Raw genomic sequence first — 70,416 nt, 5'->3', positions numbered from 1 at the left:
GGATGTAAGAAGACAATGGGTACCCAGCACCTTGACAGGGCAGCTAGTTCTTCAGAGGCTTTCAGAGTCTGAACAATCTTGGGCTGGGAACCTAGAGGCGACAGAATCCCTTAACCTGCAGCCCGCAGGACCAGAAGATCTTGTATTTTCCTAGGAGTGTGGGCAAAGGGCACACTCTGCCTTCTGTGGGTTGATTTACCCTTGATCTTCATATTTTGCAAGGGGCTGATCCTGTCCTGGATGCAGTAGGCATTCATCAATGTGATTTGATGTAAAGAACTCCAAAACACCACCCTCCCCAACCTGAATATCTGCCCTACTGGATTGCATTGCTATGTGTGCCTGAAACTTCAGAGTTAAGCATTGCCCTCTTCCAGTTGCTCTTTAAAAGTGAGCAAATTTTTGCAGTCAGGATCTACTACATAATTTGTAGAGCCCTGTGCGAAGTGAAATGCAAGGTTTCTTGTTCAATGTTAAGAATTTGAAGATAGCAACAGTGGAACATTAAACCAAGTGTGGGGGCCCCCGAGTTGCTGCACAGGTTGCACACTTACAAAGCCGGCTCTGCCTGTCCTGTTGCCTCAGCTCTTGGTGTGATTGAGTTTGTCTCTTGGGTCTTTGCACCAATGAGGAGCCTAGGAAGCTGCTCAAGAAAGACCAAGAACACAAGGACAAAATTTGCGTCTTCACTCAACTAGATCTCTGCAACCCAGAATTGTCGGTCCAGCTGACCTTTCTCACTGGGCTTCTTTTTGGAGTCTCCTGAATATTCCTCTGGGCATTCTAAGTCCCTGGAGCCATGGAAGTTTCTTGGGCTTTTTCTGCCTGACCTGCCTGACAGGCAGGCAGCCCTTCTTAATTAGCCTCTGTGGCTGTGTTTGCCAGGCCTGCTCAGGTTGTACTTGGGAAGTGGGCTTGATCTCCTGGGGCCTTTTCTCTTTCCTGGACACCACCGGGCCTTTCCATCTGGGTCCCAGCTGCCCTGCGAGTGTTCCCCAGGCACTTTCTCCGTGCCCAGGGCTTTTCTTTCTACATCCGCTCTTGGATCTTCTCTGCTTGAGGAAGTGCCCCCAGAAGGCTAAGCTTTGTGGCTGCCCCAGTGGGCTCCCTACACTCTGGCTTCTGGCTGGAGAAAGCAATGGGAGCAGAGACTGAAAACTGAAGGGAGTGGGAGAGAGATGGGGCTCCCTTTCACCTACTGGGAATTGAGCGCAGAGGTGCTTTTCACCGCGCTACACCCCCAGCTATTTGTTATTTTCAGATGGGGATCTCACTAAGTTGCTGAGGCTGGCCTCAAATTCCTGGTCCTCCTGCTTCAAGGCATCCGAGTCACTGAGATTACAGGCATAAGCCCCCACATGCAGAGAGGTGGGGCAAGATCCCTTATAGTAAACACTGCCCCTGGCTGTGTCCATGTCCCAGGTTCCAGCTTCTTGCCAGGCAGCTCTCTCCTTACAGCTTTCTCTGCCCCTGAGTTCTAACCTTTCCTGCTAACAGCTACCTCCCCTTAGCTGCCAGACCAGGGGTTGTCACAGAATCCAGCTGCCATGGTGATTATGCAGCCGAGGCAGTGGCTCAGGGCCCCCCACTTGGCTCAATGTTCTGTCCTCCAATGCAGGGTACTCAATCACATCCCCAGGCCTTTTCATTATTATTATTTTTTAAATTTTTATAAGTTGCTCAGGGCCTTGCTAAATCGCTTAGGCTAGCCTTGAACTTGCAAATCCTCCTGCCTCGGCCTCCCAAGTTGTTGGGATTTCAGACGTGCGCCAACACACCAGGCCACCTTCAAATTCTTAATAATTTTAAAATAGGAAACCCTGCACTGTCATCTTACAGAGCTTTACAAATTTTGTAGCAGTTCCCAACTGCAATTTGCTAACTTTTTCAAAGATTAACTGGCAGAAGGCAATGCTTTACGCTGAGGTTACCCTGAGGTTTCAGGCGCAAACATCATGAGAGTCTGACAGGGGAGATGTTTAGGCTGCCGGTGGGGGAGATGTTTGGGGGGCCCCTTATATCCAATCCCTTTATTAAACTCTACCAGAAATATGCTGAATCTGTATCTGTTTCTTTCTGGGTCCCTGATGTAAGGATCTTTGCTCTCTGTTGAGCCCTGATCCCTAGGAATGGCCAGTTCAGGGGCCATACAGGAACTCAGGCCAGGGCCCACTCCCTGGCTCCTTGAAGAACACCCACAGGAGCACTAGCCCCTTATCCTCAGCTAATTTGTACTATGTATAAATTGTATCTTGTTTTCTCCTTTGGCTTCAGGGCCTGATAGAAGCAAGATGGTCTTATCAACCGGAGTGCTATCCCAGACAGGTTCCCTTTGACCAGGTGACTAGGTAACTAGACAAGTAAATAATTAGACAGCGAGGCAACCAGATAGACAATAAAACAACTAGGTAATCAGATAGTCAGACCTTCAGGCAGTGTTTTCTGTGGGGGGATGTCTGCTCTTTTGGGGGATTCCATTTCTACTCCCCCTTTTTCAGTAGTGATTTTCCCATGGGGAGTCTCTCTGCTCCCACCCTCTCAGCTTCCTGCTCAGGGGAGGCACCTAGGACCTAGGCCTAAGCTAGTCAGTCAATCAAGTTTAACTAAAGCTCTTCTTGGGTCTTGAGTAACCAGGATGAGGCTCTGCCTTGCTAGACCTTCATAGAGGTCTGAAGCTGGTGAGGTCTGGAGCTTCTGCCACCCTTTTAAATTCAGGACAGGTGCCGAACTGGAAGAAGGTAAGGCTGAGATATAGACAGCTATTGCTTGATCCCTGATCAAGCCATTCCTGAAGCCAGTATCCTGGAGACAGTTGTATGAAGAAATGACTTTCCTTTTTGCATAAGCCAGTTTATGTAGTGTTTATTCCTTTTAGAAGAAAGAGTCAGGACTCAGAGGAGAGCCACTGCAACTTTGTTCCAGTCGCCTGCTGTTGGATGTGAGAGGCTTCTCCGTGCTCCTAAAAGTCTTCCTGGAATGCAACCCAGAGTGGCAATCAGGATGCCAGGGCTCAAACCTCAGTCTGCTTTTAGTAAGTTGGGTCAATGGACACATCCTTCAGCTCACAGGGCAGTGGGCTTCTCAAGGTTAGCTGTGGAGAGACCTAGAGCCCTGCTTTGCCAATGAATGGGACTGAGTGTTCACACCATTCCCTCGGGGCATTTAGGGCAGGGACAGGGTTGCTCAAAGCTGGCTCTCAGCTCTAAGGACTTATTGCTCCAGGGAGAGGAGCCAGGGCTCTCCTGCTGCCCTCTTCGTCAGCAATCCCTGTTCCCATCAGGGTCTGAGCCAGGTGCTGCAGAGGCTGAGATGTCTTCTCCACTCCTGACCTCTCCTTCCTTCTCTGTGCTCCTCCCTTCACCCCTGCCTGAAAGCAATGTGCAGTGGGCAGCTGAGCACATGACTTTAACAAGGGTTTTATCAGGAAATTCCATCTGCACTCCTAACTCAGCCTTTAACCATTGGGAACTGCCTGTCTCAACTGCTTAGCCCTAGAGTTCTCAAAATTGGGCTCCAGAACCCTGGCAGCAGCATCACTTGGAAACTGGTTAGAAACGCACACTCTTGGGCCCTGCCCCAGACCTGCCCAATCAGAAACTCGGCCTGGGCCTACAAGCAACGTGTCTTGTAAGGGGATTTCAATTCCCATTCACATGTCAGAGCCATGGCTTGGAGCTGTTACTAGCACAAAAGGTATCCAGAGAGGATTACCTGGAGCTATCTACATCCCCTTTAGCAGCAGGTGTACATTTCCCCAGCTGCTGTGGAGGAGTGTTGGCTGCTTAGCTTCCAGTTGTCCCTTCTCCCTGTGCCTAATCACTATGCCCACAAATGGACAACTATCGCCCTGGGCTCCAGTCAATGACTGATGAACATGGGGGTTTATGAGGTCCAGGTGGGAAACTGGTGTGGATTACTTTCTAGAGCCTGTCTACAAATGAGGCCCATTCTAGATTTTAGTTGTTCCAATAGCCCAGAGCTGTTGTTAGTACAACAGGTGTGAATTACTGCACAACACTCTGGTGCAAAAAATAAACAGTCACTTGGCTTGGTTTTGCAAAATTAAAATAAACCTGGCCCTAAAGCTCTGCCTGCCAGGTTGGCAGATGTCTGTGCTTGGTTATCCTTTTCTGTAGGCTGGTTGGAAAGTCAGTGTCTCCTACATCCAGAAGGCTGGGGAGGCCCCTGCTTGCAGGCCCTGGTGGCCACCAGCTGTGATTGGACCATTTTCCTCTTGGTCTCAAAGAATCAGCTCCTCTGCCCTTAGCTCAGACCTTATTGGGACCCATTTCACAGGGTGCCTAGGAAATACACACACAAAAAAATTTATCAACTCTTCTCTTCACTGTTCTTCCTGAGGGGGGGAAGAGGGAAAAAAAATGGGTGCTTTTTGTCCCAATAGGAAAAAAAGAAAAGAAAGAAAGGCAAGACACGAATTCCTTTCCCCAATTAATTTTTTAAAAATATTTTTTAGTTGCCAATGGATTTTTAACTTTGTTTATTTTTATGTGGTGCTGAGGATTAAACCCAGGGCTTCACACATGTTAGGCAAGCACTCTATCACTGAGCCACAATCCCAATGCCCCCCTCCCCAATTAATTTTTTGATGGATGAGTGTAACAGAGCAAATGGCAAGTGTGTCTGTATCTGTATGTCCATGTGTATGTCTGTATGTTGGTGTTGGGGTGTGTTTGCATGTTTGTGTGTGTGCATATGAATGTGTTTGTGTGTATGTGTAGGCACATTTCACATTCATATAGAGGAATATTTGTGTGTGTGTGTGTGTGTGTGTGTGTGTATACAGGTATGTTTGTACATTGGCTTGGATTTCCTTATAGAGAGATTGTCACCAGGCCAGAACCCCAGAGGATGCCAGTCTCTCCTTCAGTCCCAGGCCTCACAAGTGATTGACACAGTATCCACTGCTGCCCCTGTGGAGCCCTCTGGGAACACAGAGGGTGATGCTGGGCAGGACAGTGGGATGACCTGTTTGAGCTCTAGCCACCTGCCTGTGGCATTTTAGGGTTCTGGGGTTCTGTAAGAACCTGAGCAACTATGGCCCTAAACACCCGGAATAGACTGAAGGGACACCTAGTTAAATGAAAATTAAAAAGACCAGATGAAAATACAGTAAAACATTCATAAAATTAATTTTTTTTCCCTGGGAGCTGTGATTTGGGTGGTCTCTATTTATGTCTTTTTGTTTATTTGCATTTTTGAAATGTACTATAATGAACAAGAAGCATGTGTGCCACGATTGAAAATGAAACCATAAGAATACTTATCAGGCCATGCACAATGGCGCACTCCTGTAATGCCAGGGGCTTGGGATGCTGAGGCAGGAGGATCACAAGTTCAAAGCCAGCCTCAGCAATAGCAAGAATTGCACTCAGAATTGCACTAAGCAATTCAGTGAGACCCTGTCTCTAAATAAAATATACAAAATAGGGCTGGGGATGTGGCTCAGTGGTTAAGTGTCCCTGAGTTCAATCCCCAGGACCCAAAAAAAAAAAAAAAGAATACTTATTAGCACTCCCATATCTGGCCCTCAAGTACCTGCTTCTTCTCCTACTCTGTCAACAAAGGAAAGCTTTTACTTCTTCAACTTTCTGCTATGACAATTCCTGGCATAAGAAAAGTGGAAAGGATAGTATGGATTCCACCTGATCAACATATACCATGCCTCACCACCTAGGTTCAAAATTGGACTTTTTTTCATATTTTATGTGTATTAAAATAGATACTTTTTTCCTGAAACATTTAAAAGTAAATCTCAGATACCAAGATATTCTACCTCTAAATTACTTTCAAATACATCTTTTAAGAAAAAGGAAAGTCTCCTTATAACCACAATGGCATTTTACACCTAAGATACTTTATTTTACCTAATATCCAATTTCCACACTTGTCCTAAGAATATCTTTTGTAGCTGTCTATTTTTTGAACCAAGATCCAATCAAAGGCTATACTTGGTATTGTTTTTCGTCTCTCTGTCTTTGGTAGTAGAGATGGAACTCAGGGGCACTTTACCACTAAGCTATATCCCTAGCCCTTTTAATTTTTTATTTTGAGACAGGGTCTCACTAATTACTTCGGGCCTCAGTACATTGCTGAGGCTGGCCTTGAACTTGCAATCCTCCTGCCTCAGTCTCCCGAGTTGCTGGAATTACAGGTGTGTACCATTGTGCTTGGTTGTTGTGTCTCTTTAATCTCTTTTAGTCAGAAATATCCACATACAACCTTTTTTCCCCTGATGACTTTAACTTTGTGAAGAATCTAGGCTATTTCTTGTGGAATGTTGTATAATCTGGATTAATCTGTTTCCTTGTGAGATTGTTTATTTGTCTTTCTCATCTCTGAATTTTCGGTAACTTAGAAATTATCTTCAAAGATTTGGTTACTCTCAAACTTTCTCCATTTTTATGTATTGATTAGATTGAACATTTTGGGTACAAATATATGGTAGGAGGCCCAGAGCATCTGGTTATTCTGTAATGAAGCCCATGATCTCTCAGTTGAAATGTGTTTCCCTCTTTGCAACTAATAAATGGGATTTTATTTTGTCATCTTGTAAATATTTCATTTATACCAACTTTTCACCTAATGTTTTACACATCTATATATGGTTCTGGCCTGAATCAATCATTGGGGATTGAAATAATGGGGATTCTTGATTGGGTATGTAGCTCAGGAGTGGAGTATAAGGCTCTGGGTTTCATCCCCAGCACAGGAAAAAAATAAAATAAAAAATAATTATTTGGAGATGTCTTTATGGGCCTTTGGATTATTATTTTTCAGTTCAATGCAATCAGTTATAATCATTTTTAGTTTTGATGTTCAAAATACCCCAAATTTGGCCAATAGTAGTGCTCTCATGCTGGGTCACATGTATTTTTGACATGGATTGAAACCAGGGGTGCTCTACCTCTGAGCTACAACCCCAGACCCTTTTTTTTTTAAAAAAAATTTTGAGACAGGGTCTTGCTAAGTTGCCCAGGATAGCCTTCAGTTTGTGATCCTCCTGCCTCAGCCTTCTCAGGAAGTGGGATTACAGGTGTGCACCATCCTGGTCCATATCTGTATTCCTATGTTTATCTTATTTACCTTTTATTTTTACAATGGGAATACATTGCACATACCATTTGCACTTGAAATTTTTCTTACGTCCTGGAAGTCATTCCACATCATATATCATCCATATTCTTTTGTACAACTGTGTAGATGTATCAGAGATTATTCAGCCAGTACTCTGTAGACGGACATATAGGTTATTTCCCATCATTTGCTGTTACAAATAGTTCTTCAGTGAAATTCTTTGTTGTTTTGTATTTGTGGTGGGGTAACTTTAGGGTAGATTCCAAGAACTGGGGTTTCTGGGTCAAAAGCCTATGTACCTTCATCAGACAGCTCTTTTTAAACCTTGATCTGATCCTGTGATAGTGACTTCCTGTGGTCAGGATTATGACCTTAGACTCTCATCCTCCCTTATCCTGACCTTGGCTCTAAGCAGTGTTCTTTACTGAGTGAGCATTCAGAGTCAACTTTCTCTATGAAGGCCATTTCCTGCATGGGGTTTCTCTGAATTGCTTCATTTGTCTAGATCGTCCGCTGATGAACGGTCTATTGCTAGCTCTACCTTTTCCATGAATGCTTCTCTGAAATTATGAAATAATGTCTTGTTCTTTTATTTAAGTCTTCATTCAGCATTTCCTGAATAGAGTGACTCAGAGACCAAGACCCATTCAGTCCTGCTCTCTAGGAGCCCTTAGTGGGTGCTTTGGGAGGCACCAGGAGTTGGTGCTGGTAGAAGCAGAGGAGGGGCATCTCCTAGAGATTGGGGTGGTTAGGAAAAAGTATTTTAGAGCTGCAGATGATATCTGGACTGAGACCTGAAGGATGCCACGGGAGGTGCAGAGCAAGGGCAGATCATGGTTGGTGGAAGATGTCTTGGACCAGATTTTCAATGTTAAAAAAATTTCTCTTCCCACATATTCAAAAAAATTGTTTGAATAGAGTACTGAATGGAAAATAGATTGCAAAAGGACATGGGGATTATGTAGGAACTATTACAGCCTCCAGAAGCTAATTGAAGTCCAAACTTAAGTAGATGGATATGAGGATTACTAGGGAGGCACATCTACAGGGTCTGGTTATTTACTAGACATGGTTGAATGAGCTGGGGGATCCGTCAACACTTTATAAAACATCCAAGTTTTTAGTTTGATTATCTGGATTAAAACTAGTTCCTTCACTGAATCAGATAATTAAAAAAAAAAAAAGAAATTGGATTTTACAGGTGGGTGGGGGAAATGGGTTTCCTTTTACTGAAGTTTGTTTGAAGTGCCTGGGGTTCATTCAAGTGGAGACTTGTAAGAGGGAGTTTATATGAGAGGTCAGAGGGCTCATCTAGACTGAAGATGGTAGATTTATGGTTGATTAGCATATGATGGCAAGAGAAGCCCCTTCTAGAAGAGAGTGTGGCTTGAGAGAAGTCAACCAAGCCCCCAAACTCAGAGGAACCATCACATTTATGAGTTTCCTGGAAGAAAGAGATCCAGAAGAAGCATCCAGAGAGGTGAGAGGAAAGCCAGGGAGCTGGTGCTAAAGAAATTGAGAACACTTCTAAGGAAGGAGGAAACGGCCGGCAAGTCAAATGATCCCTCAGGAGGATGTACAAAGGTCCACAGAGGACGGAATCATTAAAGAACAGTTTCAGTGAAGTGATGGGGACAGAAACAAGATTCCAAGGGCTTGGGTGATAAGCAGAGCACAAGGCTTGGAGATACCCATCAGAGGTTGCTCTATAAGAAATAGGAAGGAGTTGAGAAGGAGGGATGGAAGGAGGGAGGAAGGAAGAGCCCTTTGAAGTGGGTCTGCCATTTTCCAATTTTCCATTGTCCCTCAGTATCCAGCTAGGAAGGAGGAAGGCTTCGATGGGACCTAGGGGTGGAGGAGGAATGTGGCAACTGCCAAATAAACACACCATCCAGGGAAGGCAGCCAAAGCTCGGCCCAGAATATCTGAACCGGAACTCATCTTCCTTCTGCAGCAGGAAGTGGAGTTGGGAGCTGAGTTAACTGTGGAATTTCCGAGGTTGGAGGATGTTCGTGGCGAAACTTTTTATTTATTTATTTTTTCATTGATGAAAAAAGAGCTGGAATTAAGTGATCCCCTCCAAGTATTCCCTCCCACAAAGGAAATGCTTAATTTAGCCTTATGTTCACAGTTAAAAAAAAAAAAAATCTCTCTGAGGTTTGAAGGTTTCTTCTGGGTTGTTTGTTACCCTCTAACATGGCAGGATGTTAAATTCAGACTCTTTGTGTCTTGATTTCAGCTGAGAGCCTCAGAGAATTAGTGGCCCCATTCTAACCTCACTACCAAGAGGAAGTCCTTGTAGACCACTGTGGGGAATGTGGAAAGAGGTTTTGAAAACCAGCTCTGGAAATCTTAGATGGCCCAACCCGCTGGTCCATAAAATTTGCTGGTGAGTCAAAAAGAGAGTTGAAAATCAAGCCGGGCATGGTGTTGCACGCCTCTATCCCAGCAACTTGGGAGGCTGAGGATCGCAAGTTCGAGGCCAGCCTTAGCAACTTAGGCTCTGAGCAATTTAGTGAGACCCTGTCTGAAATTAAACTTAAAAAAAGCCCAAGGACTTAGTTTAGCAGTAAAACTCCCCTGAGTTCAATCTCCAGTATAAAAAAAAATTAGAGAAAATTTCTTTAGAGGCATTTGTGTTATGAGTCTATCATAGACTCCTGGGGTGATAGCCGTCCCCCCTCACTTAGGGCAAAATGAGAGGTGCTTGCATGATACCACATACAGAAAAACTCTTATTCTGTCCCCAGGGGAGATGATCCTAAGTCCTATCAGATGCTAGCTCAAAGCCTAGGGTTTATGGATGATGTGTGACTTTTTGCATGAGGGCTAGATAAACTTCTCTGTGTTCAATGGCCTATAAAAGAAGTCAAGTTATCTGGCTTGCACTACATACAAGGATTTGTGAAAATACAATGCTGGGGTGAAAATAAGATAACTACAACCAAAGCATCTCATTTGACCAATGGGAGAGTGGGAAACCTGCAGAGTGGTGGGTGGTCCACAGCTATGGTCAAGCCCATGGATGGGCAGTATTCATGAAACTCTGAGGATGGACTGAATTCTTTGGTCTCCCTCTTGGTCCTGGTCATTTCTTTGACCTGGTGGCACTGTCACTTAGAGGTTTAATTCTTCTCAATTTAAATTTGAAATGCGTGCTCTTCCTGGGTTCTGTGTAGCTTTCAGCCTGGCACAGGTTTGGAGGACCAGGATCACCTTACAGGTTGCATACAGGCTTAGAATGTCTTTAGTAACCCAGCCTCTTCAAACCCTTAAAAGGCTTCAGAGGTAATTATTCACATGGTTTGATGTTTAATCTCACCCAAAGATAATCTTTTTTAATTTTAATTTTTTTTACCATATGAAAACTTATAACTTTCCCTTGTTATTCTCTATTCTGCAACAGTCTCCTTTTTCAGCTTACTGATGGCTCCTTGAGGGTATATGAAGTAATTGACTTGGATGTGAAGGCAACAGCTGTACCCTCCCTCCCTCCCTTCCTTCTTTCCTTCCTTCCTTCCCTTCCTTCCCTTCCTTCCCTTCCTTCCTTCTTTTTTGTACTAGGTATTCATCTCAGGGGTGCTTAACCACGGAGCTACATCCACAGCCATTTCCACCCTCCATTTTGAGACAGGGTCTTGCTAAATTGCTGAGGCTAGCCTCGAACTTTTGATCTTCCGGTCTCAGCCCCCCCCCCCCCCCCCAGCTGCTGGGATTACAGGTGTGAGCCATTGCGCCTGAAACAGCTGGATTCTGAGCTTCAGGTGCTGACCGCACCCCTCTTATAAGTCTTGACAAGACCTTGGGGTCTCAACTTTTGCTTAGGATGTCTTTTTCAAGTCATATCTTAGAGACACCCAGGTACTTGAAATGATGGCCACTGAAGTGGACTGTTAGAAAGGTTACTAAATAATATCCCATCTCTCCCACTTTCTTTTATTTTATAGCAATAGAAGTTTTCCTGGGAGTTTAATTGCCCAGCTCTGACCTTTCTTCCCAGCTTCCCCTCTGGCTAGTTGTGGCCCTATATACTGGTCAATGGGCTATTAGTGGAAGTGAAGTGTACAGTTCCTTGGTTGTTTTCTTAAAAAGAGGTTGGTTTACCAGTATTCATTCTAGTTTAGCCTTCATTTCTACAATGATTTATTTCAAATTTTTTTTTGAATACTATCTCTTGATTTCTAAATTTTCCTTTTCTGGTTTATATTGTTATTTCAGAGCTTACATAAATTTCCTAATGTCTTTTAGCTCATTTTGTTAGAGTAGGTGATGTTTTAAAGTCTGGTTTGTGGACATGGCTTTCGGGCTTGTGTTCATTGTCATCGTGATGTTATTTTCCTCCATATTCTCTTTTTTTTTCCTTACAGTAACGTTGTATAGTATCTGGCCTTGATTATTTGCTTTGACTTATTTCTTTGTCAAGTTAGTTTTCTTGAACTTTTAGAAGGAAACTGGCCAGATAAGGTAAATAGAGGACACTGGGGGTCCTTGCCTTATTCCAGAATTTGAAGGGTAAACATTTAATGTTTATCTACTAAGTTTTTATTTTCTGGCATTGGGAATTGAGCCCAGGGCCTTGTACATGCTAGGCAAATGCTCTATCACTGAGCTACATCCCTAACTCTTTTTATTTTATTTTGAGACAGGATCTTATTAAGTAGCCCAAGTTGGCCTTGAACTTGTGATCCTCCTGCACCAGTGTCCCAAGTAGCTGGATTACAAGTGTGGGCCACCACATGTAGTTTCAGTATTTTTTTTTAAGGTATGGTGATTATCTTTCTCCAGGTTTAGGAAATTCCATTCTGTTTCTAGATACCTAAGAATTTTTATCATTAATAGGCATGAATTTAAACAAATTTTCTTTATTTGATTATCTTGTATATTTAAATGCTTTAAAAATGTGTATATATAGTATGTTTTAAAGGTGAACCATTTCTTGATTCTGGAGATAAATCTAATTACGGTATGATGTGTTTTTGCTTTGAATACATTACTGGGTACAGTATTTTGTTTTGAATGTTATGTTTCTAATTGATGTTGGTCTGTGAATTTTCTTTCTCATTTCATTTTTGTTTGGTTTGAGGATCAAGGTTTTTCAAGCCTCATTATTGAATTGGGGCATATTATCTTCTTATTTTCTGGAATGTTTTGTATGAGATTAAAATGAACTATAACATGAGTGCTTTGAAGACACTGCTATAAAACCATCAGAACTTGTTATGCACAGTGGTGGATGCCTGTGATCCCAGCTACTTTGGATGCTGAGCTCAGGGTCAGCCTGGGGAACCTTGTGAGACCCTGTCTCAAAATGAAAAATAAAAAGGGGGCTGTGGATGTAGCCTAGCAGTAAAGCATCCTGGGTTCAATTCCCAGAATAGGAAAAACAAACAAACAAAACCCATCAGTTTTTTTTTTTTTTGGTGGGTGGGGGAGGGAGGTACTGGGGATTGAACCCTGGGATACTGAGCTACATCCCATTTTTAAAAAAATTTAAATTTTGAGACAGGATCTTTCTAAATTGCTGAGAGTCTTGCTAAGTTGCTGAGGCTGCCCTTGATCTCAGGATCCTCTTGCTTCAGCTTCCATAGTCCTGAGATTACAGGTGTGCACTATCATACCTGTCAGAACTTATTTTTTTAATGAGTAGATTTTTAAATTCCTGAATAAATTTTTCAAATGATTATACAATTATTTGGCTTTTCTGTTTCTTGAGTCATTTTTGATAGATGTATTATTCTAAAAATTTTCTTGATGAAATTATCTAGATGAAACATCTAAGTTTTAAGTTCAGTGGCAACATGTCATCCATAGTTTATAGTTGCTTATAGTTTAAATTTCTGGGTTTTTCTATCATTATGCAACCATTTCATCTTTAATATTGTTAGTTTGTGCCTTTTTTGTTTTATATTTTATGTGTATTTAATTTCTAAATCTGCTTTCTTTGGATTTATTCTATAATTGGTTCTCTCATGTCTAATATTGGCTACTTTGCTCAATAATTTTCAACCTTTTGTAATTATGATGCTTATTTCTTGCTATTGGTTGCCGATTGCCCCATGGTTTATTATGTGGTAATTTTTTGTAAATATTATGTATGTACTGGAGAAGAATGATTTTTTTTTTTTTTTTTTGGCTTGGAACATTGGTCTTTTAGGTCAAGGTTACTACCCTGATTGTTCAAATCACCTATATTTCTCCCCATGCCAAATACTTGGTTGTTGTTGAGTTAAATTCCCAGCACCATTTCATCCAAGGCCTCTCTTCCTTTTCCAAGCTGATAAATTTTCCTACCTACCAAGACCTGGATCAGATGAACACATGCGACCTTTCTCTCCTCCATCTCAAATTTCTACTCCTTATCCATCTGAGAGTACAAGCTGACCTCTGAGCACCTCAGGGTGTTTGCATTTTCTTATAGAAAATAATTGTAAATATTTTTTAACAGTATAATAAGCTCACCAAAAGAATAGTGACTTGGTATAATGACAAGACACTAGTAACCCTGGACATTTCGGGGCTATTTGATGACTAACCATTTAAGATTGTGGGAAAAACTACTCTGAAAGGCTACATGCTGATGATCCCAACTATAGAATATTCTGGAAAAGGCAAACCTAGAGAAAGTAAAAAGAACCAGTGGCTACACAGGGTTTGGGAGGAGGAAGAGATGAATAGCTGGAGCATAGAATACTTTCGGGGCAGTAAGACTATTATTCTGGATGATACTATAATTGTGGATATATGACATTTTACATTTGTCAGAACCCATAATGTGAACAACATCAGGATGAATTCTAATGTAGACTATGGGCTATCGTTAATAATGCATCCATATGGGCCCCAATGAGTACCACAATTAGGCAAAATATTAAAAATAAGAAAGATTAGGAGGGAGTTCAGGGGGTATATGATACTTCTCTGTACTTTTTATTCAATTTTTCTGTATAACCCAAAGCTGCTCAAAAAATATTCATTTTAAAAAAGTGATACAGAAGAGTTTAACTTTTTTTTTTTTTTGTTGTTGTTGTTCAAGAGATTGAAGCCAGGGGCGCTTAGCCTCAGAGCGACCTCCCCAATCCTTTTATTTTTTTAATTTTGAGACAGGGTCTCACTAAGTTGCTGAGGGTGGCCTCAAACTCACAATCCTCCTGCCTCAGCCTTCAGACTATTCAGGATGTGGTTAGATCAATATAGTGATCAAGGCTGTAGATTGAGCAGATGCCATACTGGAGTCATGAGGCTAGAGAGAGTGCAGGGAAGGGAAGGTAACTGGGACCAAGATGAGCCTCCTCATTCAGAGGAGAAGTTTTCAGGGAGGCAGGAGAGAAACCAGGAGATCAAACACGCCAAGAGCAGAAAGCCTCCCCAGTAGGAGGCAGTGGTCAAGTGTAGCGAAGGCTTCCAAAGGACCGAGAGGTGAGGACCACTGGATTTGACAACCTGATAGTTGCCAGAGTTCCAGCAGAGTGCTCTGGGGGTGAGACTAAACTATCTCAATTTCTTACAAGATCTCCACGTGATCTTCACACAGGGGAAAAACATTGAATTAGGGGAACAGAGATCAGGACATTTGGATGATCTGCAAGTCTAGGGGAGAATGGCTGCCACTCTAGCAGAAGTTCCTAGTGCTACCAGCTCTGGGAATTCTTTCTCTCTTAATTTGTAATAGATCTACAAGCCAATCCTGGAATTTACCAAGTATGGAGTGCTATTTATAGGAACTCTAAATCTAAGAAGGGGGTATTTTGCAAAATAAATAACATTTCCAAATGTATCTATTTGTATATGTTTTGAGTCTGAATCTCAATATTGAGTTTCATAAATCTCGATCCTCACTCTTATCCACAGGAAGGCCTCTGGACTCTCCTCTCTCTCAGCAGGTCACCTCTTCCAGTGTTGTCACAAGGACCTTCTTGAGGCCTTTTTCATCTTTCCACACAGTGGGATTCTGGCTTTTAGTTCTGTTGGGATATAGGAATGAACTAGCCATTCTATGTGTGGAGTTGTTTGCTTCTCAGCTAAAATAAAGACAAGAATGAGTCAGCCTGTTCTAACCTCTGGGATCTCCCAGTCCTCCCAGTGACTCAGAGGATGGTCTGTTAATGGATAACTGCTTCTCCCAGGAAGTTGGTAGCCCCAGCCTCCCCCTACCTGTCACCAGCCCTGATGTGCTACCATCAACGAAGATAAGGGGAGGTAAATCAAGGAAGATCAGCTAAAAGTGGTCCAAGAAAGAGGATGGGAGTCAAAAGATTCAAGATGCTAAATTTGTTTCTCATTTGTTGGTGGCCTCAATTAGACCAACAAAGGGCTCTGTGTCCCTACATGAAAATGGAGAAATCATAAAAACTATAGAGAGATTCAGAAGGCATCCAAAAGGGTGAGGTTAATTCTCTCTGGAATAAGTCTGGATGGAGACACATTTTGGAACTTTTCTGTGCAAAAGGAAGAATGCACAGGGGGATGGTTTTATCTTTGAGGATTTTTAGGATAAGCTGTGGTCTGAGCAAGGTTTGGTGGAGGGTAGAAGAAGATGGAGAGACCTCCATGAGATAAGGGGTAGGTTCAGAATCGAGGGCTGGGGCAGGAGGTCACATGTAAGGAGGGCTGGCCAGTAGCAGGGGCTGGAGTGACCAGTGAAAGGCAGGGGAGGTTGACAAGTAGGGATACCTGGGGGGGGGGGGTTACCTTTGGGGACATCGAGCACTTGGTGGAAACCCAGAATCCTAAGACCTTGGTTTTGGCACCTGTAAGTTGTGGGCTGTGGTTTTCTTCTGTCTACTTCATGGCTTCTCTGCCTCATTCTCTTTGTTCTTCTTTGTTCATTCCCTCCCCCTTTTCTCTCTTGCTCCTTCTCTTCTCCATCAGGAAGCAGTGAAGATAGCCCTTGCGTGGGTTGAGTGCTTCCTGTTTAGATGGTATGTGGCATCTGCTTCTGGAGCAGCCATCAGCCCATCCTGTTTACTTATTTCTGACACAGAAGGTTGTGGTCAGAAAACCCGTCCACTATGGCTCCTGCAGGGGGAAGACAGGGGCCGGGACACTGACATAATGGGCATACACACTCCTGCCATGGCCAGGTCTGTCTGGCTCACCAGAGCCAAGGAGGTCCAGGGTTCTCCATGTTTCCATGTCTGGGACAGTCTTCAGGGCCAAGTTTGCCTCTTGTGGTGCTGACATCAGTGGCCCAGCATGGCTCAAGGGTCAGAAAAAATGTCCTGAGTTAAGTTGGTTCACAGTGTGCAGCTCTTTGAAGGGTGGGGGACATCTCTGAATCTAGAAAGGGTGTGCCTAGAGGGAGCATCTGGTTCAGTGCTCCTATTTTGCACTGGGGAGGAAGGCAAGGGGCTTAAGGAATCAGTACCTTTTCCACATTCTCTCTCTGCTCTGCTTCCCCTGTCTGAGCCTCTCCTTAATTCATGTGATTTGCGACATACTCCTTGTTTGGTTTTCTTGGTTTTCTGTGCAATGGCTACTGTCCAGGGTTGGGCTGCAGGTGGATGAAGTTTTCTGAATTGGTGATATGGATGAGGTAGGAAGCAGGTGTGTGGGAGAACAGATGCGGGTAGTGATGGACATTTAAATAGAGCCATAGGGAGACCTAAGGCAAAAAAGATGGTGTTCTGTTTTCAAAGTGTTCTTAAACTTTGAGATAAGGACCTGAACATAACAAAAAGTGTCAAATAAAAAACTGGGATATGAGCAAACCCACATAAGTAGAAAGTCTAGTTACAGGGCCACTGATGTTCTGATGAAGTTCTTGGAATTCCCTAGGCCAACTGGAGATTTCCAGGCACCTGATCTCCTGGCCTGATTGCATACCAAGAATGAAGATGAAATGCCAGATACCTCTGGTTTCTTCTAGGCAGGAGAATCTGTTCCATGCCTCTCTCCTGGTTCCCTTGGTGGGAGAGCAAAACATATACCTAAGCCTGCTGCAGTGGTTGGTATGATTTTGCAAGGAGTGTTATTTTTGAGACAGCAAAATAACAATAAATAAATAAATAAATAAAAAGGGTTGGGGATGTGACTCAGTGGTAAAGTGCCCCTGGGTTCAATCCCTAGTACACCACTTCCAAACAAAAGTATTCCTGGGGGCTCCTGCTTTGTGGTAGGTTATCTGCAAAGATGGTATAAAGGATTCCTTCTATGTTTGTGTGCATATTTGTTATGGGGTGTATTGTTCTTCCCTTGAAAACATAGTGGTGTAGTAATCCCCCATACCTCAGAGTCTGATTATACTTGGAAATAGCATTTTTTACAGAGGGGATTAAGTTAAAATGAAGTCAGTAGGGTGAGCCTTAATTCAATGTGACCGGTTTCCTTATAAGAAGAGGAAACTTGAGAGCTAGAGACATGGAGAATATCATGTGAAGATGACAGCAGAGACCAGGGTAATGCTGAGGAAGACCATAGATTGCTAGAAACCCCTCAGAAGCTAGGAGAGAGGCGTGGAACAGATTCTTTTTCCTAGAAGGCACCAACCCTACAAACACCTTGATCTTGGACTTCTGCCCTCCAGAACTGTAATAAGTTTCTGTTGTTTAGGCCATCAAATCTGTGGTATGAGGTCCCTAGGAAATATGCAGCTCCACTTTTTTCTATCAATAGGTGGACTTGATTTACCCTCCTTTTGAATCTGGGCTGGGCTTGTGACTTTCTTTAGCCATAGAACATGGTCAAAATCATGACTTGGCAGATCTGGGCCTAGGTCTTAAGATGCTTGGTAGATTCCTTTGTCATCTTCCAGGAAACCAAACTGCCATGTTGTAAGGATGTCTGAAGTCTGGGCCATCCTGCTTGAGAGGTCCTATGGAGAAAGAAGTCACTTTAATTCCAACCCCAGACAAATTTCCATCGGATGTCCCTAATCAACATCATTTATAGCATAACTGTCCAGCTGGGTCTGGTCAACCCAAAGAATTGTGAGAAATAAGTAGCAAAAGGCAACTGAAACATGCATTTCATTTATTGGCAAGTGGTTTAGCACCTCTGCCACTATTGCCACTAAAGTCAGATACCTCCATTTTCTCTCTTTCTAGACTCCTCCTGGTGGTTTCTGGGTGGTGCCTGGTTCCTTATGTCGCTCACTTCCACATGCAAATTTTCGATGATGCATATCATTGGCAGGGCTTGGATGTTGCCAGCATCATCAGAAGACTGGAAAAGAGAGTTTCTGACTTGGAGTACAAGTGGGAAGAAGGATTCATGAAATGGAAAGTTCCCCAAACACAGAAGAATGTTCAAAAAGTATTGGTACCCATGAAACGTAATGAAGGTCTTCAACAATAGGCAATACTTTTTGGAGGGAATTTCCTGTGTGTGCTTGGTACATAGCTCTGGGTCCATTCACCATCTAATGGTAAACAATGCCCTGAAATCTCTCTCAGTTCCAGTCCACATGGTTTAGATGGGATTGACTTTAGGATGGGTATGCCATTCAATCTGAAAGTCACAACCTCAGTGATTGGTTTGTAGATGGTACATGAACCGATCAGAGCCAACTTGGTATAATTTGGCTTTTTGCCAAGAGAAATGAGGACTTGGGCTGTGAGAATCACAGCTAATTTACAGCTATAAGGAGCAGAAATGGAGGGATGGGGAAGAGAATATCAAGTCTTGATAATTTTTGAGTCTCTGGGTCCCTGAATCAGTCATACTATTGGAGTTTTCCATTATATGAGCACGTAAATTTCCTGTTTGCTTACACCAAATTAATTCGTTTCCTATCATTCACAATCCATCCAATCCATATTAATAATCTTATTTAATATAATAACTCTTTGGAATAGGTGCCATTTATTAAACTTTCAGGTGGGCTACAATGGAGGCAGAATTCAAACCCCAGAATCTAACCCTGAAAATTCACTCACCAAAGTTTATTCTGGCAGGGTATGGTGGAGCACTACCAGCAGACTGGAAGGAGGAAGCAGGAGTATCATGAGTTCAAAGCCAGCCTCAGCAACTTAGTGAGGCCCTAAGCAACTCAGCAAGACCCCATCTCTAAAGAAAATACAAAAAATGGCTGGGGATGTGACTCAGTGGTTAAGTGCCCCTGGGTTCAATCCCCAGTACCACAAAACAAAACAAAACAAAACAAAACAAAAAAACTCTGTTTATTCTGCTCTCCATGGTGACAGGGAAGAATTCATGGTGGAGGGGGATGTTTAACCTGACATGTAACTCCAAAGGGGTATAGGAGTTTGTGGGGAGTGGTGGGGAGAAGGAGCTTCCAGGTGAAGGGAACAGCTATAAGGAGCAGAAATGGAGAGATGGGGAAGGCCTTTCTGCTGAGAAGAAACCTCATCTGAAATTGAGTTATCCCTGATATGAAGCCTGTCCCCAAGTGGTTCCCTCTTGCAGCGGAGCATCAAACCTCATTTCTGCAGGGCCACCCTCCTGGCTTCAAGCATTCTGATCTGTACTCTGCCCTTGGGCTTGTTCCTTGGTATGTTCCCCCAAGACTAAGATGCAGTCGGGATAGGGACCCGTTTCCATCAAAGGCTTGTGTTCCTTGGATGGGTGTCTGGCAGTCCAGGGTTAAATAGGATGAAATTTTCAAACAAATGTTCCCCTCCATTAAACTAGGAAGAGTAAATCTATAGGAAAGCAGTGCTTGCAGAATCTCAAATAGAAAACAAATAATTTCAAAATAATTCTGATTTTTTAAAGGAAAAACAAGTGAGCCACATATTTATCATTTGCTTTAGCTTTTATTAAGTCGGTCTTCTAGCACTGAGTCACAGTAAAAAATACTTTTTCATTCATATATGATTTTTTTGATGGGGGCGGATCCTGGGGATTGAACTCAGGAATTGAACCACTGAGCTACATCTTCCCCCCCCCCCCCCAACCTTTTAAAAATTTGAAACACACTCTAAGTTGCTGAGGCTGGCCTCAAACTTGTGATCCTCCTATCTCAACCTCCAGAGACGCTGGTCTTAACAGACATGCAACACCAGGCCCAGTAAAAGATACTTTCTTAAAAAGGTCGTCACTTCTGCTCACAGTCCTGGCCTGTGAAAGGACAAGCTGGGATTTGAGTGCCGGCCCACCCATCTTCGATTGTTTAGGGTTCGAGACTGATGCGTGGCAGTTTTCCAAGGCGGTGGAGGGGTGGGATGGAGGGTTGAGGTCAGAGGCGGCCCTTGGAAACTAGCCTTCTGACTCCAGTTAAGATCCCTTGCAGGGCCACAGTAGTGAAAGTAGAACCCGGAGGGAGGAGAGGCGTACCCTCATCTTCAAAGGTCGGTTCCTAATTCCTTGGGTTAACCAAGGTAGGTGTCCTGGCTCTGATGGTCGCCCCGCAGACGGCCTAGACTTTGCGTTACGCCTTGCACGAGGCTGGGCCGGCTACTTTTTCTTTGGGGATGAGTGAGTAAGTTGGAGCTATGCTTGAACCAAGGGGTGTGAGCCCAGGTGGCAGCGCGGGACGAAGTAGCGGCACCTCAATCCTTGGCTTCAGTGGCCTTCGACTTCCCCGCCCCCGGAGGGGCGGGCCGGGGGCGGAGCTCGGAGCGTCCCTGCCCGGAGGCGGAGCAGAGGGCCGGCCCGAGCGGACCGGGCGGGGTGGGCCGGGGACTCGAGGCGGAGCGGGGCCCCACACAGGCCGCGGCGGCTGGCTCGGGCCCCTACGGTCCCAGCGGCGGCTGGAGGAGGAAGCCAGACGGCTGGCGGAGGAGGGGAGGCGGAGGAGGCCGAGGCCACTAATCCAAGACTCACTTCCCCGGCTCAGCAGGGAAAGGTACCGAGCACCCGCTCCCCGGCCCGGCCCCCAATCTCCGCCTGGCGTTGGCAGGGGCTGTGGCCGCTGCGGGAGGGTGAGGGGCCCGGAGCGGCTCCCTAGGATTCTGACGGCCCGGAGATCCGGTGGCCAGCGGGGCGCACTGAATGAGGGCTGGGGTGCGCTGCGTCCCTGGAGGCTTGCGGAGAGCGGTGGGCGCCGCGCCCCCTGGCTCCGATGGGGGAAGGTAGTGTGGAGGAAGGTGGCGGCGATCCTGGGGCGGGGGCTTCTCGGGCCGGGCGCCGGGGGGTGGAGGGCAGGCCGGACCCGCCGGCTGCGTGCTGGACGAAAGCCCCTGGGGAGCCGGGCAGGAGCGCTCCGTGGGCGCAGACAAAGCCGGGCGCGGACGCCGGGAGACTACTCGGGCTGCCTGGAGGGTGGGCGCTGGAGATAGAAGAGAAAGCTCCGCAGGGACCCGGGGAGCGGCTGGCCACCCTGGCTCCTGGCCCCGGGCAGCGTCCAGGTGGCCTCCTTGAAGGGCCCGGGCGGACTGCGGAGCAGCTTTCTTGGAAGGGCCAACTAGGGGCTCACGATCTGCGCGGGGCTTGGCAGGAGCCAGGTTCGGAAAGGGGTAGGGTGTGTTGGAGTGCTTACTTTGTCCGGGACGGGGGAGTTGAGGAAAACCACCGCCCTGAATTGAGGCGGAGGCTCTTGCAGAGCAGGTGAGGGGCCCACGGACTCCCTCGGAGCTTGCAAGAGGAGGGGTAGTGCCCGAAGTGATAAGCGCGGTGGGTGGCACGTACAGTGAGCTGTACCCACAGGTTGTTTGCAGAACCTGTTGGTCGTAGCACATTACGTTCCAGTCCGTGGGGGCAACTTGGTTGTGGTTGGGCAAACAGCAGGTGCCAGGGCTCAGAGGGACTGGGCATGAATGGAGGGACAGGTAGGCGTGCATCTGGTGCTTCTCTGAAGGTGTGTGTAGGGTAAGCCCCACATCTGCATTCCGTTTCTTCTGTCCCCTTTAAAGATTGGTATTCAGCTAGGAGCATTCAATTCCTGAATTCCAGGCCCGTGAGCCTCTGGCTCCAAGATCCTTTCGCTGTTGCCCATCCCTCAGTTACCTTCCCTCTTCAGTGTTAGAAGTGGCTTCTTTCCCCTTGGGTCATTTCTTACACTATAAGAACAGACTTTGCTCCCTCTCGCATTTTATAGTCCCCTTTTTGCCTTGATCTCCCTCTCCCTTCAGCTAGGACCCACTTCTCTTCATAGTGGAACTTCTCTGGAGAGCTGACTATACCTGCTCCTTTAGAGCATCCCTTCTGTTTTGCAGCCCACTTGACTGGGAAACTTCCCTGAAACTGCAGCTCATGCAGTCAGGGCTCTGTCTTTGCACACCCCTTCCATTCTCTGCCCACCTCTCTCCATTCTCCTCCTAGAATCAGTGTCCTTCCTTGACTACTTCTCCTGGTTTTCTTTTCCCCTTCCTGGCTGCCTCTTCCTTAGTCTTTTTTTTGACAACCCCTTCACTCATTTCTACATGCTGTAGGCTCTACATGCCCCATCTCTGTTCTCAGTCCCCTCCTTTCTCCTGACTCCCCAGCTTTGCTTTCCCCTTTGTCCCCTCTATTCACTCTCCCTTGCCCCAGTTTTCATTTTTCCTTAGGATTTTAAAAAGCAAGTATTAATTCATAAACACACAGATCTTACATGTTTTCATTCTCATGATTTTAAGTAGCTGATTTTATCTTGGGCCCCAGCCACTCTGTAGCCACCTATCTGATTTATGATGTCCTGGTTGACAAAATACTTAATGTGGATGAAACAGAACCCAGACTGCACTCCCCAGATATGATCCTCTCCAGGTCTTTTGAGTGTTGCTTAGAATCTACTCACCTTTTTACGACAAGTGGCATCAACTCCTTCCTTTCCCTTTTTTCCCCCCTGAATCCAGTCCAAGAGGAAGTCCTTTTAGTACTTTCCACAAAATCTAGATCAGTCCTGTTCTCCATGCTCTGACTCCTTGTTACCACCCCAGGTTACTGCCCTAGGCTTCCTGCCCCAGGCCAAGGCATCTTTTAAGTCTTGTCTGAATGCTATAGTAGCAGAGAGTAGCGGCTAATGGGCTAATGGGCTAATGCTTTTCCCATCTGCATGTGTCCTCTGATCTATTTTAACAAGAATAATGCTGAAAATTTTGATTATATCACCTTATTCCTCTAAAACCATTGATGGATCTCTATTGCACTTGAATAAAATCTCAAAACTTTCTCCTGGTCATTCAGACCCTTTGTGATCTGACCTTGCTGACCTCCCCAGCCTTATATTGACCACTATCTCCTTGTATGCTCCCTGACAGACATCTGAATTATATCTGTCTGTCCAACAGCCTAGGCATTTTCCTGCCCCAGGGCCTTTGCTTGCTTGTACTATCTTCTCTGCTTGAGGATTTTCCCAGTGCCCTCACTGGGCTGGCTGTGCTCCTTACTTTTCAGGTCTCATCTTAAATATAACTTCCTCAAATGCCTTCCCAGTATAGGTAGAGGGGCCCTCCTCTCCTGTAATTCATTATAGCATCTGGTTCACTTTCTTCATTATATTTATCAGAGGCCATAACTGTTACAATTGTCCTAACTTTGTTTACTTGATTTTATCTGGCTTCTAAGACTTTGTCTGGAACTTTGACTGAATGGCCTGCTGCTCTATCTGGAGCATTGAGCACAGGGCTTGGCCTGTAACTGATGCTCAGGAAATCGGAGCCAGGTGGGAAGGATGGGACTGGGCAAAAAGAGATGGATATTGCAGTTAGCACAGGAGCCCCTTTAATCTTCAAGCGGCTTTGAGGATTTTATTTTTGTTCCTCAAAAGTAGTTGTGCAAATTGCTGCAAGAATCTGAGAGAGCCAGTGGGATGTGAAAAAGGGAAGTAGAAGTTGGGTGTAGTGGCACGTGCCTGTAATCCCAGCAGTTTGGGGGCTGAGGGCAGGAGGATCACAAGTTCAAAACTAGCCTCAGCAACTTAGTGAGGCCCTAAGCAATTTAGTGAGACCCTGTTTCAAAACAAGAAATTAAAAAAGGGACCAGGGATGTGGCTCAGTGTTGAGCATTCCTAGGTTCAATCCCTGGGGGTGGGGGAGAAGTGAAGAAAGTACAGGTGGCTTGAGGTCAGACTTCTACACCTTGGGGTGTTCCAGTGTGTGGAGTCTGTGTGGGTCACTGTGGGTTGAGGGCAAATGATTTCCTTTGCTTTATTTGGTGGAAATCTGGGCTGGTTCATGAAAACAGATTTCAAGTAGCTGATTTTATCTTGGGCCCCAGCCACCCTCTGTAGCCACCTATCTGATTTTTGTCCCCTCTATTCACTCTCCCTTGCCCCAGAAGGGAGATTCTCCATTTCTGGAGAGGTGTATAGCCTGGGATTCATTTCAGCCTATACCCTTGGGTGGTTGCTGGGTGGGACTATGGGGGTCTCTATAGACTTTTTTTTTGGTGGTCGTGCTGGGGATTGAACCCGGGGCCTTGGCATGCCAGGCAAGCACTCTACTGACTCAGCTATATCCCCAGCCCTCTCTGTAGACTCTTACCTTTCTACCCACAGCTCTCCTGTTTGCATGGATGAATCATGTGACTGGTACTCTCAGAAAGGAGGATTGAGAGCCAGGGGACCTCAGATCTGGGAAGGAGGAGAGCTCAGCCTTTAAAAGGGGAACTGGGGATAGATTGAAGTCACACCACAAGTTGAATGCTAGAACTCAGGGCTGGTGATTCGGATCCGGGGTCAGGCGGGCACACTTAGGAAAGGCCTTGAGCTGGAATAGGTAGGAACAAGGAGGGCATCCTGGGATGGAGAAATCTGGCAGAGACCAAGAGGCTAGGACGAGGCTCTGGTATGCTCACTGGGTGTCAGGCATTGTTCTAAGGACTTTGCAACATTAACTCCTTTAATCCTCTTACCAGCTCTGTAAGATCAGTCTTACTCCCGTTTTATAGATGGGCAGACTGAGGTACAGTCATACAACTAGCAGTGATGGTGTGCGTTCTAGTTCACTCCGCTGCTTCTCTCATGCCACTCATAAATGTGCCTCCTGAGGACTTCTGAACAAACAAGGGGTTTTTCCTGACTCCCTGAGGTGCCTGGCTTGGGGAGCTGAGGAGACAGGAGAGAAGTCATATCCTCTAAGGTGGAAGGGATCCTGGAGTGAAGTAGGTGAAAAAATTTTCTGCTTCATGTCCTGCTTTTTCTTCTAGGAGGGGCTATGAACCCAGTAGTTGGGCATGATGCATACTGTGATGTCAGGGTGCTGTAGAGGTCTACTGCTTCAGGTCCAAAAACCTGTTAGAATTTCACCTCCCTGGGTATAGCATTCCTTCTTTGTTGTCTCTTAAAATGCCTGGAGAGGACAGGGAGGTCAGGTGGGGTCTCTGCAGATAGCTGGCCCATTTTGGATTCCATCTAGAATGCTGTTAGGTAGAGCTTCAGGCTTGGCCCTGGGAAACCTGGCTGGAGTCTGAGTTGGACTGAGTTGAATGTGGGAACAGAACTGGGGGAACAGAGAGATGGAAACTGGAAACAGCTGTTTGCTCCAAATTCTGAGCCTCAGAGTTTTGGGGATCTGCTCATCTGTCTGAGCATGTCTTGCCAGCTCCACAGGAAGAGAGGGTCAGTCAGTATTCTCTTCCGCATTTGGGGAAACTGAGGCACAGGGCAAACATATTATCGAAAGCTCACCAGGCCCCAGGGTTGTCAGTAGGCCCATGGAGGAGGCCTTTCCATAGCACCTAAGTCCTTGTCCACTGTGTTAAAGGGGAGGCTGTGGCAGAGCCTCAGGTGGGCAGGCTAGAGCTGAGGGCAGACTTCCGGACAGCTGGGCACTGGACCTTGTTAGTTGTCATTGGCACCTGGCATCTCCTGTGTCCCAGCCTGGTATTCAGAGCCAATGAGGACAAAGGACATGGTCCCCACTCTCCAGGAAATACAAGTGAGCTTGCCAGCTGTGATAATGAGGTGCAGTTCAAACTAGCTTCCTGAAGGAGGTGGTGCTTTGAGAGGGTCCTAGAGTTCTGGGTGGTCATGCTGACAAAGGAGGAATGGCATTCCCAAGGCAGAGGGGGAGCCCAGACCTGGAGTAGTGGGTTGAAGTTAGGCTGGGTCAAGCTTGACTGCCAAGCTGCTGAGTCTAGACTTGTACTAGGCCCCAGGGAACCATTGAAGGTTATAGGTTGTGATTGCCATGACTTAATTAAATGGTGGTCTATAAAAGTGCTTCTCAAAACTCAAACACACGCGCATCAACTGCGCAGCTTGTTAAAATGCAGGTTGGTCCTGTCTGATTCAGAGGTCTGGGGTGAGGCCTGAGACTCTGCATTTCTAACAAGCGCCTGGGCAGTTCAGTGCTGCTGGTCTAGGGGCCCCGATTTGTGTAGTGAGGATTTAGACTGGAGTCCTGAGGAACCTGCGCAGTTCAGGCGGGACTTGGAACAGGTAAAGGGGACCATCTCAGTTCCTATGAACCATGTTGGGGAGGTGTAGGGAGCTGCCTGTGTGGGGATTTGGGGGTGCAGGTGAGACTGGGGGGAAGGGCAGAGAAGAACATAGTAGATGCTGGGTGAGGGGCCTCTAGAGGTGTGAGTTTCACCTGGGAACCCAGGCTTGATTTCTAGGGCTCCTGACTGGGAGGAGCTTCCAAGACCACAGCGGGTGTTTGGGGTGGCTCTGTTCCTGGGCAGAGTGACATGCAAATGACATGCGGGGCACCTTATCTCTGCCCACAGCCAAGCTGGGTGCTGCGCGTAGCCAATCTGTGGTGAGCACCCTTCCTCCAGCCAGGGTGGGGTGAAAGATTGGGGAAACAGCTGACTCTGGCCTCCAGCCCCAGCTGTACATCTCTGAAAAGCCCCTGAAGTGTCCCCAGCTGTGGACCATCATCCCTGGCATGTGCCCTGTCTGTTCCTCTGGCTGGGTGTGAATCCCGGGTGCTGCTGCTGATGGTCACTTGAGCTGCTGTTGGGGTTTTATCCCACTCTGGCTGTTCCCCCAGTGGACCTGGGCGTTGAGGGCCCTGGATGCTTCTCTCTGCTTTGCCCCTGGCTGGGCCCCTACAGGCAAGTGTCTGCTCTCCTTTGAGGCCTCAGTTTCCTTGTCTATAAACTGAGAGATGTTCAGTCCTGGGGGAAGGGAGGGATGTCACAGGGTTTGTTGGGTGGGGCACTGCATCTTCTCAGAGTGGCAGCTTAACTTATTTTAGTTTTGGTTTAATATTTAAAACTCGCATGCTAAGTAATGGAGTAGAAGAACCAACTTGCACGAATAAGCCGTCCAACTTGCTTTGGGGGGTCTCCTAAGGCTCCTTGTTCCTTAGGCTCTGCACTGAGATCACTGGTAGCTGAGGTTCCCCCAGACACTGGCAGGGGGAGTACATTCTCTAGGAGGAGGATAGGGAGGCCAGACATGGAGGGCAGAGGTTCTGTTATGCTAGGTAGTGCCCAGAGGGGCTGTCAGGGCAGGGGTTCACTTGCTCTCAGGCTCCCCAGGTGTCCCACCTGCCTCTTCAAAGGAGGTTAAGGCCAAGCCAGTCTTACCCGCTACCTCTGTGCCAGGCTGTCCTGAAGGGGTGGATGGGTCAGCATTTCTCTGACTGTTCTGGGAAACCTCAAGGGTTCTGGGGACAAATAATAATAGAAAGTGGCAAATCTACTCCATCTGTGGGAGATTTACAATGGATTTAGGAGCATTAAAGGCTCTGACAAGTCCTGTAGAAGGAAACCATTTTGTGTTTCCCAAACTGAGTCAACCAAGGAAGTCTTTTTTTGAAGACTCCCTAATAATATCTCACTGACTCGGAAGACACCTGTTGGGAACAGCTGATATAGAAGGATGCTGCTTGTTGAGAGTCCACAAACATGGGTGATGGGCAGGTCCAGATATGCCAGGGAGGAAAGGAAGGATGGAGAGATGGCTTCCTGGGAGAGGTGGACTCAGTGACAGGCACATTTGGACAATCAGAGGAAGAAAAGGGCACTACAGAGGGAAGGGCAGGCTGGACAGTACCTGGGCCCAGAGCCAACACTGGGCTCTTGTGGTCATGGCTCTGCTTCACTGAGCAAGTGAAAAAGGGGCCTGGATGGACCTATCAGATGTCCAGGACCTGGTGGTGACTGTGCCTGGATCTTCTGGATTCTTCGAGGGTCTCCTGCTCTATACCTCTCTGCTACCTCCTCTTAACAGCAGTGTTAAGCTTCTTGCCCCGAGTTTCCCTGTGCCTCAGTTTCCCCATTTGTGTCATGGGGATAATGTCACCATCCCCCCCCTTGTAGGGTTGTGACACTCAAACACCAGCTGGCTGTTGTTACTGGTGTGATTCAAGGATGGAGGTGGTGTCTCCAGGAGGGACCTGGGGAAGAGGATCGTCATCACAGACATGTGGAGGCAAGGTATAAGAAGCAGCCGAGCAGACTAAAGCTTGGGGTGGGGTCCTGGTTAGAGCAGAGCTGTCCTTAGAGGAGAAGGAGGAGTGAAGGCAAGGGCAGCCAGGACTGGCTCCCTGGAGGAGTGGCCTGCAGGGTGGGGAAGCGGAATGAGAACTCACAGGCTTGGATCTGGGAGTCTGAGGATTCTGCTGGGTATGTGTAGGATACCAGTGGCCTGCGGGCAACCGGGAGGTGACAGGGACCTGCCTTCATTTGTTAGGCCACAGGAAGCCATTAAAAGTTTTGGATGTGATCAGAGCAGTGCTTAGTGAGAAACACGGCAGGGACATGCAGTGATGGTAGCAGGGGTGCAGGACCCTCTCCCCTACCCACCCAATAATAGCGGTGCTCCTTAAAGCATGGGAGGGGACTGGTTGCTTATATGATCCTTGTCTTTAGATTCTTGATCATTTACCCAGAATGTTTAGAATCTTTCCCTGTTGCCTTCCCTGGGAAGGGTGTGGTCAGTGGAGGAGGTGGGAGGGGGAGAGTTCCAGGGTCCCTGTCCCTACTGTCCCCCTATCCCCTGGGTCTGGTGGGGACAATCAGTGAGGCTACTCTGCCTTGCCCTTCTACGTCTGGTTTCCTTTGCAGTGTGAGGACTCTTTGTTCTGCAGCTCAGGTGAGGGGACAGGTGTGGCATTTCAAACAGTGTAGGAGGAGGAGCTGGGATGGTGCAGTGTCAGGTGCTGACAGGCTGGTGTAGGTGACTGACGCGCAACCTCCGAGAGGCCTGGGAGTGGATGCTCTGGGATTCTTCATCCAGCCCCAGCTACGCTCCCGTGTCCTCCTTTGCCCCTTGTTCTTTCTTCCTCAAATAGGCGGGGGCCCAGGGCTCTCTCCAAGTCCAGGGGTGGAGGATGAAGAACAAAGGAAAACATTTGGGTTGAAGCAGAGTTGGGTGGCCTGGCTGTCCTGCCCTGCTAGGTCAGATCCCTGAATCTTCTACCTACTTCTTAGGGGAGGGTTTTAAGGCCCTTGTGACTTGAGACCAGGAGAAGCAGCACTTGGAAATGAGTTGGAATTTATTAGAAAACAGAACAAAGAACCTAGCCACCCCCTTGTCAACTGTGTGCCAGGCCCTGGCGGATACATAGTCCCTTGCCTTCCCACATAGCCTGGGAGGCCTGGGTGAGATGAGACACAGATGCGACACTGTCAGTAGCAGGAAATGGAATGGTGGGGGTCAAACTCAGGTTCTGGGACATCTGGCCTTATGCCCTTTCCTTACCCAACAGCTCTCTCAGTTTGTCCCAAGACGCTCACTTGGGGGTGCTGGCCCAGCTGCCTGTACTTCTGATCCTGGGAGTGGGGTGCTATTCTTTTCAGCTTCGCAAGTCAGCTCGATTTTAGAGATGACTCAAGCAGGAGACACCCAGGACCACCAATGGGCAAACACTGTTAGGAAAGTTCTAAATGCTGCCTTTCAGTGTTACCCACACAGGGCTCTTTTACTGTCTTTAATTTGGTAAATTAATTTTAAACAACACCAGGCACAATACAAAACTTTGTGAGTTAAAGGTTTGGAGTCTAGGAAGTAACTCAAGGAGAGACAATGAACTTGACTATAACTGGATTAAAAAAAAAAAGTGAGGCCTGAGGCTTAGTATCTTATGGAATAGATATCGAAGTGCATTTTGTCGGATGGCAGGTTGTGGAGACTCCTGCGATCTCAGTTTCCTCCTCTTTAGCACAGGGGCACTGATGTAAGGATTAATTGAAAATATTTCATGGGGAAGTACTTAGCACTATGTTTTGTAGCTCGAATGTGCTCAGTGAAGAGTAGAGATAACGATGATGGTAGAATGTTATGAATGACTCTTTTTGACTTCAAAAGCTTGAGAGTTATTAAGTCTCTTTGAACTCAACAAAAGGACTTGAAGAATGTTTATCATCCAAACTCAGCATCAAAACTCCGTAGGTGTTTATGGATTAAACCTCAGGCCGGGGCCCATGCATGTACTTTCTATGAACACCTTTCTATGGACACTTTCTATGAACACCTGGTTTTTCAGACCTTCTGGCACTTGCCTGGGACGCTGTGCTTCAGGCTGGGATGTTTGTAGAGCCCTTTGGAGGCTGGTTCTGTGCACTTGTTAGGTGAGAATGGACAGGGCACCCTGAAGTCACCAGGAGGGGGCAATTTGTTGCCAGTGAGAGAAGTGACTGTCTATAGGGAATAAAAAATCAGTCTTTTTGAATTTTCATTTGTGCTGGCAAAAGTAATGACATCACATCATTGACCCTGTTTTTGGGGAGAAAAGCAAGGGTGAAGGGCTGTGGCCTGGCACAATGTGGCTGACAAGCCTAAGCCAGCACTATGAGGCAGGGAGACTAGGCTGGCCTGCAGCCCACCTAGCTAAGCATTCGGACCAGGAGGCAGGTGGCCTCCTGGTGGCAGCCCCAGGTTTTGGCAGTGCAGCTGGGGTGAGTCACCAGGCTTTGGGATGACTCTGCCAACCCAGAGTGCCTGGCACAATGTGTTCAGTGTCAGTATGTGGGTAAGACAGGAGGGGTAAGACAGGGAAAGTACCAAGCCCAGGGCAGTCCCTGTGCCTGCCACCCTAGGAGGTAGAGTGGGGACTTAGAACTGAGCAAGGGTTGAGCCCTGCTCTACCATTCCCTCTCTCTGGGTGGCCTTCATCCTGTTGGTGAGTTTCTCGGAGCCGGTTTCCTCATCTGTACAATGGGTAGCTATACAGTGAAAATGAAATAGTGCAGTGAATGAAGAGCCCAGCCCAGGGCCTGGCACAGGAAGCACAAAATAAATAGCAGTTTGCTTTGAGGTGCATCTGGTGGCTGGAGTTTTGGGGGAAGTTTCCTTCCTTCCTTCCTTCCTTCATCATGCATGCTGCCTGTGCTCTGTGATACATTGTGCTGTGTGGAGACTACAGAGAGGTAGTATTCCTGGAAAATGGTTTATGGTGAAAGAGGATCCCTCCTCCCCCTGCAAACATTCCTTGGACCCAGCAAACCTCAGACAACTCTGCCATTGCGGCTGTGAGGTCTCTTTACAGTCAGGGAGCACAAGTCCCAGGCTGGGCCCAGTGGGGGCCCCATGGCCTAGGAGAGAAGATAGACTTGCAGGAGACACCCCCTCCCCGGAGCTGGAGTCAAGCACAGTTGGGCTTTGTGCAGAGTCACGAGGGGCCACCAAGGGGAAACTGCACCCCAGCTGAGCTGCTCCCACAAGCTTCAGTTCTTGTCAGTGGTTTTGAAAGAGTTGTGGAAAGTGCTGACTGGCTGTCCTCCTTAACCCCAGCACTGTGAGGCTGTGGCTGCTGGCAGGGAAAGGGGAGAAGCCTCAGGGCCCAGCCACCCCCTCGTCTATTAGCTCATACTTCCCAGGCGTCCAGTGCCTGATCTGCACAAAGGGTGTATCTCTGTGCTTGTGGGTGGCGCTGGGGACACTGAATCACCTAGGGACAGGTCGGATGCCTTCAGGTGATGCCTGATGCAGGGGCTGGCTTGGGGAGGGTGCATGCTGGGTCCTGTGAATGGAAGCCACCTAAAGGGATGCTTGCCCAACTCTGGTGATGGCCTTGAGGAGGGAATGGGGCTCAGGAATCAGGCCTGTGGTGCCCACCTTGCACTTGTGGGTCCTGCACCAAGGTATTTGAGCTAGTTTTTCCTTTTTTTCACATCACAGGCTTGTTGTGAAGTGCAGAGTGAGGTGGCCAGTTGACTCAGTTACAACCAGTCTTGGTTCCTCCCAGTGGTCATGACTGGGCACTCAAGTCATCCTGGCCTGCTCTGGCCCCCATATCCTGCCATTCAGTAAGTCCCTAGGAGGTCAACACAGCACTCTCACTTCCTCTGTTTCACTGTCATCTATGTGTATGAAGGTAAGGGAAGGCAGAGAGGCCTTCCCTTACCTCCTTACATAGAGTGGTTCCCTGTCCCTCCACCCTGACTTCTTTTCTTTATGGCACTTGTTACCTGGACTTGCCAGGTCCTTTAGGGATTGGCTTCTGGTTATTGCTGTATCTGAGAGCCTGATGCCTGCCCCAGAGTAGCAATTGCTAAACTGCTTTAGATGTGGGAATAATCTGTCCCCTGCAACCTGCCCCTCTCCATTCTTTCTCAAACCTTGGCTGTGCTTACCTCCAGTCTTCTCAGCACCTGCCATGCCTGTAGACCTGGGTCCTTTAAGATGGAGCTGAGACATCTCCCCACCCACATGTCCTAGGCCTACTCAGATTCCACACCCAGCAGGGCGCAGCCCACGGAGGATGAAGTGCCCATGCTGTTTGTTGAGTGGCTGTGTGGCCTGCCTGCCTGCCTCTCCTGCTTTTTCTGGAGGGCTGAGACGCTGCCTCACTGCCTTGGGTGGGGGTGGAGGGTCTTGTTCTCTAGCAGGCTCAGGCAGTCCTGTCCTGTGAGAGTGCTGCTGCGCACACCTGTGTGGCAGACGTCTGGAAGCTCAGCGCGCTGACCACGCCCCAGGGGTGGGGCTGGGGAAGTCCCTGCGCGGAGGTGGGAGATACCTCCTCCCTGTCTGGCGCTGGGACGCTGCCGCAGACTCCCAGGGCGGCTGCTGCAACTACCGAGGGAGGTCAGGTGAGTGCTGCGGCTTGGGACCTGGGGCTTTGGAGTTTCGGGGCCTTGCCAGGTGGTTTGGCCGCACTGGTCTCCTCTGTTGAGGGCTGCTCTTGTAAGTAGCGCCTGGGAGCCTTGGTGCTTGTGGCTCCCCTTCCTGGAGCTAACTCTCATCGTGGAAATCTGACTCCTTCCCCAGCCCACCTTTTTTAGATAGATAACTTTTTATACCCTCCTTGGAATTTCCCATGGCGACCCTTAGCACTGTTTATTCTACTCATGAGTTAAGAAGCCATGAGCTTTAGGGCAGCCCTGTCTCTTTAAGTCATTCCTCTGTCCTCCTAGGGGCTAGTGGAGCTCCGTGCAAGACTGAATCCTGGGGGAGACAAAAATACAAATATAGTTTTCTCTGAGGACTTGTGAGAGGAAACTTAAGACCCAGTAGAGATCAGGGCAGGTGTAATGGTAATTCCTATTTTACAGATGAGAAAAAAAGACTTTTTGAGAACACTCTGAGCTAGACCCCATCCCTGCAGCCCGATACTTCCCCTGTGGGAGCACCCCCTGAGAGAGGTTGGGCCTTGGGCTGGAGTGGGCCTTGGAGGCAGAGAAAGGGGAGGAGGATGTGGATATGCTTGGTGCATGAGCAAAGGCAGGTGAGGACACCTGTCTGCCTTCAGGTGTATTACAGACATGGAGTGAAGATGTCTTTGGTAGCCAGGCAGAGGCGGCATAGAGGGAGACCTCCAGCTAAACTGTAGGCTGGGGTCACGTTTGCCATTGCTACATAACACATCCTGAATATCTCTGGGCTGTCCTACAGTCTGCATTTGGAGCCTGCTTTAGAGAAGTGGCTACATGTTAGCATCATGCAAGGCCTAAAATAATATCCATATTTAGGTCTCACCCCAAGGAGTCTGATTTAAATGATGTGGTGTAGGTATAGGTTGTTTGTAAAAATCTCCATGTGAGTCTAATGTGCTGACTGGGAAGCAGTTCCTGTCTCCTGGGCCTTATAAGCTGCTAGGCCTGGGACAGGCTCCCTGCCCACTGTACCTTAGTACTACATTTCAGAACAGAGTGGGCTGAGATCCTCAGTGGGATGGGGACTTCTGGAAAGAGAGTTGCTGACTGTTAGTTATCTATTGCCAGGTAATAAAGTAGCCAAAAATTAGTAGTTTAAAACAGTGATGAACTTTTATTATCCTCAGGGTTGTGGTTGTAGCTCCGTGGTAGAACATTTGCCTAGCATGGGCTGGATCCTGGGTTTAGTCCTTAGCAACATTCACATGTGCGTGCGTGCACACTGTGCGTACACACACACACACACATGACCTCATTTATATAACATTATTATTCTCCATTAATATGGGTCAAGAATTGGGAACAGTTTAGCTGGATGGTTCTGGCTCAGGGGTCTCCCAGGAGGCTGCAGTCACCATGTTGGCTAGCACTCTAGTCATCTGAAGATCTGCTTCTAGGCAGTTCACTTTTGCTTGGCAAGCTGGTTTGGCTTTTGTGGGGATAACTCAATTCCTAGCCTGTGGGCTTCTCCATAGGGTTACTGGAGGGTCTTCAGGACATGATGACTATCTTCCCCCACTGTAAGTACTCCAGGTGAGTGAGGTGGAAATTTACCTAATCTCAGAAGTCACAGTCCATCATTTCTGCAATATCCTATTAGTTACAAAGGTGGGCTTGCGGGAGGAAGGGACTAAACTAGGGTATGAATACTAGGACAGAAGCATCATTGGGGCCATCTTGGAAGCTAGTGGCCACACAGGTTGTCCTAGAGTTGCACTTGCAGCTTCATAACCCTTGCCTCATGGTCCAAGTGCAGCCAGCAAGGGGGATCCTGAGCTGATCCTTCTCTCCCAATGCCCCATTCCTCCTTTGCCATAGCAGTGTCCCTGTGGGGTGGGGTGGGGTGGCTCTCTGAGACCTGACAATCCTTCTGTGCAATCATCTTGCAGGAGGCTCTTGAACCTCTCTACTGGTAGATTTACCCCATCCTCACCCACATATGGTCACCTGGTCCTGTCTTCACTGGGTAACTGCCATTAGTAAATGGTAAATGCCATTAGGTTCTGTAGGATAAGGTAAGAACCATTGCTGCTCTGTGGCTGGCTCTGGGGTAAGCACTGTGCATGCATTGTCACATTCAACTCTACTGATGAGGAAATTGAGGCTTAGTTTTCCTGTAAAATAAGTGGTGGAGATTCAAACCATTGATATTTAAAAGCAAGTGATCAGACCCCAGGATCTGCATGGAAACCATGGTGCTATAAGGAGGGGATAGCAATTCATTTATTTTATTCAATTGGGTCATCAAGTGAAACATAAAGAAGTGTGCTTTTGTTATTGTGAGAGAGAGAGATGTCTCTTCCTGGGATTCCCCTGGGGCTTGGGCACCTCAGAACTGGTACCCTTGTCTTGAGACTGGTTTTTCCTCTCTGGGTTTCAGCTTTGTCAGAGACCTTTTTCTAGGGAAGTGAATGGCTGTGAGCACCATCTTCTCTTGGTTCTCCTCTGTCTATAGCCTGGTCTGCCATCACCAAGGGAAGTCTTGCACCAACTTAATCACCAGGGCAGTGACTGGTTCTCTGATGTCTCTATACTTGTGTGGTTGATGGTTTCCTTGAGGGGAACTCAAGAGTTGTTGTGTCAGGCCCTTCTCAGAGGGAGAAAATCCAGATGGTCTTATCCTGAGAGTTGCTTAGAAAGCTGCAGGAGACTGGAGACATAGCAGCTGGTGGATAGGATCTGGGGTCAGGGCTGTCCTTACTCAGGGTAGGGGTGAATGTCACCATTATATAGATGGGAAAATGAGACTCAGGTTCTACTCTTCAAAACCACACTGGTTAGTGGTAAAGGCTGCTGTCTGGGCAATTTGATCTTTTATAGAACTAGCCAGGAGTGGTGTACTTAGCCTGTTAGACCCTGACATCGAGAGGGCATGGTACCTGCATGCCTCTGGAAGATTTGGGACTTGAAGGGACAGAGGTGTGTCCTTCTTGTGGAGAGGAGATTTCCTTCTTGGCTAGCCAGGACATGTGCACACAGACACACACGAAGGTGGGAAATCAGGGTGTGGGGTGTGAGCAGCTTGGAGTTGGAGATAGAAGCTAAGCTAGAGTGCTGAGTCAGTATTATTTGACAGGTTCATAGGAAGCATTCAGAAGAAATGGAAACCAATCCCTGAACTGATGTATTGTCTGAACATAGTTCATGCACTAATTTTTGCTAAAGGTGGGATCTATGGAAGGCGGGGTTGAGGGAACTTTGGGTAAAGCTGTTGGGGTCAGGGTATGGGAGGAAGAACTGCAGTCCCAGGCTGTATTCTGGCTCAACTCCACCTATTTGTCTCATCAAGGTCTCCAACTGAGGGGACCTTTATGTCCATCAAGAAGATCCTATCTTTTCTATGGCTTCTTCCAAAACGTTTTTCCCCTCCTCCACCCACAACTAGGCTTCTGGTTGAGTAGTCTCCTGGGCCTGTCCCTGCAGGGAGCTATACAATTACCTATTCCTCCCAGGGATGCAAGTCCTGGAACAATTAACCTGGGTTGTCTGCAGGCCTATTCTGCCTTGTGGAGGAGCATCCTGGGAAACAGAGACCAGCCCAGGGTGCTCACCACCCACAGTGTGCCTCCTCGTCCTGCCTACTGATTCCCTGGGGGTGGAGGAGCATTTGGTTCTTGCCCCCATGCACTGAGTTAAGGGCTGCCTCTGTCCTTGCAGCACAGGCCTGCCAAGGACTCCTGGCTCCCCTATTACTCTTCTGAATAGGCTTATAAAGCCTTTTAAAGTTGTGCTTTTAGGGACTTTACATATTTAAGGAAGAGATGTGGGTAACAAAGACATTGTGCTTGGAGAGGAGTCCAGGTGCCAGGAAGAAAGATGGGGCCCTTTCCCCTTTTTTGGCCTGTGAGGGCCAAAGGACACTGCTAGTGGTTGGAGGTCTGTGGAATGAGGCACCTATGCCTTTTCTCGTTCATGAACTTGGAGTTGACTAATGGCTAACATCTCTGGTGGCCCCTCATGATCATTGCTGGGTAGGATGGTCAGGCTGAATCAGTGCTGTGGGGTTCAGACCGAGTTATTATTGGGAGGAGTCAATCGAGCTCAGATTGTAGGGTACCTGATTGATGTCTGATATTAGGGTTGGGGCCAAGGCCGAGGCTGGGTTTTGAGCTCTCATCAAGATTGGGGTTCTTATACATGAAATGGAGTTCTGGGCCCTTGGAGAGGTGACTCTGACTTCCTATAATGGCCTTTTAAGGGATCTCCCTCTCTTCCCCTCCCACTCTGAGGTGGTCTTTGCAGTTGGCCGTACTGTTTACCAGTGTTATCTCATTTAATCCTCCCAGCAGTCCTGCCAGGTAGCTGGATCTTCTGTCATTTTACAGATGGGGAAGTATGGAAGACTAAAGGAGGCTTCAGGTATCAGATGGGACTAAGTCAGGTGACCCCAGGAAGCAGGGGACAGATGCTGTGTCATTGGGGTGAGTTCAGAGGTGTTGGCCAAGTAGGGTTCAGAGAAGGACAGATAGTAGTCTAGGTGTCACTTGGAAAGCAAGGAAGATACTGAAGTGGAGCCTCAGCCCAGGTCTCCAGCCTCCTGGGCCTGTGTTCTCTCCCTTTCCCTTCCTCTTTTGGACTTAAAGACTGCCTGTGCTTTTTCCCCCAGTCTGGCTCAGTAATCCTGTCCCTTTTGCTTCCTCACTGGCCTGGATGAGGAGGCTGGGGAGGGTCTGGCTGGGAGTAGTTGGGGGGGCCCTCTCTGGGGTGAAGGGGTGGGAGGAGCCTTGCTGTAGACACAGAGCCCCTTTGTCTGCACTGCTGTGCAAAGCAGCTGGTCTGGGATTTCTGGGCATTTTTTACATTGGAAGAATAATTGCATTGTCTGGGGGGACTTGAGAATTCAAATCTGACAGACCTGACAGGCAGTCCAAAGATGTTCCCTGGGCCAGCCCCTGGCTTCCGTCCTTTTCCCTCTCCTATGTTAGAAGCTTGAGAGAGAGAGGGGTCCCTCTAGGGAAGGTGAGGAGGCTGCTGCCCATAGGTACTCATTATATCTGTTGGGAGGAGAGCATGAAGTCCCCAAGGTTGGTTGGGAAGGGTGCAGGTGAGCTGATCTTTGCTGCTGAGGGTACTCTGGACAGGTCTCCCATGAGCAAATGTGGGGGCTTAGAGTGTGGGGGAAGACTTCTGGTTGGAAGGCATGTTCCATTTGGAGAGGTTCAGCTGATATAGGCCTAGACCTCAAGGGGGAGGGGGTGAAGTGACAAGTCACTTCAAGTCAATTGCCTTAGGGCCTTACCCTTCTCCTGGAAATGGATGAGGAAATTCATCCTGAGGTGGCCCTGAGAAGAGGACAGGGCTCAGGCACTTGACCTATGTGACCTATGTTCAGAGGGCCCAGGGATGGGCAGAATTCTATGTATCTTTGAGGAGGGATGTGGGTACCAGGGAGTCTGGCTCTTGTTGGCATTGTTTTTGTTGAAGTGGCCACTGTTAGGGTGAGGCTGAGGCGGGCTCCAACACTGAGGAAGAAGAGATGCCATAAACCCAGCTGGGCTGTTGGCCCTCCTGTGAGTGATCACTGGGCATGGCCATGCTTACCTGGGGGCCAGTCCAGCCTGGAGCCTGGCCCTGCTCAGTGACCATATAGGGCAACAGCCTCACTGCTAAGACTCTAGGCAGCAGGATTTCCTGAGATGCTGGTGCTCTGAGGGCTGGCTGGGGGCTGTTGTAGCGCAGAGCTCGTGTGAGAAACTCACAGTTCAAGGTGACTGCTGCTTTGGAAAACAGTAATGGAGCAGACCTGGTTCCAGCAACATAGCCCCACAGTGACATACTGTGCAGTCCCAACGAGGGCACGTCTGTGCTAGGAAGACCCAAGCAACTTCTGACACATGGGAGGGAGGGTGTTTCCCCCAGGTCTTTAGGTTGGCCGTGCTGGACTGGGAGGCCTAAGACTTTGGTGGAGGTGGGAATCTGTATGTTGATATTTTGTGGGTGGGAATCAAAGCCAGAAAGGCCACTGGGGTCCAGAAAGTAGAAGGACCGACCTGCCAAGGGCTTCCCCATGGCTGGCATGAGGTGGATGCTTGATGAATTGCTGAATTCTTGGGCATACCGTGAGAAGCCTGGCCATACTTGTCTTTGTGAAGATGGGCTGGGGGATGGAGACCAGGTGCTGGTGAGGTTCAGAGAGGAGGATGGGGGCCTTGTGGGAAAGTTGGGTTTGGAAATGGCAACAATTTGGGCTGTAAGTGTGACGTGGCTTGTCCCAACTGATAAGGAGGGTCTTTCACTAAGGATGCCTCAAGCTTTGAGTCTCAGGACTGCTCAGTGCTCCATTGATGCATGGGGCAAGTGCAAGGAGATGTACCCATTTTCCCTTCAGTTCTGGGCATTTCCCGGAGCGGCTCAGCAGGGACAGGTGTTAGAGATCAGGACTAACCATCTAACCATGTCTCTAGTATTTGCATGAGGAAGCACTTGTTGCAGGGTTAATTTCTGAGTGACAGTGAAATTGGGAGAACGTGGGGTTGAGTGGAGGAGGAAGTGCCTTGGCTGCTAATGCCCACCCTGGTTTCACCTGTTCTCCTAGTCCTTATCTTTCTATGTTTGACGACTCTGCCATTGGACAGGGCTTTCTTCTCTTATCTCTTCTTCCCCTGCTGCCTTCTGTCATCCAATCTGGCTTTTGGGGTAGGTCAACTCAGGGTGATGCTGACCCTGGGCAGCAGGGGGTGGCTGTGGCCTGTGGGTTAGAGAAGTGGTGGGGAGAGGCAGTGGGGCATTTTGAATGGGGGTAGAGGGAGGTACTCCTGTCCTGGCTGGCCTGATTTCTTGAAGTGCTGGGGCTTGGTCTGCTTGGAGACATGGGAGTCCTAATGTAGGCACTGGGCAGGATGCCCCAGCCCCGCCCCCATTTTGCCATGGCAAATGCCTATTGCCCTGCTCTTCCCGCCTCCCCCTGCTTCCTCCTCCTTTCTCCTGCCCGGCTGAGCCAGCACTTTTTTCTTCTCTCCTTTATCTGCGTGAAAAGTACAGGGTGTTCTGTTTCTCCTGTGCATACAGATCAAGGAGCGGATGTTATTTATTTATTTCTTTACCCAAGGCGAGAAAAAGACAGGCAGGCACTGAGGACCATTTAAATGATTTTTCTTCCTCAATAAGGCAGTTTCTTATTTAAAAAAAAAAATCCAAAAGGAGAAGATGATACAGACCAACAGAAAACAAGAAAACAAGTTACTCATTCCCTTCCCGTGCTGGAGACAACAGAGCACCCAAAGGTCCACTTGAGCCTTTAGCATACAGTAGGGATTCCTGGATGTCTTCTCTCTTCTTTCATTTGGACCCATGGATGATAAGGGAGGGGGACCACAAGGAACACTTATCTCCTTGCCCTCTGTGGGCAGTGTGGAGCTCCTTTGGCATTTGGGGGGCACCAGGTATAATGGGACTGGTCTAGAACAAGGCCTATGGAGGACCAGGACTATGGGGTTAGCTGTGAGGGTCAAAGGTGGCAGGTTAATTTCTGAGTGACAATAAAATTGGAAGAACATGGTCTCCAGTTACTTGTGTTACTTCCACCTGAGACTCCACCTGTGATATCTTTGTGAGTTCAAGGTTTCTGAGACCTGATGTGGGAAATGGAGATTCTTTCTGCATTCATCTTAAAGACAAGAGAGTGCCTGCCAGCATTTTCCATGACCATATCCAGAACCCATTCCAAAACCAGTCTGCTTGTAATGTAGCTTCAGAACCTGATGAATTAGTTTCTTGCATGAGCCCCTCAAAAATGCTGACAGTATTGTAGTAGTACTTAGGGCTTTATTTGACTGTCTCCACAGTGGACAAGCTGGCCATACCCTTGGGGAGGCCAGGAGGTCAGGTAACTGGCTGCCAGTTTCTCCTATCCAGGCTTCCCAAAGAAGGAGCTTACCTAGTCCCCTGGTTTTCAGGGGCAATACTCAGGAAGCCTGATGATAAATAGGATGACCAGTACCTTTAGTTTAATCGTATTACACCCTGGACCCCTTAGCAGCTTTTCAAGATGCATTCCAGTGAGGCTTGAGAACCACTTCATCCATCTTACCCACTAATAGTATACAAGAAATTACTTGCGGCAGGGGCAAGGGAGGAGGGGTGCTGGCAGGGGACCCCCCCCCCAGTCCTGGGGAGCTGGGGCATGGGGGCGGTGCCGGCAGCGGTGCCACGTCTTCGTGGGGTGCCCAGGAAGCGGTGGCGTCATTGCAGCTGGCGCTGGGCCCTCCGCAGCATGCCGCGTGTTTACAAACCTGACGCAGCGTCAGCGCTGGCTGGCAGACATCCGGCAGCATCATCTCTGACCCTGCCTGCCCGCCAGTCCCCTGGCGCGTGCGGGCGGCCACATCCTCACCTCTAAATTTAGACGGCAGGAAGTAGAACCTGGGGGAGGGGAGGGGAGGAATGACTTGAGCTAGCTCTGACCCCATGCACTCGGGAGGAGGAGGACTTAGCATCTCAGGGATCGGAGGAGAGGGGGAATAGGGACCGAGGAAGGAGGAAGGAATGAAGAGCCCTGAGACCGCCTTTGGCCTCATCCCTTGGGAAAGCCGGGACACAGCCTCTATTGGAGGGGAGGCAGGGAGCTCCTGTTCCTGAAAGTGGAAACTGCCGGTGAGGGGTTCCGGGCCTCGGGCGCCACCTTCTGTCCCTTTAGAGAATCGGTTTTGCCCTGAGTGGGTTGATCTGAGTCTTTGGGTTTGGAGGGTGGTCAGGGTGTCCGGAATTCCGAGTCAGGAGGTGGTGGGTCATTTCCGTCCAGGCCCAAACATTCTGTGGGCAGGTGGAATAGGTGGGGCTAAGTGCAAAGAGCAGCTTAGCAGCTTGAATATATTTTGAAAAAGACTGCTTTTTGCTAAGATTGATAAGCAAGGTCACAGTTCCAAGTAGAATGGAAACCTCAGTAGCCAGACCTTGGGATGTGCAGAGAAGGAAGTCAGCATGCCAGCCTTTGATCCATAGATGAGTGGATTGGAGGGCAGGGATGAATATCTGAGATAGACATAGAAACCTATAGTAAGTTACACTTTTTTTTTTTTTTTGGTATGGGGGATTGAACCCAGGGATACTTAACCAGTGAGCCTCTGGTTTACACTTTTTATTTTGAGATAGGGCCTTACTAAGTTGCTGAGGCTAGTCTCAAACTTTCAGTCTTCCTTCCTCAACCTCCCAGGTTCTTGGGGATTACAGGCCTCCCTTACAAATCTTAAATGTACAAATCAGTGAGTCTTTATGTATATACTGTGTAATCATCACTCAGATTGAGATATGCAGGAAATTCTCTCCGGACCCTTCTTACTCATCTCCCCTCCCTTACAGTCTCTCTTCTGATCCCTGTCTTCACAGAACTTCCTGAACTTTGTGTAAATGAAGTCATACAGTATATGCTTTTTTGTCTCTTGCCACTTGCTCACTGTCATGTCTTTTAGGTATATCTATGTTGTTGCAAGTATCAGATAGTTCAGTTTTGTTTATTGCTGAAGAATATTCAATTGGGTGACTATACTACATATAGTGCAATGTATGTATCTATTCTACTGCTGATAGACCTTTGGGTTGTTTATAGTTTTCTTTTTTTTTGTTATTATAAAAAATCACTAGAAACGTTCTTTTTTATTACTAATAACAAAGGCTTTATTGATTAGACTTCTCTTTTATCATTGCCCTATTAGTGTTTCCTTGAATTACTACATACATTTCTGGTGCTCTTGAGCTCAAATCTGCCCCCAGGTCAGCTTGTGGAGAAACCAAATGAAAACAGAACTTAACGAATGATAGCAGTTATTAGGTAGAAACATTATTTTTTAAAAAAATTTTTTTGGTTGTAGTTGGACACAATACCTTTATCTTAATTATTTATTTTTTATATGGTGCTGAGGATCAAACCCAAGGCCTCACACGTGCTAGGCGAGCCCTCTACTGCTGAGCCACAATTCCAGCACTAGAAACATTCTTTAACAGATTTATTTGGTGGAATATACCCTGCTTCTCTTGGGTGTATTCTTAACAGTGGATTGCTATGCAGTAGGAAGGGTCATGCTTAACTCTTGGTTATGGGTGACAGTTTTTTATTTATACCATAGTTGCAGGCAGCTTCCTCTACCTGAATTTATTCTGATGTTAGATCCTGGACACTGTTAGATTCTGCAACTTCTGCTACTCAAACCTCAGTGAAGGAACTGGAGTAGACATTGTTTGGGTCAAAGAAAGACCAGAAACAGGATCAGGACTGAGAGTATTGTCCCAGGACACCTCCAAATCCTCTCGATCATTCTGGGAATAGAGAGGCTGTGTCTTCTGGGGCAGATTCAGACACCCTGTTGGCCTCCCAGCAACGGCTCCTCTAGTCTGGCGTCTCTGAGCAAGCTGGCTTAGTGTAACTGTCAATTTGATGTCTGGCCTCTGGTGCCACGGGTCCTCATGGTCCTCCGTTTCCTGGGCTCCTTGCTGCTTTGTGGTGACCGAGGGGCTGGGTGGCTGGGCAAAAAAAATGTACCAGAAATAGCAGAGGCTTGATGGACACCAGCCTCGTGGCACTCTCTGGGGGGAGGGTGGGACTTAGTCCTTCCCACCAAATTGCTACCTCATTGAGACTGTAAAAGACTAACAGAAAGCCTAGATGAGAATTGAAGGGGGGGGGGAGAGAGAGAGAGAGAGAGAGAGAGAGAGAGAGAGAGAGAGAACAAGAACACGAGGGCACATGCCAGGCAAGAGTCAGGAGCAAAGCAGTGTCTATCCTTCTGTGTGCAAATATCCTGGACTTGGTGTTGAGCATCCTGTCGTCTGTGCAAGTATCCTTGGGTATGTGTGAGCATCCAGGGGTTGGTGTCAGCATTCTGGGGTTGGTGTGAGCATCCGGGGTTGAGTCAGCATTCTGGGGTTGGTGTGAGCATCCTATGGTCTATGCAAGTATCTCGAGGCCTGTGCAAATGTCCTTGGGTATGTGTATCCTGGGGTTAGTGTGTGTCTCCAGGGTTTGATGGGAGCATCCTGGGGTTAGTGTGAGCTTTCTGGGGTTGGGACATACTGGACCACAGTAGCCATGCTTGGCTGTGCTAGTTCAGGATCAACAGCCTCATGGTCAATGTCTCTTGACTTTGGCTTTTTTGGTCATCTCCTCACTGGCCACTACTTGCCTCTGCTTTGGGGCCTGTGGATAGGAAAGAGGTACTAACAGGTTTGGGATAGAATTGATGGATGTCAGAGGCTTAGGATGGGCTCCATTTCCTGGTGGGGACTCAAATGCATCCCCCTTTTCTTTTCTTTATTCCCTTCCTTTCTCCTACATTTATTTACTTATTTCTTCTTCCCTGCATCCTTTAGAGGTAACTCTTCTTGTCCAGGTCTTCAGAGAGGGAGGAGTAGGACTCGGTCCCCTCTAGAGGACAGAGTGTGATGGGAGCCTGTGAGTGTCCCTTGGGGCAGCTGAGCTGTGACACTCCTCCTCCTAGGTTCCTAGAAGGCGAGTGCGGACGGTATGCAAAGTTGTGAATCCAGTGGCGACAGTGCGGATGACCCTCTCAGTCGTGGCCTACGGAGAAGGGGACAGCCTCGTGTGGTGGTGATCGGCGCCGGCTTGGCTGGCCTGGCTGCAGCCAAAGCACTTCTGGAGCAGGGCTTCACAGATGTCACTGTGCTTGAGGCTTCCAGCCGCATCGGAGGCCGCGTGCAGAGCGTGAAACTTGGTGAGCATTACCCCAGGCAGCACCTCCCTAGGTCACATTTTATTCTCTAACCCATGACCCTGTCTGAAATCTCATTATCTTCTTCCTTAGGATACACATTTCTTCATATAACCTGTAAATATTTTCCAGAAGCTTCCTTTGTGTCCTTCACAGAGGGGGAGAAGGTGGAGTTCTAACATACGTTCTTGGAGAATGCTGGCTTGGTAGCTAGGATTCATAGTGTTCAGGAGGAAGGGGACACCTAGAAGCAGCTTGCTTGGTGCTAGGTGGGCTAGTTTCTTCTATGTTGCAAGAAGGGGAATCTGCAACTTCCTACTAGTCATTAATTTTTGAGTATGAATTAGTGTATCATTGCTAAGAGAGCTAGTCCTAGGACAATAGAAACTTAGGTTATCAGAGGTGGAAGGGATTTTGGGCCTTCTTGTGGGTGATGTGCAGGTCTTAGGATTGTCTGTAAAGAAGGTCTATTCAGGTTTCAGATAAAGAGGACCCTAGAGAAAGCAGCCAAGTAAAAGACTTGATTTTGGGATGGGCAGATTTTACCAAGTCTCCTACAGAGTGGGGGAGATTGCTTGAAATGCAGCTGGAGGTCAGGACTTCCCAGTCATTGTGGGGATCTGACCAGTGAGAGGTTAAGTGGGTTGGGACCATGAAGATGATCCATGGCAAGCACACATGGTGGCCTGCAGTGTGTGGATGAGCCCTCTGTAGGGTTTTGTGTGTGTTTGTGTCTGTTCTACCCCAGTTGGCAAGGGCAAGAAGAGCCTGTGTGCTCACTTGCTTGGAGAGGAAGGTGGTCAGGCTTAGAACCAGCAGAGGTTAGGACACCTAACCTCTTCTTGTAGAAGAATGAGTTAAGAGTCTTTCCCTAGAGCAGTGACTAGGAAGCATATGTAAAGTTTTGTCCCTCCTCCTCTGCCACACACTGTAGTGTCTGCTGGAAGTCAGGATGAAAGTACCATCCAAAGGACTTGTAAACCCGGGACAGCCCGTGGAAGTGCTGGGACTCTTTGCTAACACCCAATTGGTTGGCTGGCTGGGAGCCTTGGGGAAAGGCAGTCTAATTACCCATCTGGATGAGATATTCAGGGTTTGATATAGAAACAGAAGACAAGGAGACAGATGGCCTAGTCATGGTAGCTGAGAGCTGAGAGCTGAGACATGACCATGCTAAATGGTCATCATTAGCTGTAACCTGTACGAATCTTTCTCTGAATCTCAAGACCTGCACCTTACCTACAAAGGGACCCCAAATTCCCTTCCACCTCTGCTAACCAACCTTCCTATTGCCTGGGGCAATTCACACTCATACAGGAAAATGCTGGTACAAGGTGGCACTGCAGGAGAGAAGGGCCGAGGAAGGCTGAGAGGATGATTGGGTAGGAAGTCTTGCTGTGGGGAAGGAGGCTGGGTATGCAATGGTGGTGGTAGAAGTTGAGCAGATGGAGAGAAGAAGGGACAGTATGTGTGGAACGATGAATGTGAGAAGATGGAGGTGGCCAGGATGGGGAGCACATGTTAGAGCAAGGGTGTGTATAATTGTGTCATGTGTGCAGTTCCTAGGACACGAAATGTCTGTGAAGTTGGCATAGAGATGATGTCTGATGCCCTTTGGATGCATGGATGATAGACAAGGATGACAGAGACAGAGGGGCCAGCTGGGAGGGGGCAGGCAACATCCTCTGCTGGGGGCTTGCTCTGTACAAAGCTTGGGGATAGAGGTGGAACACTGACTCTGATCCTGACCTTGAGCTTCTCACCTCTTCCTGCTTTTGATGAGTATCCTGAGGCAGGAAAGGTGCTCTGTGTCAGGGCTGCCCAGTGGGTGGTGTAACTTGTAACTCCCTGCTGTGCCCTAGGAAGGGTTCAGGTCCCTCCTCAGAGTACTGGTAGCTTTCCTCTTCCATTGTGAACTCTCAGCAGACCAGACACTTGGGGAGCCTGAAACCTAAGGCTCTAGAGGAAGGTTAGTAATAGAATGACCTTAAAGACCACTGGGTTACCTTTGCAGGCAGGGCGCCAGGCTTTCAACTACTGGTGCTCTTCAGTCTGATCACTTTTCTTGGACAAAGAGACCTATACATTCCTGCTTCTTCCAGAGACGCCAGGAAATTCTGTTTTGTTAGCTGTGGTATGAGGTTGCATTTTCTCTTGTTTTTGGCATGTACATGTGTACAGGGCTATTTTTAGTAACTGCTGATTTAATTAGAAGCAGCCAAGGAAAGGGAAGGCATAAAAAAGGAGAACATGCCTAGTTCTTAGGGTGAGGGCTAATACTGCTGTGTGTTAGAATATATTGGATAGCTATTGCTGTATAACAAAATGCCTTCAAATGCAATGGCTTAAAGCAGCATCATTTGATTTGCTTAAATTCTGCAGGTCAGAAATGTTGGCAGGACTCAGGTAAGTGGGTCTTTTGCTGGATTTGCCTTAGCTCCCTCATATGCAACAGTCATCTGGCAGCTTAACTGGGGTTGGTTAAGATATCTAAGATGGCCTCACCCACATGCTTGGTGGTTGGCATAGGTTTTTTGGTTCCAGCATGTGTCTCTAGTAGGATAAGACTGGTCCCCCTGCACCATGGTTGTTATATTCTAGAGGGTGAGAGTAGAAGCCACGAAATCTCTTGAGGCCTTGGCTCTGAAGCCACAAATATCACTTTCACCATATTCTACTAATCAAAGCAAGACATGAGTCCAGCCCAGATTCCAGGGGTGGGGAAAAGGACTCCACCTCTTGATGGGAGAAATGGCAAAGTCATGTTGCCAAGGGGCATGTTTACAAGGATAGGATGGTTTTTTTGTGACCATCTTGGCAAGAAATTTACCACATATATCTTGAACCAGTGTGCAAAAACAAAACACCAAAAATGTTTCTATCCTCTTTGCATTGTTTTGACTTCTCTGGGAACTAAGTAGGGAAGGAAATGAATGTACCATGGTCCTTGAAGCATTAGAAGAGGAAACTGAGGCTCAGGCAGAGAGACAGCATGCCAAAGTCTAGACTTTGGCTGGAGGTGGAAAATAGAACCATTTCCCAGGGCTGTCCCAACTTGGACCCAGGAGTGACCCTCCAACCACCTCAAATAGATGCTCTAACCAGAGAATGTCTGCCCCCTGTGCTAAAGGATTAGAAGGCTTATTTCCCCCTGGAGATCTGGTTTAGATTTCTCTAAGGAGGAATCTTTCAAACTGGAATGTTGGCCCTCTCTCTCCTCCCCATTTGGAAGGGGCCTTTTTCTATCTGGGAGAAGGACTTAGACCCTGGGGTGATGATGGTATTGAGGAGCTTGAGTAAGGCTGGATGAGGATCTTGGTCCTTTACTTAACTTGGGTGCCCAGGTGTCCACAGTTTTCCTCTCGAGCAGGGAGGCGCCAGGGAGGAGGGAGGTCTGGTATCTGGTGTTATTTTGGAAAAAGGTTGGACTGGAAATGGAGAGCCTTCTAACTGTTCCCCTCCTGAATCATTCTGGGTGGCTCTTCTCTTAGCTGTAAAGTGGGTTTCACTGGGAACTTTTCCCTGAAGTCTTGTGGTTTTCAGAGGATGCTGAGCCCTTTCTTGTCCTGTTCTTGAGGTTGGGAGGATTCCCTTGGAGGAAGAAGAGGAGGCAGTGTTCAGGCCCTGTCTAAAGAAATCCCTGCCCCTCTAAGGGCCTATTGTTGTTGCCATTAGGACACGCCACCTTTGAGCTGGGAGCTACCTGGATCCATGGCTCCCAGGGGAATCCTGTCTATCATCTAGCAGAAGCCAATGGCCTCTTGGAAGAGACAACTGATGGGGAGCGCAGCGTGGGCCGCATCAGCCTCTACTCCAAGAATGGGGTGGCCTGCTACCTTACCAACCGTGGCCGCAGGATCCCCAAGGACGTGGTTGAGGAATTCAGCGATTTATACAACGAGGTGAGGGTTGGTCAGGCAACAGGGTGTGGGGAGGGTAGAAGGAGTTGGGAGACCTGCTGGGATCTTCTATGATCCTACTTGTGTGTCTTTGCACACTGTGGGCCCTACCTTTGGAAAGGAAGGACAGTTTGAGAATAAAAAGCAAATAATGAGTGGAGAGGTACTAGGCAAGTCATAATTGATGCACATGATTAAATATTTCTTCAAAATGGCCTTGAACATCTTTTGTTAGTGTTATTAGTAGATACTTGGGTGGCAGAGTTTTCTATTATTGTTTTTGGATACTCTTAAAATTTTATTTTCTAATTATTCACAGTACATAGCAGTAGAACTGATTTTTATATATTGATTTTAACTTCCTTGCTGAATTATTATTTTGATTCTAATAATATCTAGTTACATTATGGAATACAAATTAGTATATCTACTAATATACTAATTTGTATTCCATAATGTAACTATTAATATACTAGTTTATATTCTATGAATATTTCTGAACTTTAGGAACTACATGAAAATGAGAATTTTGTCTTTTTTCTTTCTAATCCTTAGGGCAGAGTTGTCTAGTAGAACACTTTCACAGTGATGGATATATTTTAAATCTGCACTATCCAATAGGGTAGTCACTAGCCACATGTGGCTTTTGAGCACTTGAAATGAAGCTGGTATATCTGAGAAGCTAAATATTTAATTTTAAGTTGCTATAGGTGTCTAGTGATTACTGTATTGGGTGCACAGCTTCAGAGTATTTTTCTTACCATATTGCACTGGTTAATATCACAGTCTAATATTAGAGGTAGCAATGGCATACATCCTTGAATTATTCAGGTTTTTAAAAAATTGTTAATGTTCTTAGTATCTTTCAGTGGTGCTGTGAACTGCACTGAACAGGCAAGGTAATGTATAGACTTTGTTTTCTGATAGCCTGTCATTTGTAATGTAATGACCCTTTGTAGTCCATCCAGGACAGCAAATGGGCCAGCAAGCACCTTTTGTGCATTTTCTAATCTCTTGCTTTGGAAGTCCCTGCTGTGTGGAGGACAGGGACACAAAGTATTTTCTCTGTAGGCACTGGCAGTATATTTTCTGTATAGTTCCTTGGTATTATGTGTTTTCACTCACTGCAGAGAGGTTGAATTATTAACGATCAGATAAGGACTAGTATTCTTCAAGGTAGACCTTCCTGGTCTACACCCTGATTCCCAGGCTCTTGGAGTGCTTCAAGCATGGATGCTTCTTGAAAATGACTTTCAGGACCATGACCTCCCCCGACCTACCACTGCCCCAGCACTGGGGTTCAAGCCCAGAGACTAGCACATGCTAGGCATATGCTTTACCACTGAGCTGCACTCCCAAACCTTGCTCTTTTAAATGTCCTTAAAAGTAGATCATCAGCTGGGTGTGGTAGTCCTGGGGATTACGGGGATTGTACACCTATAATTTCAGCAGCTTGGGAGGCTGAGGCAGGAGGACTGCAAGTTTGAAGCCAGCCCCATCAATTTAGCAAGACCTTAAGAAACTTAGTGAGATCTTGTCTCAGAATAAAAAAATAAAAAGGGCCAGGGATGTGGCTCAGTGGTAAAGTGCCTCTGGGTTCAATAATCAGTACCAAAAAAAAAAAAAAAAAGTAGATCATCATCATCAACTTGTGCTGGTCCATTTGATTTTTGAAAGTCAAGGGTATGAGTTATGGAAAATAGGGTAGATAAAGTAGGTTATCAGTTTATCAATCTGGGTCATGATGCTTTGGGTCTGAAGGTTGAAGTATAACCATGAGGTTAGGATTTCCTTGATGATGATCTTGATTCAAATATCAGTTATAATATTTATTAGCTATGTAATTTTTTTTTTTGGGGGGGTTACTGGGGATTGAACCCAGGGGCACTTAACCACTGAGCTACATCCCCAGCCCTTTTTTGTATTTTATTTAGAAACAGGTTCTCACTGAGTTGCTTAGGGCCTAACAAAGTTGCTGAGGCTGGCTTTGAACTCGAGATCCTCCTGCTTCAACCTCCTGAGCCGCTGGGATTACAGGTGTGTGCCACTGGGCCTGGCCTAGCTGTGTAATCTTGAGCAAGTTATTGAACCTCTCAGATCTTTACTTTCCTTATTTGTAAAAAGGACATGGTTGTACCTACTTATTAATGTTGTAAGGATTAAATGAGATCCCAGTGAAAAGTGCTTAATAAGAATTGAGGTAGCTGGGCGTGGTGGCACATGCCTGCAATTCCAGTAGCTTGGGAGGCTAAGGCAGGAGGATCTCAAGTTCAAAGCCAGCCTCAGCAACTTAGTGAGGCCCTAAACAACTTAGTGAGAACCTGTCACAAAAAAAAAAAAAAAAAAAAAAAAAAAAGCCAGGGATATCATACAATGGTTAAGTGTCCCTAGGTTCAATTCCTGTATCCCTCCAAAAAAAGGTGGGGCTAGTATTAGCTACCTTTGACCTGTCCCATTTCCTGGAATCACATCAGGAAGCCATTATTTAACTCAGGGGAGGAGACTGTACCTACATGACAAACTCATGTTCAAGTTAAGGCTGTCCTCAGCAGTGGTGGACACAAAGACAGGCAACATTCCTTACTCCTCAGTTGGGTTTTGGCCTCTAGTCAATCAACGTGAGCTAAGGATGGGCTACCATGTTGCTAATCACTCAAGGAAAAACCCCAGGGAGGGTGAGGTAGTTGAGAGCCTGACGCTTTGGCAGTGGTCTGGTGTGAGGAATTTGCTGAGGACTCCATGAAGAATTTGCTGAGGACTCCAGTTAAGGCCAAACACTCAGTATCTTGTGACTGCAGAGAGGACAAACGAATAATTTAACTCATTTTCTTTTGTATAATTTATTCTTACAAGACATGTTTAATTCATGTTTCTATCTCTTGTGGAGGCCTTTCCCTTGAGTGGAATGGTGGGGGTGGAGAGTGGTGATCTCAGTAGGCTTTGCCACCTCCCTTGACTCTGTGGCTCCAGGGCCTGTCCCAGGGCTGGGGTGCAGGGCAGACATTGTTCTCCCAGATGTGTGCTGACTGAATCTGAACTCACTCTAGGAAAGGAAGCACACCCCTAGTCAGCTCAGCTGCAGATGTTCAGCCCAGGAGCCCACATTTGCCGGTGTCCTGGGAATGACAGCAGTGGGTGGGGGATCTTGCTGTCTTCCTGCTGACAGATTTTTTAGATTAAGTCTTAGTCCTTGATGTCCCAGCCCCACCCTGTCTTTTCAGAGTCATCTCTTGAACTTTCTCTCTCCTTGTTGCTCCCTTTGGCAAGATTAATCCACATTAAGGTTTCTGAATGCATCTCCATCTCTCCCCACCTGTCTCCCTGCCCACCTCTGGCTGTGCTCTTCCCGCTGCCTGAAACACTTTGCTTTTCTTTCCCAATGCCATCCTGACTATCTCTCAACTATTTAGGGGCTGGTAGATCTCATAACACCTGGGTTCTTTTCTATCACAGCATGTCCCATAAATACAGCTGTCATGGAATATCTCTATAATTTGAGTGGTCATGGGCTGGGACCCTTTCTCTCTTGCTCACCATTACAACCTGTGTCTGGCATGAAGCCTAATAAATGTGTGTTGAGTGAATGTTGGGGCCTGCCCCAGGGATGGCTTAGCTTCTTTAGGGAGGCCTGCCTAGAGTTTTGTGGAGGTTATATACCAAGCAGGCAGGGAATGAGTAGAAGGACTCTGTTCAAGGGACTGATTATCACTATTGCTGAGATGTGGGTTGGAATTCTTGCTGAAATGTGCCCACAAAATAATTTCCATTCCTTGGTGTGCTGGGGCTTCCTTGAGATGCCCTTCTGTGTTCAACCCTTCCCTCTGCATTGCCTCTTTTTTTACATGCATCTGAGACCCTAATGAAGGGCGTGCTTTATGTGGATCCAGGAAGGTGCTGTTGCCACCCTTTCTCCTTTCACAAGGCAAAAGAGGCATCTCTGAGTGATCAGATCTCAGGGACCCTCTGCTCCTCTCCCTGCAACACTGGCCAGTCGACAGCTTTAGGCTGCTTTCTTGGGAAAGGGCAGAACAGAAATGCTTGGGCAGGAGGACAGGGAAAGGGTTGTGCATTTGATTCTTGGAAAAGGTGGGTGTACGTAGACCTGTGTTCCTTCGTGGGATGTGGAGCCCTACAGACCTATACAGAGCCTCTGAGGGGGTGGTTTCTTTTCCCCCAGACTGTATAGGTGCCAAATGTTTCAATTCTAAGCGAAGGCCCAGCAACAACCTTGGAATCCATGCCACCTCTCTGAGGTGAGGAGGCTGGCTGCCTAGGGCAGCCTGCCATTCCCAGTCTGCTTAGCAGGTGCTCCTTCATGCAGAGGTCAAGGGCTCAGCACATCCGGGAACCACCTGGTAGCTGTCACTTTCAAATTGGGCTCCTTTCATTTGGGGGTGGAGGTGCAATGAGGGAGTGTGAGTTTCCTGGGGTCTCTCTGGCAGGTCTATAACTTGACCCAGGAATTCTTCCGGCATGGTAAACCAGTCAACGCTGAGAGTCAAAACAGCGTGGGGGTGTTCACCCGGGAGGAGGTGCGCAATCGCATCAGGGATGACCCTGACGACCCGGAGGCCACCAAGCGCCTGAAGCTTGCCATGATCCAGCAGTACCTGAAGGTATCTTTGCTTTTAAGTACAGCTGTCAGAGTGAAGAAGCCTGATTCTGGGGGAGTCTGGGTCTGAGGAGGGCTGTGCTGCTCAGAGTTCTTGTTCTTTGCCCAGCCTGGCTCTGGTGTCATTGGCTTCTCTCTGGGTCCTCCCACAGGTGGAGAGCTGTGAGAGCAGCTCACACAGCATAGACGAGGTGTCCCTGAGCGCCTTTGGGGAGTGGACGGAGATCCCCGGTGCCCACCACATCATTCCCTCAGGCTTCATGCGGGTTGTAGAGCTGCTGGCTGAGGGCATCCCCTCCCATGTCATCCAGTTGGGGAAACCGGTCCGTTGCATTCACTGGGACCAGGCCTCAGCCCGCCCTCGGGGCCCTGAGATTGAGCCCCGGGTTGAGGGCGACCATAATCATGACACCGGGGAGGTTGGTCAGAGTGGAGTGGGTCCCCAGGGGGGCAGATGGGATGAGGATGAGCAGTGGCCGGTGATGGTGGAGTGCGAGGACTGCGAGGTGATCCCAGCGGACCATGTGATCGTGACGGTGTCGCTGGGCGTGCTGAAGAGGCAGTACACCAGCTTCTTCCAGCCAGGCCTGCCGGCAGAGAAGGTGGCTGCCATTCACCGCCTGGGCATCGGCACCACCGACAAGATCTTCCTTGAATTCGAGGAGCCCTTCTGGGGCCCCGAGTGCAACAGCCTGCAGTTCGTGTGGGAGGACGAGGCAGAGAGCCGCACCCTCACCTACCCGCCGGAGCTCTGGTATCGCAAGATCTGCGGCTTCGATGTCCTCTACCCGCCTGAGCGCTATGGCCACGTGCTGAGTGGCTGGATCTGCGGGGAGGAGGCCCTCGTCATGGAGAAGTGCGACGATGAGGCTGTGGCTGAGATCTGCACGGAGATGCTGCGTCAGTTCACAGGTGTGTCCTCTGCCGCCCTTTCCACCTGACCCCTTTGTCAGCCAGCTTCCCCCGAAGACCCTTGGCAGCTCTCCCCTCCCCAGACTGTGAAACCCAGATGGCTGTGGGCACCGGGAGCCACTGCAGGGCACCAGCTTGGCTCCTAAATTGCTGACACTCTCACTTCAGAGCATGAAACTCTAAATGGGTGCTGTGTTCTCTTCCCCTTCTAAGGACTGATGGCAAAAACACTGCCCATTCCTTTCCCATGGTCTTCCTAAGAGTTGGATTTGATTTTATAATCTGATTGTTTTAGTAAAACATTTTCTACACATATTTTCAGGAGAACTTAACAGGGATCCCTGACATTAGAATGGAAAATATGATTATCTGTAATTTTTTTTTTTTTTTTTTGCAGTGCTGGGCATTGAACCCCAGCCTTGTGCTAGGCTAGTACTGTACCAACTGAGCTACATTCCCAGCTCCTATAGTTATTTTTAAGATAGGAAAACTAGGACCCTGAGAGATGGAATGTTTTGCTGGGGGGTCACCCAGAGGTGATGAGTGGGCCTCCCTCCCCCTCTCCTCTTCCACCCTCAGTGCTTTCTCCAGGCAGCCTGATATTCCTGGAGCCCTGGAGGTGGGGTGGAGTTGTTCATTCTGGAATGCCTTCTGTATGTATGCAGCTTTGTTTCTTATCCTTCCTCCTCTTGGCTCTTCTGACTCCCCAACAGGGAACTCCAACATTCCAAAACCTCGGCGAATCCTGCGCTCAGCCTGGGGCAGCAACCCCTACTTCCGAGGTTCTTATTCATACACACAGGTGGGCTCAAGCGGGGCAGATGTGGAGAAGCTGGCCAAGCCCCTGCCCTACACCGAGAGTTCTAAGACAGCGGTGAGTGGGGATGTGTTTGGTGAGAGGCCTGGGAGTGGGTGTGTGGGTATTTCGTGTGTGTCTGGTCCAGGTTGAGGAAGGGTATGAGGTAGTGTTCACTAAGGTGTGCTAAAGTCAGGCAGCAGTGGAGTGGCACTTAAAATGAAAGAGAAAACAAGACAGTGTGCGCTTAACATCTGGAAGAAAAAAAAAATGGAATCAAATTGAAACTTTAAATGCTTTCTTGGGATGATAAAAACTGAGCCATTTCATTCTGTTAGTTAATATGGTAGCAGTTAGCCGTATTTGGTTTAAATTAACCAGAATTTAAATTAATAAATTAAAAATTTCGTTTCTTGGGTGCATTAGTCACATTTCAAATTTAATAGCCACATGTAGCAAGGGGCTATCCTATTGGATTATGCAGCTATAGAATTTTTCAGTGTCATAGAATGTTCTATTGGATAGCACGGATTCAATGGAAATATTTTCCCACCATGTTTTAGAAAATAAAATTAAGAACACGACCCACTCCAAAATTATGTCACCTGTACACTAAAAAAAAGGTAAATTTGAGAGAAATATATATTTTTGTTTCCACAAGGTGGATTTTTAGTTTTCCCAACTAAGTGTACATATAACAATAAATGTTAAAACCCCCACAGAATTAAATTTAAGACAATTCTTTGGAAAATTGGCGAAAGAAATTTCAGTCAACCAAGGTTTACACTGTGTCTGCCCTGCTGTGCTCAGAGGGAGAAAGGAAAGGGGTCTTCAGAGAGGTCCCTACCACTGCCATAGCTATCTTTGCAAAAAGTAAACCTCTTATCACCTGCCTCAGGACTAGTGCATGTAAAAAGGCAAAGTAAAACAAAAATAACTGTGGCTTAAACAAGACAACTTTACTTCCATCACACAAAAGGAAATCTGGAGGTAGGCGTCAGGACCTAGTATTATTAGTTACTGACTTTTATCTTCAGGGCCACCTTATGGTCCAAGAAGGGTGCAGAGGCTCTGGATCTTACATCTGCCTCTTAGTCTAGAAGAAGGAAAGGCAGATGGGCAAAAAAGGGAATCCTTTGGAGCTGAGACATGGATCTCTAAGCAACCATGCATTTGCATCTCATTGGCCAGCACTTTGCCATGTGACCACACCTTGATGATGGAGAGGCTGGGCCACATCATTTTTATTTGGGATGACATCTGGCCCAATTAAAAATTAGGGCTTTATAATTGAGGAGATAGAGGAGAAAGGGTGGATGTGGGAACAGGTGTCTGCTACAACATCCTTCCCGCCATGATGGATTAAAAACTGCATTCGATCAGGCTCCACAGCTGATGCCTTGGCATTTGCAGTTTGAAAGGCATCAGAATAAAGTCCACACACAAGCTTGGGATGCAAGAACTTGAACTTTGCCTGGACTTTACCAAGAGAGCCTGCTTTCTCCAGGTTGATTCCTGGATATACAAAAAATTGCACTTTCCCCCAGTGTGGAGCATTTTGCTCCCACTTTTACCTTTCTTTGAATGTTCTTTGCCTCTATTCATCCAGCATCTTCTGAGAACTGGCCCAAAGGTCCTCTCCTCTGGGAAACTCTGTGGGATCCACCAGGCCTCTTTTCTGAGCCGTTGGCACCTCATCCAAACACCTACCACATCATGTATGACCGTTGTTTAGTAATTGGGTTTCATGTCTGGCTTCCCCACCAGCATGGAAGCACCACAAAGCAGCAGCCTGCTCACCTTTTATCATCCAAGTGCCCAGAACAGTCCCTGGACCTTGATAGGGGCTCCATAAAGGTTTGTTAAATCACCACCTGACTTTATCAATTGCTTATGTTCTTCCAGGTTCTAAGTGCTTTAGATCCATGATTTCACTCAGTCCTTGTAACCACCCTCAGAAGTAGGAGGTACAAACACATTGGGCCAGTGAGAAAATCAAGGCTCAGGGAGGTTAAACCCCTTGCCCTGTTTGCTACTAAGAGGCTCACAGAGCATTTGAGACTGCAGAGCCTGGACTTCTAATAGCCTCAGGTCAGAAAGAACCAAGGTCTGGATGTTTGGGGAAGAAAGAGGGGAAGGTGACCAGGTGGGATGTGTAGCTCCTCATCCTGTGGAAGCAGCAGAACCTGCATCTTAGATGCCTGCCCATTCTTCTGTGATTTGTGGTAGGGATGAGGGTTCTAGGGCATTCAAGAAGCTCTTTGGCCTCTGCTGCTCCTTCATCCTCACCTTCCCTTCCCCCTACCCAGCCCATGCAGGTGCTGTTCTCTGGTGAGGCCACTCACCGCAAGTACTACTCCACCACCCATGGTGCTCTGCTCTCTGGCCAGCGCGAGGCTGCTCGTCTCATCGAGATGTACCGAGACCTCTTCCAGCAGGGGACCTGAGGGCTATCCTCACTGCCTAGCGAGCATGTTCCTTAAAGAACAACTAACTCGTGACTGCCAGCCCCTGCCCCTTCCCCCCTTGTGCCCCTAACTTCCCCATCCTCTGTAGAATGGATTTTAATCTTTGGTAGAGCTAGATAATCTGGCTGGCCTCAGACCCAGCCCTGTAGCTGTTCCTTTTCTCCAGACCAGGTGGTGACCCTGTGGGGCCCGTTGATTTACCTCTGTGCTGGGATGCTGACTCCTGCACCTCCCCTTCTCCCTCCTTGTTATTGCAAGTGCCTTCGATACTTTGCATTTTGGGATAATAAAAGAGGCCACCCTTCCTGTGCTCCTCAGCTTCTCTCCTCAGTTCTCCTCAGCCTCTGCGTGTGTGTTTTTAATCACACCTCCTTTGAGGGGGGGTTGGTGGGGGGAACCATGGCCTGACGATGTCCCCAGAACGGTAGGTGCTTGCATTTACTGGAGGGGATGTCCCCCTCACCCTATTTGTGGCTAAACAGAGAGCTTCCTCAGGAATATAGGCCTCACCCTGCCCAGTGCTGGCTCCTTCAGGATGGGCCTAGGTCGGCTTCATGGCCCTTTGCCAGACTTCTTGGAGCTTAATTGGATAATGAACTGCATGGAGTGAGGTGAGTTCCATGTGAGGAGACCCCACTTGTGGCTCCCTGCCAGGCTCAGATGTGTTCATTGTTAATCTGTTGCTGGTCACAGGGTGGTGGATCTGGCCCTTACAGAGGTGTCTTTTGAGCCTCTGGGAATGTGGATAACATGACCATTTTTTTTTTTCTTTTTTGGTGGCAGGGAGATATCCTGAGTGTGATCCATCTGCTGTGTTCCAAGGATCTGCCACTTATGGGAGGTGGGGATAGAATTTTCTTCTCTTTTTGCTGAGTGGAACATGTCCTTGCACTTATACTCCACCCACACACCTATAGGTGCTTCTTGTGCATATGTAGACATACAGCCTCCATCCATGTACCTATACATAACATGAACCTACATATACACATGCACATACCTGAGTTTATCCACGAGAAGTGTTTATAGAATTTTTGCCAAGGATCCATACCCATCTGCTGGCATAACTTAAAAATATATATATATAACATTTTTTTGAACAGAGGAATGTATTCATGTGATTCAAGCCCAAAAGCCCTTTGAATTGTATATTTTTTGAGGGTGGGGGGGGTACTGGGGTTTGGACCCAGGGGTGCTTAATCACTGAGACACATTCCCAGTTCTTTTAATTTTTTATTTTGAAATGGGTCTTGCTAAGTTATCTAGGACCTTGCTAAGTTGGTGAGGTGGGCCTGAACTTGTGATCCTCCTGCCTCAGCCTCCTGAGCTGCTGGTATCGCAGGTATGTGTCACTGAGCCTGGTGAAACAACCCTTGTTATACCTGTCCAGAATCACCATTGCCCCTCCATATCCCCTTGCTATTATGTCAGGTGTTTCTCTTAGATATATCAATATTAAGATACTTTTCCTTCTTTTTATACAAAAGTGCCAAAGTATTCATCCTGTCCTGCATTCTGCTTTTTTAGATTAACAGTATACACTGGACATCTTTCCACAGTAGTACTTAAACAGACAGTGTAAATTTAGACATTACTTTGGTTAAAGCAGGTCTGTCTCCTTCCTGACTTCGTGCCTTGGAGGCACCTGTCCACCTCTCACCCTCCCCAGTTCCTGGTTTTTCCCACCAACTGCAGTGGGATGGACAGAAGTAAACCCATGGCATAAATATGGGGGAAGAAAGTAATACAGGTTCTCGGGGTCACAGGCATAGGAATTGTAAGGGACTCCATGAGGATGAGAAGGCAGGAAATGTTTCTTCGGTGACTCCATGTCAGGTATAGGTAAGAGGGAGGGAGAGAACATTCACTTGGTGCCAGTCACCCTCTGGCAGGGTGTCAGTCATAAATGATGGGCACATTGTCTCTTGATTTGTTATGGATGCCAACTTTGGCTGGAAGGGTGACTTATCCCTGAGGGTAAGTGAAGTCTCAGAGTGGTTAATAAGTGTGCCCATTGTCACTCAGGTAGGTAGTGATACTGAGACATACACTGAGATCTGCCTGACCCCACAGTCAGGCTCATTCTATTGTATCGTACTTGATGAAGAAAAGAGATTGAAGCCACCAAAGCAATCTGAAGCCATTGCCAGAGAGGGTGGACACGGGCACAGCCTCCCTAGGAGGCTGTGCGACTGATTCTACCAGGGCTGGTCTTGTGCTTGCTAGCATTTTCCCTCCCTGATTTCCATCCAAGAGAAATCTGAGTGCAGATGCCCACAAAAGATGTGTACCAAAATTTTCATAGAAATGAAGTTTACAATAACTAGAAATTGGACTCATCCCAGCTGTCCACCCATAGAAAAAAATGGATGAACTGTAGTACATTCACACAATGGAATATTACTTAGCAATAGAATAAAATAAATGACTATTTGCAACAATGTGGATTATCTCAAAGACATGGTTCATTGTTGAATGGAAAAATCCAGATACAAGGCTATGTCCTGGATGATTTCTTTTATATAAAGTTTAAGAACCTGCAAAATGAAGCTATGGCATTAGCAGCGAGGAGATGGGCATAGTTAACAGGAGTTCATGCATTGGTAAAAATGCAAGTCACATACTGAATATTTATGCATATTTTTGTATTGTGTGACTTAATTTAAAAGATTAAAGTAGGGTCTAAAGACTTCCTCCCCATTCTCCCAACCCACCCAACCCAAAATGTGCTGTGTTTGTCTAGCTAATTTCTTTCTTGGCAGAGACAAAGCATTCTAAGATCCGATAAAGGGAGGAGGGACCTACTTAGGCCCATTGGCTACTCAATGATAAGGGTTGACCTGGAATTCATATAGAATGTCCCTGCTTATTTGATCCATTATTCTGTGTGTCCCCTCATCTTCTCAGTGCCTGCAGATGTTCAAGAGAGGTGGGGAGTGTTTCATAACAGAGGAAATCGAGGTTCCCAGAAGGACTTGTGTGCGGCTGAGCAAGTCCACACAGTTTAGAGAGGATGTGATCTTGTGGGAGTGGGAACAATCCTGGGAGGAAGCCAGCGGGGACCCTTGTGACACACAGGAGGGGTCAGGTTGGAGGAGGGGTCAGGTTGGAGGAGAGTCTGCCAAAGCAACCAGCCCTCCAATGTGCTGTTCCACCTCAAATAATTGCATAATGTAGGTAGCGTTTATGATTTACAGCTCGAAAAGCAGATTCCAGGCAGATGAACAAAGAGGAGCAAGAACCCTTCAGCAGCGTGGAGCAGCTAGACACCTGGAACCCAGGATGCATTCCATGTGGTGACTAAGTTCCTGAAGCAGATGTGGACAACCAAACATTGATGGACAACCAAAGGGATCTATCAAATGTGGCATGCTCAGGCCATCACTCTTTCCAGCATTGCCATATAGTTCCCATTGCCTGAAAGGTCACCTGGAGAGAAGTTCTTTCCTGCACTGGATTCTATGTGGACTTGGTTGGTTTCTTGTGCTTTGGGTATCAGGGAATCCATAGTCACAGCATTCAGTTGTGGCTTTGGATGCCTCAGAAATGTGCCCTCAGAAGGCTTCGGGCACTATGTCTTCCTGACTTTGCTGCTATATGACAATGAGTTATCTTCTACTTTATGGAAACTGCCTGCAGTCTGCCCCTCCCACAAGTATAGCACTGGAACACCTCTGGTTTGAGCCACTGTTAGTCAGCTTTCTGTTGCTGGGACAAAATACCTGAGGTAATTAACTTAAGAGGAAGAAAGGTTTATTTTGGCTCAGAGTTGTAGAGATTTTGGTTCATTGGTCCCCTTGCTTTTGGCTGTGGTGGCACAGTACATTATGGTGGGAGCATATGTTGGAAGACATTTGCCTCATGGTAGCCTGGAAACACAGAGAGACAGGAAGGGATTGGGGTCCCAATACCCTAATGACCTAACTTCCTTCCATTGGCTCCACCATTTAAAGGTTCCACCACATCCCAGTAGTGTCATAGGCTGGTGACCAAGCCTTCAAAGCATGAGCCTTTGGGGACATTGGAGATTTATTCTAAGGCAGTCACCTTGCAGGACCAAGTAGAATGGGCTCAAGTGTAACCCTGAGGTGCAGAGTGAGGTAAGGGGATCTGCTGGCTCAATTCTTGAGATTTGCCTGTCTAATTAATGGTCTTCCAAACTTAATGGTAGATACGAGAGACTGGGTTTTCTTATAATGACTGGCTGGGCTGTTTGTTGAGTCTACTCCTGGCTTGTATAGGGAATCAAACCATCAACACATGAGAAGAGTGGTTGCCCTGCTAAGGTGACCAGGACATCTAACTTCATATTATGTATTTAATATAAGAAAGGAAGGACTTGGTCACTTCCCTGTTTGGATACAAAAGCCATTCTCACTTTCCATGATTCTAGAGGTGGTTGGTTGACATTGAGTTTGCAGGAATGTTCAAAACCTAGACCTCAGGAATGGAAAGTGTTGGGCATATTTTATTTCCGTAAACTCAGTATTTGTACAATTTAATCTATTGGATGGGGTGTTCCCCTCTACATTTCACTATAGATTCAACCTCTTTTTTTTTGTCTTAGATATGCTACTGTCCCCATTACCATACCTGGAGAACGTGAGGTCAAACAGTCATCTCTCCATCCCCAGCTCAAGGCCATGTGGTCACTTTATGTCTTTCTCGTTTGTGAGTGGCTTCAGTGTACTTTATGGCACCCTGGACTATTGGTTCTTCCTTTGCTTAAATTAGTTTGGTTTAGGTTTCCTTCACTTATGATCAGTCCTGACTAATTCAAATTGGTTCCAGAACTGGGGTTTTACATTTGATCTACCATTTCCCTTGGTCTGTCTCCAGTACCTTCAACTCTTTTGACCCTTGTTCTATTAAAGCCAGTTAACCTAAGCCTTGGATCAAGCCACAGCTATTCCTGGGCCACTGAAGGGGCTTCTGGAGAAAAAACACAGAGCCACACCTGCTGGCCAAAGCAAAGCAAAAGGAAGCAAATGAAACAAAACATCATGGCACTGCCTACAGGATCTTCTGTGGATGTGATGTGTCCAAATCAGAACTCTTTATTCTGCTGCTTCCCAGATTTCAGCTGCCTCTGGTCTTCTCCACTTGAGAACCATTTGTGGAACCACCATGTGGCTCTTTGCAAACACCTTGAGTCATTGTTGACTCATCCTGTTTTTCTTTCATACCACATCTGATTGTTAGATTTACCATCATTGAATCTTGTTCTTTCATACCACATCTTATGGTTAGATTTACCATCACTGAATCTTGTTGGCTATCCTTACAAAACATCCTGAATCTGCTCTTCCGACTGCTTGCATGTGTGCTCTAGATAGCTATAGTAGCCTCTTATGTGATGTCCCTTCTTCCACATCTACCCTGTTAGCCTGTGTGAGCCTTTTAAAATACCAGTTCAGCCTTGTTGTCTCCCTGGTTTCCACCAACATCCATCACACCAGGACGAAGTGATCTCCAACACCCTACCTATGTGATCTATCCCCTGCCTCTCACCTCCTGCCCCTCTCCTTCCATTGGCCCTAGCTGTTCTCCTTGTCTGGAATATTTCCCTTTGGAAATTTGCAAGGCTTCTTCCTCTCTGTCTTCAGATCTCTACTCAGACGTCACTTCTCTGGGAAGCCTGCCCTGAGCATCCTGTTTTCACAGCCTCCCCCTTCTCTGTCCTCTCCCCATGACTGTTTCCTTTTCCCTGATGTTATTTTTTTTTTGTGTGTATGTGTTTACCTATTCATTTGCTTATCCCTCTTCTCACTATAATATAAAATTTCATGTTACCCATTATAAGTAAGTTTGTTTCATGTTCACTGCTGCCTATGAAGTATGTCCAAAATAGTGCCTGGCATAATAGTAGGCTATCAATAAATATTTGCAAAATGAATGAACAAGGAACTGAAAATACCAAGCTAAATGGTGCCACCACAGAGACCCACCTCCAGTGCTGGTGACAGTCCTGGCTTTCCCTTGTCAGCTCTCTCCTCTCAAGCTGCTCATACTCCCCTCTCCCCACAACTTCACCCTTATCACTGTCACCAGGCAGTGTGGCCTCCTGCTTCATAGACAAAGTAGACCCCTTAGAGGTCATGTCCTCACCCAGTTAACAAGTTCTCCAGCTTCACACCTGTCCTGCGGGACCTCCCTCCTGACACAATGGGAGATGAGGCTCTGCCTCTTAAGACCAGGGTGACCCTTCACCTGTGCATTCCTTGTTCCAAATATAGAGGCCTTGCTTCTTCCACTTCACTCTCCCCATCTCTCCACTCCATCCTTCCCATCCGTATTTCTGCATATCTGTCCCCCTGCCCTCCCTTTCTTTGCCTCCCTGGATAGTTAAGCTTCACAGCAGCATTTTCTATTTGCTTTTTCTGCATTCTCACTGTCCTCACCCTAGCAGTTGTTGGGAGGGATTCTCATATTTCAGAGAGAGACACACAAAAAAGGCCAGACTGACCCCCCCCTTTCTCAATGGCTAAGAGGTGAGGAATAATCCAGTTCTTGGATCTCTAGAAGCAAATGCTCTATTGGGACTATAACCCACATCCTCTGGCGCCATCTGCTGGCCATATCAGAACAAAACCTTGCTGCGCTGAGAATGGAGTCTGGATTCTTTGAGCTTTTCAAAATCCAAACAAATGAACCAACACAAACAATCTTAACTATAAAAGGAGGCCTTATTGTTCCCTAAAGTAATTTCTTTTGTTCGTTTGTTCATTCATTTTTTTTTGTTTGTCCATCAAATGTTAATGACTTACTTTTGTATGCCAGGCGCTGTGAGGAGAAACTTCATGTGTCTTGGTGGTGGTGGTGGGGGGTACAGTACCAGGGATTATACTTAGAGGCACTTAATCACTGAGCCACATCCCCAGCCCTATTTTGTATTTTATTTAAAGACAGGGTCTCACAGTTGCTTAGCACCTCGCCATTGCTGAGGCTGGCTTTGAACTTGCAATCCTCCTGTCTTAGCTCCTGAACTGCTGGGATTATAGGCATGTACTCTGTGTGTGTGTGTGTGTGTGTGTGTGTGTGTGTGTGTGTGTGTTTACATGAAAGATTATTTAATGACAGTGCTTTTGGAATTATATGTCTCTAAACACCACAATAGTCCTACAATACAGTTTGTTTTGGGTGGAAGGTGGGGGATTTGGTACAGAAAGGCTTACTTAAATAACAGTTGGGAAAGAAAGTTCCTTTGTGTTTATGTGGTTTGCACTATAAGTTTGGTTTAGGGGCAGGGTGAACTGAAAGATAAATGGTTCTTAGCTACAAAACATACTCAATTGATCAAAATTGATTAAAGAACAAATCTACATTTTTAGGTGATCTTTCAAAATGAGTTCTCTGTTCTGAATTACCCATTAACTACTGGGGATTCAAACTCACTCCCTTATTATAAAAATGCATATTCATGCTGGGCATGGTGGTACATGACTGTAATCCTAGTGGCTCGGAAGGTTGAGGTAGGAGGATTGCAACTCAAAGCCAGCCTCAGCAACTTAGCGAGGCCCCAAGCAACTTAGCAAGACCCTAAATAAAATATAAAAAAGAACTGGGGATGTGGCTCAGTGGCTAAGTACCCCTGGATTCAATCCCTTGAATGAATGAATAAATAAATAAATATTTATAAAATGTTTATGGTTGTGGTGTTCTAGTTACAAATAGCTTCTACTTTTCTAATATAGAATTTCACTTTTGGGAAACTTTAATTATGCTTCAAGAATTAAGTTTACTAAATCAATAAATAAAATATGTGAATTTATCTTGTCCCCCAAGTGAAGCTGGACTTATGGGTTGTATACGATTCTTTTATGTTTGGACATAAGTAATAGAGGTGTAAGGAAGAAGTCTTTGGTATGAATATATACTTACTGTGTCCCAGTAAATCTGGCTTCCTTTGGGGACAAAATAAGGTCTCATTAAAAAAAAACTTATTTATTGGAATAGAATGGCATATGTAACTCACAGATCATGAGTGTACAACATGTAAAATTTTGAACCTCTCATGTAACTAGAAACAGAAGTGTCCCTTGTGCCTCTCCCAGTCATTACTCCCACCAAGGGTGTGTTATCTTGTTACTGTAACAGAATACATGAGATAATAAACTTATAAAGAGAAAAGGATTATTTTTGCTTAGAGTTTTGGAGATTTCAGTCTGTGGTTGAGTAGACCCATTGCTTCTGGGCCTGTGATGAGGCAGTACGTCATGTGGTAGAGCAAACTACTCACCTCGAGGCAACCGGGAAGCAAAGAGAGGGACAGGAAGGGGTCTCAGTATCTTCTTCAAGGACATGTCCCCAATGATCTAACTTCCTCTCAATAGGCCCCACCTCCTAAAGGTTCCACCACCTCCCAGTAGTGCCACATACTGGGGACCAAGCTTTTAACACGTGAGCTTTTGGAGCTCTTTTAGAACCAGACTACAGCAAAGTAGTTTGAGACTTTTCACACTTTAGTTCGTGCCTATTTTTGTACTTTATGTAAACCTACATTTTTATTATAATCAAATCTCTGAGGTTCATCCCTGTTTGTGTAGCTGTCATTAGTTTATTCTCATTGTCAGATTATAGTTCACTGTATGATGTGCTAAGATTTATATATGCCCTCTGGTGATGAACACTGGATTTGTTTCAAGTTTTTGGCTATTCAAAACCATGGCTATGAAGATGCTACTCTATGTCTCCTGGTGAATGTATAAATGCATTTCTATTGGGTACTTACCTAGGAGAATTGATGGGCCATAGGGTACGAGTAGGTAGGTGTAGGTTTAGAAGTTCAGGGATAATATCTCCAGCCCCTGCATTTCACACTAGTAGGAAGCATAGGATTTCTCCCTGCTTCCCCTTCAGGGGTGTTGACACTCAGTCATTATCTACCTTCATTCTCCTCTCCTTCATATAACCTTGACCTGAGAAACTCAGCTGAATCTCCTTCCAGTTGATATCACACAGCTGATGGCTGGGGATTTGCAGTCCTCTTTTCTATCAAATTATCCTTGGTGTGTGCTTGAGACCACCATGGACACCAGGGCAGTCAGCATGTGGATCCCATTGCCAGAAGGGAGCCAAGGCCCTGGGGCAGACCAGGGATAGCCGATATTTCCATTCCTCATCAGGTTGACTTGCCATCCTCCATCCTGGTCCTCCACGGTCCATCCCATTGTTCTCTCTGGCCAAATAGTCAGGTCAAGTGGTGATGGGACTGGATTCAAGGTCTATTTCCATTTCACATTGAACAGTCTGTGTCCTCTTCCTCCTCCTTTCTCTTTCCATTTTGTGCCGGATTGTTTGTATCCCACTTCATAAATTCTCAGTGAAACTTCTTTGCTTCCCCCCCCCCCCCCCACACACACTCCTGCTCCTCAGAATGTGGTCCCCAGACCAGCAGCATCAGCATGTCTCCTGGAACTCATTAGAAATGCAGAATCTTAGACTCCTCTTCCAGAGGAATCAGAATCTGCAATTTAATCAAGATCCCCAGGTGATTTGTGTGCATTTTTGGGTCAGTGTGTGCTGACTGCGGTGCTAATGGGGACACTGGGCTGTGCCTCCTGCTTTTCAGAGAGCAGGAGTGAATCAGCTCCTTACCTCCACACCTTGCCTTCCATCCCTAGGCCTCTCAGCTCCCTCCTTCTTCCAGGGAGTTGCCCATCTTTAAGTTACCATGCAGGCAGATGTTAAGGCTTCCCAACAGCCTGGATGTCCCAGGGCTGGGATGGCCTATCTCATGCATGTCTTAGAGCCATGCTCTTCAATATGTGCTGGTGGATTGGCAGCATTCACCTTACCTGGGAGCTTGTCCGATATTCAGAACCCCAGGTCCCACCCTGAACCTGCCGAATCATTCTATATTTTTAATAAGAGCTGCAAAAGCTTTGATTGCAGGGTAAAATCTGAGATGTGCTGTCTACACCACGGGTTCCTCACTCCAGCACTAGGATTGTCTGGGGAGATTAAAAAACAACAAAAATAACCCAGGGTTTCAGGCTTAGTTTAGAGTCATGGTTTCCATGATGGCTGCACATTGCAATCACCTGGGGAACTTTAAAAGCCATGGATGCCCAGGGCCACGCCCAGAGCCCTACTTGAATCAGCCTCACCTCTGTGCTCTTCAATGTTGGCAGCAGCTCCTACCTTGGATTTTCTGATAGGGCTTCTTTGTGGCTTCTCTTACCACAATGGCCTTCATTCCATGAATCAGGGAACCAAAGAGGTGAACTTGACCAAGCATATCTACTCCAGCAATTCATGAAGGAATTGGTGAACTAACCTTGAAAGGGTTCAGATCTCTTGGGCTATTACAAGGCAAACTTGGGTCAAAGGTCCATCAACTTTCAACCTGCATAGCTCCTGCTGTAACTGGTGTTCTTTTTTATTTTTCCAACTAGAAATTTATTTTGATACACAGGTAATTTTGTGGAAAGAAAATGTTTACAAAAGAAAACTTGTGATGTCATAGGAGGGACCTTAGCCAAGCACAATCAGCCTTTTCCTTCATTTAAGGGGTTCTGGGACAGTGCAATGACCCAGATCAATCCATTTCACAGATCATGCCATAGTCCAGGCATAAATTTTTGGACAATTTGTTGCCATTTCTGTTTCCCTAAACTTGTCATTTTATGTCTTTGGCCAGTTAATATATTGCAACAAATTCTTCACTATCAAACTTTTACATCCCACAATTGAATAAAAGCAGCTTAGCAATGCCTGAGAGGCATGGAAATCATCTCTGAATCATCAAAGAGCTATTTTATTATGAAACATAGTTTTTAAAGTCTCTTTTTCTGTAACAATCCTTTCTCCTTTTTCTTCAACTCTTTATACTGAAGCATAACATGCAGAGTGCATGGTAGTGACCTTGGACTGATCAGAGACTATCTGTCCTGAGCAGCTTTCCTAAGTCTTGGGAAACCAGCTTGCAATGAACCCTAGGCTTTTGTTGTCCCTTGGTACTATCCATAAGTGATAAAACTACTTTATATATATGGTGTTCCATCCCACCAGATTTTGACAAATTAGTAACCAGTGTATGATAAACTGACTTCACAGAGAGATTACTCAAAATATGAATATATGGTGATGAATTATCAGGTGCCTTGCACAGTTCTGTGCCACCAGCCAGGAGAAGACATAAAACATTGCCAGCACTACCAAAGCCTCTTTCATGAACCTTCTTGTCTTACTCATTTCTGTTGTTACAACAGAACGCCTGAGACTGGATAATTTAAAGGAAGATAAATTAATTTTGATTCATGGTTCTGGAGGATGAGAAGTCCAAGGACTGTCATTTGCTTGACTTATGGTGAGGGCCACATACTGCTTTAACTTGTGGCAAAAGGGGAAGCCGGTGTATGTGAAAGAGGGAGAACATGAGGGGTGGACTTGTTTTATCATAACTCTCATGAGAACCAGAACTCACACAAGAGGCATTCATCTGTTCATGAGGGCCCTTCCTCTGGCCCAAACACCTCCCACTAGGCCCAACGCCAACACTTTGGCTTTGAGGTGCTAAAGTTCCAACATATGAACTTTGAGGTGATGCACTCAAGCTATCACACTTCCCAAACACAAATTCCTCTCCCCTCCCCAAAGAACCTGACTTCTAACATTATCATTTCTGATTTGTTTGCTTGCCTTGAACTTTCCAAATGGGGACTACCCAGGATGTGGTTGGCTTCTTTTGTGCAGATTACTCATGAAATTCATCCATGTTGCATGTAATTGAATTTTATACATTTTTATACATATAATTTTCTTAACCAATCGGTTGTTGTTGTTATTAGTGGTTCCAGGGATCAAACCCAGGGTCTCCTGAATGTTCCTCAAGTACTCTGCCACAGAACAACACCCCCAGTTCTACCAAATCTATTTTTGTTGAACATTTGGGTGGTTTTTAGTTTGTGGCTCTTAGGCATGCTTGTCCCTGGGGTGCACATTCAAACACATTTTGATTGATCTGTGTCTGAAATGGATCTGATGGCTCTGAAAGTCACTTCATCTTCAGGCAGTAAGGTGAACAGTTTTCCCAAGTGGTCATACTGTCTTCCAGGTTTCAGTTGTTCCCCATTCTTTCTTGTAATGTTCTTGTCTGGTTTTAGTATCAAAGTTTGTCTGGGCTTGTAAAATGAATTCAGAAGTATTCCCTCTTTTTCTGGTCTTAGGAAGAGTTTAAAATTGGTGTTATTGCATCCTTCAATGTTTGATGACATTCACAGATGAAGCCATCTAGTCTTGGAAAGTTTTAAGTTGCAGGTTTAGTTTATTTCTTCATTGTAGGATTATCTATCTGTATTTTTATTTTAGAAGAGATTTGTAAGATGTATTTTAAAATTAATTTTTTCATTTTACTAGGTTTTCAAGTGTATTGCCTTATATTTCAAAATATCCTTTTTAATCTTGATTTATGCCCACATATCATAATGATGTCCTGACATTGACCATCAATCTTTTTTTTTTTTTTTGCACTGGGGATTGAAGGCAGGTGTGCTTTATTATTGAGCTGCATCCCTAGTCCTTTTTTGAGACAGGAGTTCCCTAAATTGCTTAGGGCCTCACTAAGTTGCTGAGGCTGGCCTCAGACTTGGCAATCCTCCTGCCTCAGTCTCCCAAATTGCTGGGATTACAGGCATGCACTACTATGCCTGGTTAATCTTTTTTAAAGGTCAAGCTCACTGGAAAATTTTATATTAAAAGAAAGAAATTTGAGCTTTGTGATCCTCTTTTGTACTTTTAAATTAACTTCTGCTCTAATCCTTTTTCTTCTTCTTCTGCTTTCTTGAGGCTTCATGTTCTCTTCTTTTTGAGATGAATACTTACCTTATGAATTTTAGCTTTTCTTCTAACGTGTGTTTTGTTTTGTTTGGTACTGGGAATTGAACCTAGGGTACTCTACCACTGAGCTCAGCCCCCAGTCAGTTATTTATTTATTTATTATTTTGAGATAGGGTCTCACTAAATTGCTTAGGGCCTCACTAAATTGCTTAGGGCCTCACTAAATTGCTGAGGCTGACTTTGAACTTGTGATCCTCCTGCCTCAGTCTCTCAAATCTCTGGGATTATAGATGTGTGCCACAGTGATGGGCTAACATATTTGTTCAAAGCTATAAATTTTCCTCTGATCACAACCTTGACTTTATCCCATAAGTTTTGATGTTCT

General features: G+C 46.7%; 2 protein-coding genes and 1 long non-coding RNA gene across 9 annotated transcripts; 2 read left to right on the top strand and 1 right to left on the bottom strand.

Moving 5' to 3' along the window:
- Positions 1-20,697: 20,697 nt before the first annotated feature.
- Smox (spermine oxidase) lies at positions 20,698-57,321 on the top strand. Of its 7 annotated transcripts, none has more exons than XM_027954893.2 (8): positions 20,698-20,839; positions 44,334-44,567; positions 48,240-48,466; positions 52,906-53,079; positions 53,228-53,987; positions 54,701-54,861; positions 56,551-56,640; positions 57,093-57,321. In XM_027954893.2, the coding sequence occupies exons 2-8, from the start codon at positions 44,360-44,362 to the stop codon at positions 57,228-57,230; spliced, it is 1,758 nt and encodes a 585-aa protein (XP_027810694.2). In that variant the 5' UTR covers positions 20,698-20,839; positions 44,334-44,359; the 3' UTR covers positions 57,231-57,321. The 7 variants fall into 7 exon arrangements, with proteins under 7 accessions (XP_027810694.2, XP_027810718.2, XP_027810701.2 ...); XM_027954900.2 differs by lacking the exons at positions 20,698-20,839; positions 44,334-44,567 and adding exons at positions 26,665-26,916; positions 28,129-28,245 and having other exon boundaries at positions 48,218-48,466; XM_027954887.2 differs by lacking the exon at positions 20,698-20,839 and adding an exon at positions 26,667-26,916.
- On the bottom strand, positions 20,814-21,671 carry LOC139704636 (basic proline-rich protein-like). Its single transcript, XM_071607426.1, has one exon. It carries the CDS (start codon positions 21,669-21,671, stop codon positions 20,814-20,816), a length of 858 nt encoding a protein of 285 aa, XP_071463527.1.
- Positions 57,322-57,994: 673 nt separating the features above from the next.
- LOC114107512 (uncharacterized) lies at positions 57,995-64,896 on the top strand. Its single transcript, XR_003585335.2, has 2 exons — positions 57,995-58,092; positions 60,449-64,896. It is a non-coding gene; the product is annotated as an uncharacterized lncRNA (long non-coding RNA).
- The last annotated feature ends 5,520 nt before the right edge of the window (positions 64,897-70,416 follow it).

Source organism: Marmota flaviventris, chromosome 2 (genome assembly GCF_047511675.1).
Source record: "Marmota flaviventris isolate mMarFla1 chromosome 2, mMarFla1.hap1, whole genome shotgun sequence".
Lineage (NCBI taxonomy): Eukaryota > Metazoa > Chordata > Mammalia > Rodentia > Sciuridae > Marmota > Marmota flaviventris.
The sequence above is the reverse complement of the archived record's forward strand: the minus strand, read 5'-3'. Positions and strand labels throughout refer to the sequence as shown.

Excerpts from the sequence above, each read along its gene's own strand:
- LOC139704636 (XM_071607426.1), bottom strand. The coding sequence starts at position 21,671 with ATGTGCTACGACCAACAGGTTCTGCAAACAACCTGTGGGTACAGCTCA.
- Smox (XM_027954893.2), top strand. The coding sequence starts at position 44,360 with ATGCAAAGTTGTGAATCCAGTGGCGACAGTGCGGATGACCCTCTCAGT. Across the intron at positions 53,080-53,227 it reads TGATCCAGCAGTACCTGAAG|GTGGAGAGCTGTGAGAGCAG; the intron begins GTATCTTTGCTT and ends GTCCTCCCACAG. Across the intron at positions 53,988-54,700 it reads GATGCTGCGTCAGTTCACAG|GGAACTCCAACATTCCAAAA; the intron begins GTGTGTCCTCTG and ends ACTCCCCAACAG.